This window comes from Helianthus annuus, chromosome 14 (genome assembly GCF_002127325.2).
Source record: "Helianthus annuus cultivar XRQ/B chromosome 14, HanXRQr2.0-SUNRISE, whole genome shotgun sequence".
Lineage (NCBI taxonomy): Eukaryota > Viridiplantae > Streptophyta > Magnoliopsida > Asterales > Asteraceae > Helianthus > Helianthus annuus.
The window spans coordinates 90,581,580-90,653,668 of NC_035446.2; the positions used below are offsets into that span (position 1 = coordinate 90,581,580).

General features: G+C 38.7%; 2 protein-coding genes across 2 annotated transcripts; one reads left to right on the plus strand and one right to left on the minus strand.

The window, feature by feature from the left end:
- Positions 1 to 11,067: 11,067 nt before the first annotated feature.
- LOC110908553 lies at positions 11,068 to 22,201 on the plus strand. The gene is made up of 13 exons (XM_022153500.2): positions 11,068 to 11,314; positions 12,921 to 13,242; positions 13,324 to 13,441; positions 13,691 to 13,756; positions 13,846 to 13,934; positions 15,173 to 15,260; positions 16,154 to 16,393; positions 16,474 to 16,575; positions 17,704 to 18,498; positions 18,581 to 18,637; positions 19,537 to 20,523; positions 20,877 to 21,838; positions 21,948 to 22,201. Exons 2-12 carry the CDS (start codon positions 12,986 to 12,988, stop codon positions 21,591 to 21,593), a joined length of 3,516 nt encoding a protein of 1,171 aa, XP_022009192.1. The 5' UTR covers positions 11,068 to 11,314; positions 12,921 to 12,985; the 3' UTR covers positions 21,594 to 21,838; positions 21,948 to 22,201.
- A 1,225-nt stretch (positions 22,202 to 23,426) lies between these two features.
- LOC110908554 (probable aldo-keto reductase 4) lies at positions 23,427 to 39,666 on the minus strand. The gene is made up of 5 exons (XM_022153501.2): positions 39,342 to 39,666; positions 39,056 to 39,256; positions 24,289 to 24,461; positions 24,016 to 24,118; positions 23,427 to 23,925 (listed from the first exon to the last, which is right to left on the minus strand). Exons 1-5 carry the CDS (start codon positions 39,627 to 39,629, stop codon positions 23,593 to 23,595), a joined length of 1,098 nt encoding a protein of 365 aa, XP_022009193.1. The 5' UTR covers positions 39,630 to 39,666; the 3' UTR covers positions 23,427 to 23,592.
- Between the last annotated feature and the right edge of the window lie 32,423 nt (positions 39,667 to 72,089).

A 72,089-nucleotide genomic window follows, 5' to 3' on the forward strand; every position in this document is an offset into this window, starting at 1 on the left:
GCTTCCCCTTGGCCAATCACGAACACATGACCTTGGGCGCCATTGCCATTATTGTTACCTCCATTGTTGCCTCCGTTGTTATTTCCATTGTGGTTCCCGTTCCTCTGGTTGTTGTTCTGATTCTGGTTCAGCTGGGGACAGTTCTTCTTAAAGTGGCCTTCAGCGCCACACTGAAAGCATCCTCTGTTGCCCTGTTGCTGTTGCTGATTCTACGGTGCTTGCTGTTGCTGCTGACGATTCTGATTTACAGGCCGTGAGCTCCTGCAATCCTTGTCTTCATGACCCATCTTGAGACACCTCTGACAGTGTCCCTTGTTGCACTGGCCACTATGGTGTCTGTTGCATTTGTTGCACTTTGGGTGGTTTCCTCGATATCCACCCTGTCCTTGATTACCGGAGGATTGCTGACCAGGACTCTGGTAGTCCTCCGTCTTTCGCTGCTGAGACTGACCCGAAGCAGAACCCTTACTGGAGGTTACATCCCATTTTCGCTTGTTGTCGGTAAGTGCATCAGAAGTAGTGGCGCTAATACGTTTGGGCAGTTTGTTCTGCTCAACTGCCTGATCAGTGAGACGATGAGCCAACTTGACGATTTGCTGTATAGTGCCAAGGTTAGCTGAGGTTACGTGGCTTTGAATTTCTGGCACCAAGCCCTTAAGGTACAGCTCAATGCGTTTGTAGGGAGGGTCCACCATAGTAGGGCACAAGATGGCTAGCTCATCTGACCTCTTCGTGTATGCCTCAATTTCAGATCCCGTCATCTTCAGATTGTAAAATTCCACTTCCAGCTTGTGGATGTCGTCACGACTGCAGTACTCTTCTCTAATCAGCTCCTTGAAACCGTTCCATGGGGTGGCATTGGCAACCGCCAACCCAAGCAATTGAACATGTGCTTTCCACCAGGTTAATGCAGCTCATTCGAGGGTTCCAGTAGCATATTTCACCCTTCGATCTTTGGGGCATTCACACATCTCAAATACAGACTCAAGCTTCTCGAACCAGTGAAGTAGACCTACCGCTCCTTCTGTGCCGCTGAAGGTGCTAGGTCGGCAATCCATGAATGTTTTGAACGTACACACAGGAGGCTGAGCATGATGACCTATGGTGCGGGGAATAAAAGACAAGGTTAAGCACGAGAGTTGGTTCGCGAGAGTAGGATCTAAACATCCTAGGATAGGTCGAAATAGCAGGTTATACCTCCTGCAGGAACAGCGACGAGTGCCTCAGCAACTCGTTCGTTGATCAAAGCCGTCAACTGGGCTTGAGTGAGGTTGATACGTCCTCCGCGTCCGTTCATGATCTTCATAACGAAGCAACATAAGTGAGGGAAGTGTCGCAAAAGTGCGTAAGTGTGGGACGACAGTAGAGAGTAAGCACACAAGGTTCATATAGCAATTATCACGTTATCTAATGCACAGTGTAGACTATCTAACCGACAATATAACATAGATCATACCACCTATTGTGTCGAGTCTTGCACGTGGAGCGAAGCGTCGTTGTGGATCGTTGAGCACTTTACAGGTTATAGTCTGGTTTTATCAAAAAGCTTTTCCTTTTTTAAAACCAAGTTCACTATAACCAATGGCTCTGATACCAATCTGTCACACCCCCAAAATCCACCATGCGGAGTACCACCGCTTGGAGGCATGACGTGACCAGGATCGAGCCACCAATCATATTGAACAACGTATTTAAGTAAATAAAACCAACCACAATATGATTGGTGACCAAAAGCCGGTTAACCAAGTTTTAAATTAAACAGCGGAAGCATAATATGTGATACCAAAATATAAGTTCATAGTCCATAAGTTTAAAGTCCAAAACGCAAGTTTAATAAGTTCATAAAGATTTAAAAATTTAGCACGGAACATAAAAGTCCGTACACCACAACGACTCCTTCCTCGTGCAAGCTCCAAGCATTTAGCAACCTGTAAGGCATGTAACAACGAGTCAACAACAAAGTTGAGTGAATTCACAGCTGGTTGTTTAGTTATAGCATTCGTTTTGTAAATCATTTGTTCGTTATGTAAATCATGTATCGTATAAATTCGTATCGCGGTCTTTCTGACATGTTTGCGAAGGTTGGTGGGGGCTTCCCATGTATTACTAGACCACACGTATCGACTGCTACAAAAATGTAAGAGGTGCCCTAAGTCAATGTCTATCAGCATTAACCCTTTGCCCATAGTCCATTAGTACACGCCCGTCCGACTGGCACGGTGTGAGGTTTGTTAAACCTAATAGCGCTATTAACTAATGACCCGCTCGCCATAGGCCTCGGCGATTAAGTCGATAAATGAGGGACTTCAATTGATAGAGTTGATGGTCTTATGATCGTGTACGTAGGCTTTACGTACGTGCCCTTCAATCCGAGGACAGTAGTAAGTAGTTTAATAGTAATGATGGTTCGGGTAGCCATTAAATCCCATTCCCAACCCACCGGGAACCCCATGCCTTGGAAAGAGTGTGAACTCACCTTGGTTGCTCGGTTTGATTCTCAAATATAGCTAATAGTCAAGGTCGGTCAATCACGTCCTAGTATAATTATCACTTAGTTTATTAGTGATTTCAAATAGAACACAAAGTCCCTACACGTATCTATCACATAACATGCATCACTTTAACGGTTCATGCCCTTATAAGTTTCCCATCTATTCCCCACTCGTAGACAAACATACAACATTGCACATAACACTTTTATTGACATATAACATGTTATATCATTCTCGGATAACCTACTCGACATTTAGACACGCAAATCACTACTTATGTTGTTTCAGCTTTATTAATCCAAACTGGACTGTTTTCGAGCATTTTAATAAAATAGTTAACCTTTTCCAAAAATTCTCAAATTTTTACAGAAGGTTCTATATGTTCCATAATTTATTATGTAAAAATTTCAGAGTCCAGTTCGTTACCCATATTTTATAGAAAATCATTTTCTTGACTGCAATCTGATTTGTTACTTTCTGATTGCAGTTTACGGAAATATTCACTAAAAATTAACCGTAAGTCCGTTTGACGAAATTCCAGTTGGAGGGTCGTCCTGACAACGGTGTCCATCTACTGTAAAAATTCCATGAGTCGGTTTCACTCAGGTTTCAGGTTATGACTTTGAAAACAACACACTTTTTCTGCATTAAAAATGCAGCTTGAGCTGCTGTCAAAAAATAGTCTTTTAAAAATAGTAAACGGTTCGAAAAATTACGATTCCAGTGCCATTTCTTTAGCTATTCCAAAATACTCATTTTAGGCTTCAGAAAATCCGTTTTTCGATTTAAAATGATCCCATTACAGCCTGTTGAAGTTGGCTAGAAATCCAACTCAGCAAGCTGTTTACATTGTAGAAGTGACTAAAAGTGCATAAACGAAGATCCTAACCATGGTTTATTGATGAACAAATGTTAATACTTCAATCATGCTTTAACCAACCCTAAATCATTCAGATTTCAACCTCACACAACCTTTTTACATAAAGTTTTTAGGCAGAAACTTAAGTTCATATTTTAGTGTTTAAGCTCTTGTGTGTCATTAACATTCAAACAAAACATAACAAGAACAAGATGGAACAAGGGTGTGAAGAGACTTACTACTAGCACAAGGCTAGGGTAGGAATCTAGAACAAAAATGAAGAGAAGAAGATGGTGAGAAGGACTTGAACAGAGCTTCCTTGGAAACCCTTTAATCTTGCACTCCTATGGAAGAGCTTCACACTTGAAAGAGAGCTTTTAGTGAAAGAAATGGAGATGGTGAAGGGAGGTGATGGTGAATTCGGTTATGGAGAGGGGGGGGGGGTGCTTGTGCCGAAAATAAGAAGGGAGGAGAGAGAGAGGTTGAGTGTTAGCTTGGTAGAAATGATGGTAAGTCTTGGAAACATGCACACTCAAATCCTAAGGTCATCATGGCCTATCTATTGGCCAATAAGAGTGAAGATTACAAGAATAAAAATCTTAACAAAATATTCTAGTAATTATTGGCTGAAAATTGGTTGGGGGGGGGGGGGGGTAAAATGTAAATTCTTGGTAATTAGTAGGTATTAAGTTAGAAGGTTAAGGGTGTTTACAAGTATAGTGGGTGTATGTCATGTTTACATGGTGTATAGGGATTTTTATGATCGTAACTAATTTAAAATGATAAAATAATATTTCTGACAATATTTTCGTGTCTCGGGTATTGTCTGGTTGTTCGGTTTCGCATCGTTTCATTAAAGCGTTTAATTGTCCCGTAAAGCGTCTTTTGTGCATCTTTTTGTAACGAAATTAATTCCTAACACATAGGAAAATATAACGGACTATTTAGTAACTTTTCTGTATACTACTAGTATGCTAACACGCACATGTAACTATAACACAGAAATCGGAGAGCAGTTAAATGATTCAGCACAGTTATCAAGTACTTTTATTATCATTAATAAACTGTACGGTTACATGCAAATTTGAGGGTTGTCACATTGCAGCCCAGGTGGTTTTTTATACCAAAGCTCAAAAGGGGTGTTCTTGTTCCTTTTATTTGGAACCCTATTTAGCAAATAGCAGGCTGTCAACATAGCCTCACCCCAAAAGCCCTCACTGAGGCCCGAACAGGACAACATGGTATTAACCATTTCCTTTAATGTCCTATTTTTCCTTTCCGCCACACCATTTTGTTCCGGTGTGTAGGGAGCTGTGGTATGGTGTATTATTCCAGTAGATTGGAAATACACCGGATCAAAATACTCACCACCTCTGTCCGTATGTAGCGTTTTGATCAACCCACTCCGATGAAGCTCTACTTCTTGTTTATAAATCTTAAACTTTTCAAGAGCTTCATCCTTAGCATGCAACAAATAAACGTAACAAAATCTAGTAGCATCATCTATAAATGTTACTACATATTTTTTATTACCTAGAGATGGTGTAGCATGAAAATCACATAGATCACTATGTATCAAATCTAACACTTTAGTTTCCCTATGAACATGTTGCATGAAAGGCTTTTTGGTTATCTTATTCAACTTGCAAACATGGCATTTATCATTGTTTATGTTAATAGGCGGAATTAAGCTCATTTTAGACATTTCTTTAACTCTTTTATAATGTACATGTCCTAGTCTAGCATGCCATAATTCCGATTCAGTCATGTTGTTTCTACTACTAGTTGAAGCTATGCAGTTTGCATTACTAGTTGAAAGCACATCATTAACATTACTAGTTGAAGCAACACAAACAGATTCATTCATGAACGAGACATCAACATTCAACATAAACATACCATTACATAGATAACCAAAACCAACAAAGGTACCATGTCTTGACAAGATATACTTGTCACTTTCCAATACTTGTTTGTACCCACAATTATTCAACACAATGCCACTTAACAGATTCTTTCGAATCCCGGGCGCATACAAAATATTGTTCAAAAGTAAAGTTTTTCCAGAAGTAAACACAAGATTCACAGTTCCTATTCCCTTGATTGGTTCAGTTGCAACGTTCCCCATCTTTATGATAGACCCGTCTTCGATTGGTTGAAAGTCTTTAAACCAACGAAGATCCTTGCATACATGACTTGTTGCACCCGAATCAACCCACCAAGCAATGTCATCATCCTGCACATAAAATGCCTCAGAAATTAATGACACATAATTCTGAACCGAATTATTAAATTGTACTAAATTCTGACCTTGCTTGCCCGGGTCCTTGGACCCGCTAGAACCAGCCTCTTGCTTATCCTTTGAACCAGACTTCTTGTTTTTCTTCATCATCTTACAGTCCTTCTTAAAGTGACCAACCTTACCACATTTCCAGCAAGGGTAATTCGGCTTTTTGTTTGAACCCGAATTGTTGTTTCCTTGAAACTTGCGTTTCCCTTTGAACTTACTGTTTCCTTTGGACGATTCGCCCGTTTCAACATGTTCACAGAACTTGATCCAGCCCGTTTCTTATCATCATTGACCAACACATTTTCCTGTGCTCTCAAGCCTTCTTCAATTCTGAAGTGGCTTCCAAGTTCAACCAAAGTTAACTCTCCTTTCTGATGTTTCAGATTATGTTTAACATCTCTCCAGTAAGGTGGTAACTTGTCAATGATACTCGAAACAGAGATGGATTCATCCATCTTCATATCATGTTAGGCAAACTGCCCCAGAATTCGTAGCAATTCATGATATTGTTCCATCACAGGCCGTTCATCAACCATTTTGTAATTATTGAAATTACTGACAAGAAACTTCTTACTAGAAGAATGTTCTGCCATGTATTTGGCTTCCAACGTGTCCCACAGTAACTTTGCAGTTTCAACATTTTGATAAACATCAAATAAGGGATCAGACATAGCGTTCAGGATGTGGCCAAGACATATATAATTGTCGTTCTCCCACTTTGACCTCTTCCTGATTTGCTCCAGATTTCCCTCCTCCTGTATCTCCGGGATTGGAGTAGTCAACACGTACACAACCTTCAACGAAGTCAGAAGAAAATGCATCTTCTTCTGCCATCTTCGGAAGTCCACCCCTTCGAACTTCTCCAGTTTGTTCTCATTGATTATCATATCCTTCATCGATCCGCTTGCCATCTTCACAGAAATTAATTTGATCTTTGTTGTTGCCGGATGACCAGAGAGGCGTGTAATCACTCTCAGATCAAATTATTTCGGTGGTTCACCCGAATAATTCAATCGTATACAACTCTGATTTTGAGAAATTGAACCAGGGTATGTTTTTGCGTGAATTGTATGAACCATAAGAGAATGATCAAAAAACTGTCTACGAGATCTGATTTTTTGGGGTTGTAACTGCCGTTAGGCAGTTACCTCTATTTTTTCAGACAAAAATTGCCCAAAACTGCCATTTTTTTATCATTTCGAAAATGATATAAATTCCAGAAAATAAAATTATCAGCTCGACCCCAGCCAGGGGCTCTGCCCCTTGGACCCCGCCAGGGGCTGCCGCCCCTTGGACCCTACTCCCAGGGGCGCTGCCCCTTTGGAACCCCCGTAGGGTACGGGCTCCGCCTGTACACTCCGAATTATAATAACTCAAACGAGCATGCACTCCCGCACCTCCTAACTCGCTTGATGTGTATTATTATTCGCTTTGATCACCAAGTCAATCCCCGATTACACTAAAATATCTAACATGATGACGGTTATTTACGGCTAGAAATTTGAATCCACGAAAGGGATTGAAAAGCGAGTCAAGCGTGATAGATTCAAAAGTGATACATTTTACTTTTAGGGTTAGAAAGGTAGAAAACCCATCCTAACTTGTGTTAAAACTTAGATGAATAATTTTTTACCCATCCCAACTTATTTCATGTCCCAATATGACCTTCTTATTTTTATTTTAAAAGGACCCAAAATATCCGAATGGGTTTTTATTGCCACCTCAGAACTCAATGATTGAGAAAGAAATAGGTCAACGGAGGATTTTACATCGAGGGATGCTTCTGTTAGTGAAGTTTGTATCTTCAACGTGTTTTACTATTTGTGGTTACCAACTAGTCTGAGCACATGTCATATTTTATTTCTCCTATGAAATTGTTTATAGTGGTTATTGTCATCTATATCTATGTATTACTCTACTTTTGGTATTATATATTTTACATATAAATAGATGATCTCTTGCTCACTTGATCATCCAAAATGTCCATAAACGGATCCATCCCAACTCAGCTAATATATGATAGGGGTTGGTTACAAACCATATTTATCATACAAACTGTAAGAACAGATCCTAACACCTAAAAAAAGTTAAATTAGCACATACTAAAACAATAGATACATAAAAGTAGCACTTTTGAATTATATTAGCACATGAAAATTAATCAAGATGATTTTAGCACATATGTGAAATGATATCAACACTTTTCTTCATCAGCACATTGAAAACAAAAGGAAGATCGAAATAAAGAATTAAATGCTTGTTAGCATAATTATAAGGAATTCAAGATAATTGATAATTATGGGGAGCTGGCCGTGGAGGTGTCGGCCGTGGAGGTGTCGGCCGTGGTGCGGGAGGTGTCGGTGGAGGTGGCAGAGGTGGAGTAGCGGCGGGGGCGGGGATGGGGGTGCCAATGGCCGGTGGGCGTGGACGTAGACGTGGGCGCGGGCGCAGGCGTGGCGGTGGCCCAGACATGGATCTGTTGCTAGATCAACCTTATCTAGAGTTCGAGCAGGGGCACGAGGCTTTTCACAGATGTGAAAAATTTTGGCGTATGGAAATTGGTGGCCACGACGCCCTCGATTGGGGAGCTCTCGAGGAGGTTGACGAGGCTGCGAGAGCCCGAGGGTTCATCAGACACGATACTCCATGGGAGGGGTATACTATTTGTTACTGTTTTTTCTTTGTTTTGTATACGACATGCATACTAACCACACTGTGTGACAGGTTGTTCGATATTGCAAACACGCCGTCGTACAGGGTCATGGTGTGCGAGTTTTTGGCGTCTTTCGACTTCGCTCCCAGGCATGCAGACCATCCGGATGAGTTTTGTAGGTCCCTTTTCTCGGATGACGAACCTCAAACCTTGTTATACTAACCCACTAGCGAGTGCGGAATCCAAGCTAGCGAGCAAACCGGGATTAAGCAAGTATAAACACAACACACAAGGGTTCACCGATTAACACAACTTGTATTAATGCAAATGAAGGTTTCGGTTACAAGCACAATGTTTACAAACCTAACTTGTAAACTCTCAAAGTGTGTGTGTGAGTTCCGGACAGAAAGCTCTCAAGAAGTCTCTCTCTCTTACGGTGTGTGCACCTATGTGAACTCTCAGAACTCTCAGAACTCTCAGAACTGTCTAACACAACACACTGCATGGGTATTTATACCCAGCTCATTATGTGCAGTCCGAAGGATCCGATAGATGGTCCGAAGGATCATCTATCGAAGACAAGTCACTCGAAAGATCAGCAGGGACCTCGAAAGATCACCTTTCGAGGTCTAATCATTCGAAGCATATCTTTCGACGAGATCGAAGGATCCACATCATCCTTCGATCTCTTATCCTTCGAGACAGTACATCTTTCAACTTTTACCAACTGTTGTCCAAGTCAAACCGGAGGATGGTTGACTTGGTCAACTTACAACACAAGAACAGGACATCGTTTACATCGTGACCTAATACAGACAAAGTACAGACACAAGTGCACCAACAAGTTTAACGACCCCGACCACCCGTGGATAGAGTTCAGCTTACGTCTAGCCAGCCAGCGGCATGAGATGTCACTCAGAGAGTTTGACGTGCACTGCGGCCTTTACAGGGTCGAGGAGTTAGACACCGCCATCTACACCGAGGGCATCCATATGCCCCCTGTACGACTCTCTTGTGGTTCTAGCAGACGATCAGCACCTGTCGCTTCGGCTCGAAGTCGAAGTCGAGGCTTCCTGGATCACCGATCCCCTGTACCGTTACCTGCACAGGCTTATTGCCACATCCATTGCACCACGCGAGAAGAGTCGCGAGTGGTGCAATAAGGGGGATCTCTTTTACATGTACTTTCTTATATGGGGGGAGACGTGCACCCTCTATTGCTGCCTAGCCCAGTGGTTTGCGGCGGCGTTCCACAGGCAGGACAGGTCTGTGCTGTACGCGGGGGGGGGGGGGTACATCACACGTATCGCCGTCTCGTTGGTCCTTATTCCCCCGTAAGACCCATTATTTGGCGTGGGGTGCGTGGTGGAGCCCGGTCAGGTTGAACCGTCAGATCCTGATTGGCATGCACGTGATGCGTGACATCCCTGGGCTCGGGCTGTGGTTTATAGGGTGCAACGGGCTGTTTTTCGTCTCTGCCGCTCTCCCAGACGAGTTACCAGAGTTGCTTCCAGAGCCGACACAGGGTCAGGATCAGCCGACAGATGGTGATGCCACAGAGGACTCCTCCTCCTCCTCCTCCGATGACGACGATGGTGACCACGCTGATCCACCATTCCCGCCGCCTGTATTTCCGATAGGTGGTCCGCCACCGGAGCCGCAGCCACATGGGGTGCCTCAGTACCCCCAACACGTACTCGACGACCAACTCCATCCAGCTGTGGAGCATGCGTTAGAGCGGTTGGAGGTGCGGTTGCAGATGCAGATTGACGCCGCTCACCGCTGTACTGAGCGTCTTCACATGCGGGCGATTCAGGGCGATATACAGGCGGCTATCGCGCGTGGTGAGCAGCTATTGCCGATACCACCGTTGTCGCCTGGCCCTGGAGAGGATGCGGATCAGGGGGCGAGGACCTCTAATCCTCATAGGACGAGGCCCTCAGACATCACTCAAGATCCATAGGTTTAGGATCATTGTACTTTTCTTGTATTTTGACGGTTTATGTGTCTTGAACGATGTCCTGTGTATGTACAAACTTATTATGTAATTAAATTTGTAGTTTCAGTTTATTTGTATTTGTGATTGTTTATTTTAACTGTTTAGATTGGTATGCTTGGTTACGTACAATCTATAATACGATATTAAGTAAAAAATGTGATACGATACGACGCGATACGCTATAATACGATTGTTGACGATATAAAAATAATAAAGATGTTATAGGATACGACACGATACGCTATAATATGATATTAAGTTAAAAATGTGATACGATACGACACAATACGCTATAATACGATACTTAACGATTAAAAAATAATAAAGATGTTATACGATAAGACACGATACGCTATAATATGATATTAAGTTAAAAATGTGATACGATACGACACGATACGATACGCCAAAAATTAAACTTCAAAAATTAAAAAAATAATACGATACGCCACGATACGCTATAATACGATACTTAACGATAAAAAAATAATAAAAATTTTAAAACTCATTAAAACAAAAATAACCAATAACAAACCCAAAACACCAAAAACCAAATATAACACATCAAAATGTAAACTTAAAAAATTCAGTGCCTTAATACGCATCGTATGGGTCTATACGATGCGTATTATGCCAGCCGCCAACCAACACATGCATCTGTCAGTCTGTCATGTATTTTACCTTTTCAATACGCATCGTATAGGCTGATACGATGCGTATTGAAAAAGGAAAATGTGCGGATAAATAATGAGGTGTGTGGATAAAATTTTCCTTACAAAAAAACAAACAGTATCTTAGAATGGATAAACTCCCTGAAGTGCCGATCATAGGAGGAGAGTGGCCGCTGTTTAGGCGAGACTTATTAAGGTCCTAATTGTATTGTTGTAGTCGCTATATGTGCTGTGAATAAAATGGTTAGCCTTATCGGTGTGCACAGGACAATCAGCAGTTGCCTCCAACTTGCCGATTCTTGAACTCAAAACTTCCAGCAACTTACCCTTGGTCCCAGACTTAATCGCTGGTATGTAATGTTCCCAGGTTTGCTCTAAAGATAGTACTCGTTATCAAACAACAGTAGTCAGAAATTGCACACGCCCGGTTTTTTAAAAAAGTGGAAAAACCTTTGCTTGCCGAGTTTCAAACCCGTGTCTTTTAATTTCGACTCACCACATGCTCTTTTATTGCTGGAATGTGTTTTCAATTGTATATGTATTAAATAAATTGGAAAACGAAATAATAAAAAGATAAAAAAAAAAAAGATGAATTTGAATTTCTAGGGAACTGTAACGGTGTTATGAAATATACAATTTGGACTTCCTGGAAACTCCAAGTCTATTGATTCCATGTCCCTTCATCTTCTTCAATTCTTTAATAAGAATTCAAGAACAAAGGTTTTGCATTTCACCACCTGTAGACACGTTTTGATATAAACATCTGCAGGAAGTCTAAGGTACAAATCTTTTAGAAAAGATAGTATTAGTTTATTATTGTTATTAATTCAATAAACTAATCACAAAACTTGAACTTTCCAGCATCTATGTATGTCATTCTTGGTTTACAATGATTTCTGGTTACAAAGTTGAATTGGGGTAGGGGATTTTTGGATTTCTGCATATGTATTTTGTTTTCGTCTGACTTTCTTGATTAAGTATGTGTGTGGTTGCTTTGTGGCCAAGAACTTGAGATTGGGTTTTGGAAATTTGGCTTTATATTTTAGAGGGTTTATTACATTAAAATGTATCCATACCACTTCATTTTTTTAATTGTATGTATGAAAAGATGTTATTTTTCAGTACTATATGCAAGGTACTTCCTTTCTGTCACAAGTAACCTCCTATATCAGATAATACTATGTTGTGGCGCATAGGGATGAGCACGCTATCCGTTCGGTACCGAACCGTTACAGGTACCGAACCGGTACAGGTACCGAAAAAGGGGAAAAGTGGCTACCGGTACCGGTATTTACCGGTGTTTACCCGTAGATACCGGTACCAAAAAACGGGGAAAGTGGGTACCAGTGGCGCATCGCTGTCGGTGCCATGCCACCATATTACCTGCTATGGAAAGTTAATTGTAAATGGTGGTAAAAATAGTAAAAATTTGAACATATGTTACATATAATGGAAAAGAAAATTACAAGTAAAGTAAGTGACATTTAACCCTACTTTATTTCCATACAAAAGATGCTCTTTAAGGTTTTTGTGTGTGAATAAATGCATTTAGTATGTAAGAACTTTATAGTATCTTTATTTTTTGGAACATGTACTATCTTATTTGGGGAAAAGAATAAACCTGATTACTGTTTAAAAATGTTATTTGGTTGTATCATTGTAGTTAAAAACTATTGTAATTGTGTGTGTGTGTGGAATATTTAGTATTTACAGTAATACATCAGTTAATCCTTTCTGAATATTTACGGACAAAATAATAAGGTAAAAATTTGCTATAAGAAAACTGATTATTAACAACTTTGTTTGATTATAGTTGTGTTTCTAGTCTCAATAATCACTTTGAAGTTTGAACACATGAATCCAATCATCTGATGTTTGAAATGGCTAGGTTTTTATTTTTTTATTTTTTTATTTTTTTCACTAGGGTGTTCTATCTAACTATGTTTCATTTACCAGGATGAAGAAAAGGTTGTGTATCTCTTAATGCCAATGGTGTTGTTTTATCATCTCCATTAGCAAATATGAATGACCTAGATGATAACATCGAATCCATAATGTCCGAATCATTGCCAGAACCTAAAATAAAGAGGGTTGGATCTCTAGTGTCTGAGTCGAACGCACAAGGATCCATAATGTCCAAATTATTGTCCAAATCATTGTCCAAATCAGCTAAGCCGCTCATGAACCGTGATCTGGCTGCGGTCAAGATGCAGAAAATATATAGAAGTTTTAGAACCAGAAGAAACCTAGCTGACAGTGCAGTTATGGTTGAGCAAGGGTTAGCACTCATTGTTGTACTTGTGTAATTGTTTGTGTGGAGATTTTAACATTCTTAAAACAAGATTGTTTATTTGTTTAGGGAGAAGCTGATGGATTTTGAGCAGCTGAAATCCAGCTCAGTATCATCATCCTTTGAAGTTGGGAAACCAGAAACTGCTGTTTCACGTTGGTCAAGAGCAAGAACCCAAGCTGCAAAGGTACACATATCCCAATTAGACTGACAAAATGGGCGGGGTGGGCTCATCAAAATACATTTTGTCAACAAACTTATTTCTTTTACCTAGTCTGTTTAAAATCGTTACCAAAATCTAATATTGAATAAAATGATCAAGCTGATGGTTTTATGCGTTATTAATACACTTGGAAACATTCGACCCGTTTGATCTATTGCTTTTTTAATCTGTTTGACCCTTAATAGATAACAAATTTCATTTCTCAAATGGCAGGTGGGAAAAGGTTTGTCAAAAAATGAAAAGGCTAGTAAACTTGCCTTACAACATTGGCTTGAGGCAGTAAGTCTTCACACTACTTTGTTATTATAAACAAAATCACCCATATAATGATGATTCAGTGATTTATTCCCCTTTTTTAATTGAAACAGATTGATCCTAGACATCGCTATGGTCATAATCTTCACTATTATTATACCAAATGGCTTCTTTCTGAGAGTACACAACCCTTCTTCTATTGGTAAGGTTCAACTAGGGCTGTTATCGAGCAGAGCTAAGCCGAGCAACGCCTAGCTTGAGCTCGGCTCGAACTTAAACTGAGCTGGCTCGGCTCGAGCTCGAATTAAAAATTGAGCTGAATATGTGAGCTCGAGCTCGACTCGATTAAAAAGCGAGCTAGCTCAGCTCAGCTCAGCTCGACACACTACTAATACAACTTATCTAAAATGAAACTTACTATAGACACAGTACTATACATACTATATATGTAATTCATAGTTTATTAATTTTACAAGGGCTTCCTATGCCTTTTATAGAGATAGAGGTCTGCGATGTTTTATATTCTGAGCAATGTGGGACAACAAAAAGTGTGGATTTGTATAAGAATGTAAATATAACTTTAGATTACAGTATTAAACAACTGATCGACAAATTGAGGGATAGAATAATAGAAATAAGAGTAAACTTTTGTTTTGCTCCAATAGTTTAAAAATAGCCATTTTCCTCCCTGATCTTTCGAGTTTGTCGCCAATTTGCTCCCTAATCTTTCGAGTTTGTCGCCAGTTTCCCCCTGATGGAGTTAGAGGCTGGGAGCAAAATGAAGATAAGTTAGAAAAATCAGGGAGGAAAATGGCTATTTTTAAACTATTGGAGCAAAACCGTTAAAATGACCAAACCACAGGGAGCAAAACGGAAGTTTACTCTAGAAATAAATTAAGAAATGTTCATTAAAATTCAGCAAACTAGTTATGGGATTTGATTCTATTAACTAGTTCATGCCAATTATCTGCCACAGGAACAGTATGTTCACATAGCTTTTCAAGTCAATTAACTCATCACTCAAAATAAATAAAGTGATGCAAAATTTGCAAACAGTAAAATAGTCCCACCTTCAGATGGTTTGATGATGCCAAGTACCATAGGGATGATGTTTAATACTACGGAATCAAGATTGAGCTTAATGGCTTGATGATGCTAGCTACCATCGAATTATGTTTAATACCTTCAAAATAAAAATTAATATTATATAAAATAAAATAATTCGAGCCAACTCATGAGCTAACGAGCCGAGCCAGCTAGTTTATAAACCGAACTTCGAGTGAGCGATTTTTAAGCTTTTTTCGAGTGAGCTTCGAGCGAGCCATGAGTTTTTTGAACAGCCCTAGGTTTAACACACCTTTAGAAAAGATTTTTAAAAAATTGCTCTAATGTCTGAACATATCAAAATGTCTAAATGCATATTGCATGATATTATCTCAGGCTCGATGTAGGGGAAGGGAAAGAGGTGAATCTTGATATATGCCCAAGAACAAAGCTTCTTCAGCAATGCATCATATATCTTGGCCCTGTAAGTATCAGAATGGGCGGAACGGGTAGTGGGTCAAATGATTGAATTTGTTTACATCGTTTCGGACTGCCCTGAAAGACTTATTATCCAAGTTTTTTTTGGGAAAATGGATTTTAATAATCCAAGGTTTTTTTTTTTTTTGGGAAAATGGATTTTAATAATCCCAGCTAGAGGTGGTTGGCCACTGGCAGTCCCACCTTTGAATATTACCACTGGTAGTCCCACCTTTTAAATATCTTCCTCTCACTGCACCTCCGTTAAAAAAACTTAACAGAGTTAAGTTTTTTTTTTTCAATGGTAAACTGATGTTTTAAGGCTTTTGATCAGAACGAGACGAGGATACGAGTCGATTGATGTAAAACTTACCTCGAAATGGTGCTCCAAACGGCTTGATTTTTTGTTAATTGGAAGTTTAAACACCCGAATTAAAGCACCGTTTTCGTTGTTTGGAGCACTGTTTCAAGGTCCATTTTACATCAATCGACTCGTATCCTCGTTCTGATCAAAAGCCCTAAAACATCAGTTTGTAATTCAGAAAAAAACTTAACTCCGTTAAGTCTCTTTTACGCAGGGGGAGTGTGAGAAAAATACTTAAAAAGGTGGGACTGCCAGTGGCCAACCACCTCTATGTGAGATTATTAAAATCCAATTTCCCTTTTTTTTTAAAACTTTTCTACAAGTACTTGATGTGTCAAATATGACTTAAATATATATTCTTTTAAATTTTAATAATAATTTGAGTTTTTGCACAATATGATTTATGAGGTTTCATCTATTACAAATACACCTTGGGCGAATTCCGATCTGTTGGAGATTAAACATAACCCAAATCAAACCATTATATGTTAACGGTTCAGATACGATACTTAAAAGATATATCTTCTAATTTACAGAAAGAAAGGGAGGCATATGAAGTTATAGTGGAAGACGGGAAGTTCATGTACAAACTGAGTAAGACTGTGATTGATACAACAGGTGGACCAGAACACACCAAGTGGATATTTGTGCTTAGCCCATCAATGGTTTTATATATCGGGCAGAAACAAAAAGGTAGATTTGTACATTCAAGCTTTCTAGCCGGTGGAGCTACAATATCTGCCGGTCGATTGGTGATTAGAGACGGTATTTTAGAGGTATGTGTTTGTAATCATTTTTAAGATTTACCATAGAATATAACCCTGGAGAGAGTAATATTATTTCCAAAAATTGACAGGCTGTTTGGCCTTTTAGCGGACATTACCTCCCGACGGAAGAAAACTTTGATGCTTTCATGTCGTTCCTTGAGCAACACCATATCGATCTCCATGCCGTCAAGGTAAAATATTAAAAAGTTTATAGTAAATAAGATGGGTCAACGTGTGTTTTATTTTTATTGTTAACTGTCAACATATGAAATTTAAATAATGGTTTTTGTAACCATAATTAGGGCCTGTGTGGCTAAGCTTATTTAACTCAAAAAAGCACTTTTTGTGAAAAAGACTTGTTTACTTATGACTTTTTGAGAAGAAGTTTTTAAAAAAGTGTTTGGATAAGCTTATTGGGTGGGAAAAGTAAATAAGTCAATAAGTTGTTTTGTTAAAAGTGTTTGGCTTAGCTTATTCATGTAAAATTACCAAAAAGGACATTCTTTTAAAAAGTGTTTGGCTTAGCTTTTTTGGTAGAGGGTATTTGGGTAATTTGTGGATGAAAAGTTATAAGCAGATTTTGAAAAGTCCCAATCTCATGACTTTTCAAAACTAACTTATTTGCTGCTTATAAAAGTCATTTTAAAAACACTTATTACTTTACCCAAACAGATTTTTTGCTTATTTGCTTTTCAAATAAGCAAATAAGTTATAAGTAGCCCAAAATAAGCTTACCCAAACAGGCACTTAATATGTCAAATATCAACTATTTGTGAATTAAAAGGAGACAATTTTTTTGGTGATCCACCCTAAAGATTCACTAGTTTATCCGTCCCGTCAACAAATAATTGTTGACTGAAATCATTGCAAGATATGAGACTTTTCCCACATTATTTATATGGGCGACAAATGTAGTATTCACAATGAAATCTTTATCCATATCCATATATTTACATTAAAAACAACTACTTTTTCTCTCTCTTTTTCAATAAGTCTGAGTTCTTTTAGTAAACACACTGAACTTAGTTACTAGAAATTTTTCCCTTTTCTATATGCACATTTTGTATAAAAGAGATTATATATTCATTCTAATTCCGTATATTAGCATCTGTTTTCTAGACGTATCAATGTTTTTATTTATTTTTGTATAATAATAATACCCTAGAATGTGATTTTAAACTATTAGTACCTAAGTATGTTACTTTGTGCAAACCACAGGGACTAATTATGTAATTAACTCTTTCAAAAATATAAAAAAGTATCAATTACCTTCTCATTCATGTCTATCCTTGGTTTTTTTTCCTATTCGATTTACTTAGAGATACACTCTTGAAGATATATTATCCGCCACCAACAACTTCTCTCATGAAAATCTGATAATGGAAGGCCCATTAGGAAAGGTGTACCTCTCACATGTTAAGAATTTGATCATACAAAGGTTAGATTTTAAGCATGGGCAAGGAGACGAGCTACAAACAGAAATTTCAACAATTAAGAGTCTCAATCATAAAAATATCGCCTCTATTTCCGGGTATTGTGATGAGAATAATGAAAAGATCATCATTCACAAAGCATTTCACGGAACTCTTTGTCAACGTCTAAGTGATCCAACTCTCACATGGTCCCGAAGACTTCAAATATGTTTAGGTGTTGCTCGTGGGTTGAATTACATCCATTATGATGTCATACATTGTGACGTCAATAGCTCTAAAATTATTTTAGATCATGATTGGGAACCCAAGATATTTGGTTTCGAACTTTCCACAACATATCCTCGAAGTTTGAGGCATCGTCTTCTCTTCTCTCGCTACTTTGGCACCAACAATTTGACGCCCAAATATGATGTCTACTCTTTTGGTGTGTTATTGCTTGAAGTTCTTTGTGGGAGGAAACGCGTGTTCACAAACGACGGTGTTGAGGAAGAACTAGAAGAGATCATTGACCCTAATTTAAGGAAACAAATGGACACACAAACGATGGCACTTTTCACAAACATAGCTTATAAATGCTTGAAGCGAGAGTATGTGCAACGCCCTACTATGGATCAAATTGTCAAAGAACTTGAGGAGGTGTTGCAACTTCAATGGGAACTTCAATGGGAATATGCTGATCTTGTAAGTCAATTTCTTTGTTTTTGTTGTTTCAACCTTTCCTGATCAGCACTTTTATGTTTACGAATTTGTTTTCCTTGTATAGAAAGAACATTTAGTAACTGATGCTGCAGATGAAGGTATATTATCCGACATCTTGAAGGTAATTACTTCTTTTTCGTTAGTCTGCGATGGTGGTAAATAAAACTGGTCTTTCACAATACATTTAACTAATGTGCTGAATAAAGGTTTTAAGTTTTCGGTTACAGTGGACACTTTTGGAACCAAAATGGTATTGTTGTTTCAAACTATTTAAACTAGTTCAATAGCGTTTTAAGCGCCAGTATATTATATTTCTGATTAACTCGAACAAATTAATCTTTAGAGTAAACTGCAACTTGCGTCCCCGTTATTAGAATCAACTTGCGTCCCTAATTTGAAAGAATGGATACCTGAGTGCTTGTGCTTTGTATTTCGCTACACTTTGCGTCCTTTTGTCCGTTAGAACTGCTGCTAATAAATGGGTGAAAAGACCTTTTTTGCCCCTGATTCTTATTATTATTGTTGTTATTGCTCTTGTTCTTCTTGTTCTTGTTGTTGATGCTGCTCTTGTTGTTGTTGTTGTCATTCGAGCCGGCGACGTCCGCCGCAGCGTCGGGTTGGGTTGGTGGTGTAGAATGACACAAAGTGTGAGTTTTTAATCAGGAGGGGTTCAAGGGGTTAGGGTTGCACGATTTCCAAACTAACCCTTTCAACTAACAGTCAAACTAACGTGAGTTGACAGAAGGACACAAAGTGTAGCGAAATGCAAAGCACAAGGACTCAGGTGTCCATTATTTCAAATTAGGGACGCAAGTTGATTCCGAGAACATACCACAGGGACGCAAATTGCAGTTTACTTTATTTTTTATTTCCGGGTGCCATTTATATTTTATTGTGATCCTAGATAGGGATGAACATAGTATAAAGGACATAGTTTTCTTTCTAGTTTCCTTATACTTCTTGCTAACATGTACAAGCTCCAATTCTCCCTTTCTCACTTTCTAAATGGATTTCTTGCAGATCCCACTAAGAGACATAAGGCAGGCCACAAATGGTTTCAATAAAGCATGTTTTGTTGGGTCTGGAGGATATGCTGATGTGTACAGAGCAAAACTTGACTTTTTAAATATCGAAGCTTTGTCATCAATGGATGAGAAGAGTAAAGATGAACTGCCCAAGATAAGCAAAACTGTAGCTATAAAACGCATTTCTAGTAGAGTAGATGAGCAAGGTAAACAAACCTTTTTAACGGAACTTAAACTGCTTTCTCGTTGTAAGCATCCAAATATAGTCTCTCTTCTCGGCTTTTCTCGCGAGTCTGGTGAAATGATTCTTGTTTACGAGTACGCTTTTAAAGGCAGTCTAGGTGATTATCTAGTAAGCAGTGATAAAACCAGTGTTGTTCTTCCTTGGGCGCAAAGAATACAAATTTGCCTTGATATTGCGCATGGAATTAGTTACCTTCACACTGACATGGAGGGAAAACCAAGGATAATACACCGAGATATAAAGAGTGATAACATTTTATTAGATGAAAATATGAACGCGAAGCTTGCTGACTTTGGGCTCTCCAAATCCCATCCTACGAATCAACAACCTAGCACTATCTATTCAAAGAATATTGCAGGGACAACATTATACATGGACCCAGAATATACAACTACCGGTAAGTACAAAAGAGAATCGGATATTTATTCCTTTGGAGTAGTTTTATTTGAGGTCCTATCTGGGAAAGTGGCGTATGATTCAACTTACACCGATGAAGATGACTTGGGACTTGCACCCATTGCAAGGAGACGATTCAACGAGGGGACAATAAAGGAATTTATTGATCCTAAATTAATTGAAGATGACGATGATCACATTTTTACTTTAAATAAAGGACCCAATCAAGATTCTTTCCATGCATTTTCGAAAATCGCATATCAGTGTTTAGCAGAAACTCAAGCCAAACGTCCAACAATCAACGTCGTCATTAAAGAACTTCAGCTTGCATTAAAACTTCAAGTAAGTTGATGGTTTAGAAAAAAATACTATGTTTTTCTTCATATGCTTTATTTCTTTAAAAATACTATGCTCGTTAACATTTTAAAAAGATGGTAGGGTTTATTCTCCCTTTAGTTTAGAATACATAAAGCACAAAATAAATTGATTCACAAGTACAAGAGTAGAATGTATGAAATTATATCTCCATACTGTTAAACCATAAATTTTGTGTGTTTGTAGAATTAAAATACTTATTTGTTCGAAATGTTAGAGAATATATCGTGCATTTTTAGTGGGGCCTTCTAAGCAAGTATATAAATCATCGTCATCATCATAATCTTAACCTGCATGCATTTTATCACACAATGTTGCAGGGGACAACCGTGGTACTCTCAAGGTCTCGACTCAGTGATATAGTGTTGGCTACCGAGAACTTTGCTGAAAAATACTGCATCGGTTTAGACGCAATTGGGACGGTGTACAAAGCTGAACTCGATCATTTTAACAACAATAATTTGTTGGCAGCAGAAGGTAAGAATAACAGTGAGTCATCCAAGAAACGCATTACCGTAGCTATAAAACGCATCACCAGCCAAGGAAAACAAGAATTCTTTGAAGAGATTGAAATGTGTACTAGTTATCAACATCCCAACATAGTCCCTCTTATTGGCTTTTGTGATGAAGGTGATGAAATGATACTTATCTATGAGCATGTTTCTGAGAGAAGCCTCAACGACTATTTGAAAAGCATTGATAAAATGGGTACTTTTACATGGATCCGCCGGCTACACATGTGCCTTGAGATTGCACGTGGACTTGATCACCTTCACACAAAGATGGTCAACCCACAAAGGATAATACACATTGACATAAAGAGTGGCAACATTCTGTTAGACGAGAACTTGGGGCCGAAAATTGCTTACTTTGTAATCTCAAAGTTACGTCCTGCAACAAATATAGAAATAAGCATGAAAGTGTATGAGGATCGAGAACATGAAACAGCACTGGAAAGGAATTCTGATATAACTCGTTTGGAGTTGTGCTTTTTGAAATCTTTTGTGGGAGGGTGGCATATGATCCAGTTTACATAGAAAAAAATAACAAAGGGCTTGCACCCATTGCATGCCAATGTTTCAATGATGGAACCATACAGAGTATAATGGATCCGACGCTAAAAGAAGCCGCCGATGAAGACATTTCTACTTCAAATAGAGGACCCAATCAAGATTCTTTAGACACATTTTTAAAAATTGCATATCAGTGTGTGGGAGAGGCTGCCAAGCGTCCTACTATGGATATAGTGATCAAGGAACTTGAGAGAGCAATCAACTTTCATGTAAGTCAATAGTTTCGTAATATAACATTCTTTCTTCTCTTCATATGCTTGAATGATCTTTATCGTCTTTTTAAGTGTTGTTTATCATGTTGTATTTCATGTTTTTTAGGACCCCAAGCACGTGGAATATAGTTGATGTGATATGCGTGTATCATGTCACATTTTTGGGAAGTTGGTGGTGAATGCCGGTTGCAACAAATAATTCACTCTGCTCCAACTGGATGATGTGGTACGGGCGTATATGTAAATAGTCGGGGATATGAGAATTCATAAGACTGGAAACAGTCACTACTGGCAAAAACACAAGGTTCTGCCATGTATTTATACCATATACATACCAATACTAACCCAAGTCAAACTATATTTAAATAATAAAATAAACCAACCTAGTAAACTAACCAATTAAACAAATAAACTGTGGGGATGGGAGTCGGATAAAGGGAGGTTCTTTAGGGTTAAATCTATTAGAGAAGAACTTGGTGCAGCAAATTACTCGAATGATGAAGACGTCATGATGGAGTGGTGTAGCTGGGCAACGGCTAAGGCTAACACAGGGCCATACATGTAGTGTTTCATGTCTAGGCAAGTGCCTAGGGCCTCAAAAAATAGGGCCTCCAAATTTTTTAAAAACATCTTTTGTCTAGTATATTTGTATTAGTATAGTAGGCCCAAACAAACAAAACAAAAACTGTATTGATTGCAAGGCCCAACTAAAGAACCAATTTTAGAGTAGAAAATGACCAATTCCAACTCCAAGGGATATGCAATTCATTTTTAATTCAGGTCGTCCTCGTCATTCTTGCTAATTGTAACGCCACATGCTCTCAATGTTGCAAATCGAGGAGAAATTATAGGCGAAATTAATGGCATCGCGAGGATAATTCAAGTTGGTTAACAACTTTTTTCTTATAATAAGTTATATATATTGCGATTTACTCAATCAATGTTTGCTATAACTCCCTAATTGATACTTCGGATCTTTGAATTTTGATATTGTGCTTGCGAATTTCCGATTAGGACTTGAAAGGCAGAAAAAACCGATCTTTTCTTTATACCAATTCAAAAGAGCCCCGACTTTATAGTTCGCTTAGGGCCTCCAAAAACGTTGGATCGGCCCTCGGCTAACACATTGGTTTGGAGGAGCATATCGGGCAGAATCCCAACTCGTATCGAGCTAGCCAAAAGAGGAGTGCAGATTGTAAACACTTCATGCCCTTTTTGCGGTTATATGCAGGAAGCTACCGATCACGTGTTGGTTTCTTGTGTGGCCAGTGGGTGTGCGGATGAAGGTTACGGAACTGGCATCTTGCGCAGCAATCAGAGATAGTCTCACAGTAGTAAAGGAAGTTAATATAGGCGATGTATAATGGCTGCGTGATGTATAATGGCTGCGTGTAACGACTTCTAGTCTCTGGCTAGCCGGTCTTGTTTATGATGAATGAGTAGTATCCTCATTTCTGTTATGGCTAGCAGGTCTTGTTTATGATGATTGAATAATATCAAAATCAAACAACTAAACATATAGATAAATACTAAATAATCTCAAACATATAGATGAATAAAAGAACACACACTAAAGACATTTGGATGAATCAAGAACAATTCCCTTAAAACTTAATTCCAATACAAGAGGATGAAACAAAAGTACACAATTAGTTATGCATCTACATGATGATATTTCATGACATATCACCATATGACTGTGGAATAAAGGTAAGTATCACAATAATTAAGTATGTGTTCAAAGGAGAGAGTTATTTCCATGATGACAAAGGCATAGTCTCAACATATGAAAGAGCCAAGATTTTGGGAGGTAATCTACTGCCCTTAAAAGCATCAACTGAAGCTATAGATTCAAGCTCAACCATGTCTTGTGGTGAGAGTTTGACAGACAAAGCACCGACATTTTGGTTAAAGTTCTCCATTTTTGACGTGCCTGGGATGGGACACACGTCTGCCCCTTGGTGTAGGATCCACGCTAAGGCCAACTGAGATGTGGTGCACCTTTTCTTCTTTGCAATTTCATGAATCTTATTAAACAAAGTAAGGTTGTGTTCAAGATTCTCCCCTTGTAATCTTGGAATGGTCTACAAAGACACATTATAGAAATTAGAACTGTCAATAAGAATACAAGTATAATATGAAGCACAAAGTTTTCATTACAAAGTAACACAAACCTTCCTAGAATCTTCATCTGGCATACCATCAACCAACTTAGGACCCGAAGCTAAAAACCCACTTCCAAGAGGACCGTACGGAACAATCCCAATGCCTAACTCTCTGAAAAATACACATCAATAAAGTGGAAACAAGACTTGTAAGAGATGGCTTTTAAAGAACATACATTGTTTTAACAACCAAAATTTACACACCATATTAATGGTCCAAAATCAAACTCGCGTCTATTAAGTTTGAAGACTTTGTTGTATACTACATCGGACATGGTTTACCTGCAAGTCGGAATTACTTCTTCTTCATGGACTCTAACCCACAGTGACCATTCTAACTGTACAGCTGTAATTGGATGAACAGCATGGGCTCTTCTGATAGTGGAAGGTGAGGCCTCAGATAGACCTATATATTTGATTTTACCCTCTTCAACCAGTTTCTTGAGCTCTCCCATCTGTGTTCGTACAAGAAAAGGAATGAGATCCATGCACATTATCTTGAGGACTATATCTTGATCTAGAAAAACCAACTCAAATAGCATAACATCAGCTAGGCACTCCTCGTAGCTATAGTGACTTCAATTTTTTAGTGTTGAATTATACTCTTTGTCAAGTTCTTGGTAATCCAGTACTTAAAACATCGATTTCCCAAACTTATCAAGGTAATCTTTAAAAATTCAATCTCTTAACACACCGTCAACTTTCATATCTGCTTCAATTCCACGTAAATAAAAGAAGAGAAGGCAATATACAAATTGAGATAATAATTGAAGGATTAAAAGAATTTAAGTATACAAGGATTTCCATAGAAAAAGATTAGAGCTCTAGTGGCTACTCTTGTTTGAAACCCCTCATCTCTATTATACAATGTTAATGTCTACTTGTCTAGGTTGAGCACTTCATCTTCATTTCTTATTCAGCAGTATTCCTTTAACTATCAAACCTAATTGCTAGCATCCTTGCAATTGTTTTTTTAGTTCCATCCACCCCCAGGTTTTACATATTTCTTCTTGAATACACTTATTACATCTTAGTTGTTTAAACTCGATCTTTTTTTTTTTTTTTTTTTTTTTTTTTTTTTTTGCAGCTTAAATTGGTTAGTATTTATGAACACTCTTCCATGTTGGTAATTTTCGTTTCTTTGATGTCCTTTAAGTATAGTTGTATTTACCTAAAACCAAATGACAAATTAGAATAAACGTCGTTAGGAGGTGTTGAGCATACACTTGTTCAAAGTTATTCTAATGTTGAGCACCATGGAACCTCAAGGTTTCAGAAGAAAGCCATTCGGAGATCCAAGACGGCGCTGCCCTAGCAGGCAGGGGCGATTCTTAGAAGGCCACTGGGCCAGTGGCGAAGCTTGAGATTTTCGACGGGGGGTCGGAAGTCACTGGTGTTGATACATATTATGTGGTCGCGACTCGACTCGGTTCGACTCGGTTAGGTTCGGCTCAAGCCCGACGTTACGACATTCCTCCGTCGTGCACCCCAGAGTTCGACACGCGGAGCACGGAGAGCCGCAAGCGTTCCCGAGGCGCCACATCACCATGACATCATCATGATGATGTCATGATGATGTCACCAAGTTGACTATTCTTATAATTTGATGAATACAAGAACATGGACGTGCATGTGAGTTGTCCTTGGGCCAATCAGAAAACAAGCATGGTCCTTTAACTGATTTGGCGAAACATTTTGGGCCCAAGCCCAATACTCGACGAAACTGAAGTAATGTCGACGAAACAGCCTTGTTTCGTCGACTATGTTTATGTTTCGTCAACTTTTCCCTGATTCGTCAAGACTTGATGTGATTCGCCAAGCTTTGATACGTCAAGATCTGATTCGTTGTGTCTGTGGCTATAAATAGCCTGTCTGTGGATAAGAAAAGTAGAGAACACACAGAGAGAACAGAGAGAGCATTCTGTTGAGAGCACACACACACGAGTGTTTTAGAGAGTTTACAAAACACATTTGTAAACATTGCGTTGTAACCGAACCTTTCATTCGTATTAATACAAGTGGTGTTAATCGGTGAATATTGTGTGTTGTTTTGTGCGTGTTCTATCTCGGTTTGCCATTCCGGTTGGATTCCGCACAACCGGGTTGGTTAGTACACAAGGATTAGGCGACTAGATCCTCCTAGCCGGACCTACAAGTGGTATCAGAGCCTTGGCTCTTCTCCTTGTTAAAACCGAGGTGTTCTTGGTTTGTTTTTCGGGTGTTAAAATTCATATTTTCTGGAAAAACATTCTAAAAATCGGGTTTAATCTTGTTGTTTTGCTTTGTGTTTTGTTAAAAACCTTGTTAAACTCATGTCCACATGCTAAATATTGGTTTTTATTAAACATTGCAAGCAAAATCGTGATTTCGGAAAGTTTTCGGTTCACCGGAAACTTCAAAAATTCATAGTGTTCTTGTGACATTCAAAGTGTTCTTCAAAAAGTTACACTTTTTGATCTTTGATAATTGTGTGTGAAAGTTGTTTGTGCATTGGAAGTTGTAAACTGATTAAAATATTTGCACCTTACTTGTTTGGTGAAAGCATCATGGTTGGTAGCCGAAAGTAAGGTCTGTGTTGTGTCAGGATAAGATAAAGTCAAAAGTTTACCAACCAGTGACAACTTTCTTGACGAAACAAACACTCAACGAAACAGAGAAACAGAATCTTTGGCGAAACAAAACTTTATCAATCTTGGAGAAACAGAATTTTCAACGAAACACATTTATATTTCGTCAAAGCCCACCAAAAGCTATTCTATTTCGTCAACTTTAAAGCTCACAAACAAAATTTTTATTTCGTCAAAATAAATTGAAGATTGTGGGATCTGTGTTTCGTTGACTCTAAAAAGCCCAGAAGTGGAATTTTTTTTTTTCTTTGTCACCAAAAAGCCCAAATAACCATTCTATTATTTTAATTTTTAGTTTCGCCAATTATCACATCCATATAATAATCTCATTTCGCCAAACACACAGTGGGCACATGTTTATTTCGTCAAGCACAAATTAAAACTTATAAGAGTTTGTTTCGTCAACTATGTTGGATTTTTGTTTCGCCAAAAAGAATCATTAAGCTTTCTTGTTTCGCCAAACTTGTTTAGAGTTCTATTTCGACAACCAAGTGTTTAAAATTCAGTTTCGTCAAACATTATATTTCGTCGAAACACTTGTAATTTTTAAACAGAAGGTTTGCAAGTGTGAGTTAACTGTTTGATTTGAGTGTAATTTTCAGGTGATCATTTTTCTTTATCAAACATGAACCCGAGTTGGTGGGGAACTCCGGCTCCAGATAGTGGAAAATATACAAGTTCAGGTTCCACTCCCTCATGGTGGGGTACACCGGCTCCAGACAGTGGAAAGTACACGTCTACAAGTCTATCGCCTTCATGGGCCGAGTCTCCGGTGTCAACATCTTCTCAGGCAAATCAGTGGGCATTAGTATCGAATCAAACTCCGAGCATTCAGAGTATCTTATTGAGCGAAAGCGAAACTGGAAGTTTGAATCGACCTCCGAAGCTGATGCACTTAAATGAGTATCCGGGTTGGGCTGATCGTTTTCGTACATATGTTCTTGGCCAAAATACAGAGCTGTGGATACGTTTCACCACAGACTTCGATCAAGCCATAGAAGTTGCTGCTTCGTCTACTGCTACTTTTGCAGATCTTCCAGAGGATCAGAAGAAAACATATGATCTGGAAAAGAAAGCCTACGCCATCCTCACTCAGGCGTTAAGCAAAGACATCTATCATCAGTTTGTCAGCTTCAAGACTACAAAGAAGTTGTGGGACGGGTTAAAAACCAGAGGAGTAGGAAATGAGGCAACACGTCAATTGCGTCATGATCTGCTCAAGAAGGAATTTGACGGTTTCTCATGCTTAGATAAGGAGTCTTTGGGAGACATGACAAGCAGATTTTATCATTTGCTTACTGAGTTGAACAATTTTGGTGTAGCAACAACTCAGACAGAAGTGATGAAGAAGTTTGCTGATGCATTGCCAACCCAATGGAACAGTTTTCTGGAGATCTTGAAGTATAATGGGGTTATGGCTACTACAAATATCAACGACTTCGTGCAACTTTTGGAGAACAAGGATCAAGAAGAGACCCTGAAGGCAAAGAGAGTTCCAGTGCCTCAGAATCCAGAAATGTATTATGGAACTTCAAGTACTTCTTCTGCTAGAGCCATTGTGCCAAGCAACCCTGGTTCACATGCTCCACTGCAGACAGCCTTTGTCACAAGCACAGATATGTATGGCAATACAGTGCAAGTTCCTGTTAAGCCCCCTCCTACCACAGACATGTATGGAAATCCAATTCAACCACCTCCTCCTGCTCAAGCATGTTATGGAGGTACATCATCTGCTGGTCAGCAATCTAAGCCAGACACAGTGCGACTCAACACTTCAAGCTTCTCAAAAGTCAGTGTGGAAGTAGCTAAGGAACACATGGAGCTGCTCAACACGTTAGTAAGTGCGTACTGCGGGCTAGTTGAAGGTCAGATTGGAAACATTAATCTGACACAAGAAGACTATCAGCAGATTGATAAAGAGGAAATGGAAATGATGGATATCAAGTGGGCCTTTGCCAGTGCTGTTAGACGTGCAAAGGATTTCATGGAGAGAACAGGCAGAACCAGCTTGGAAAGCAAGAAGGATACCAAGTATGGGTTCGACAAGCAGGCTGTGAAGTGCTTTAACTGTGGAGAACGTGGCCATTTCAAGCGTGAATGTACGAGGCCATCTCAACATGGGAATCAAAATCCCTTCAGAGGTCAAGGGAACAGGGCAAACCAGAACCAACCAAGGAACAATGAGCGTACATTGGTACCGGTTAACAACCAAGCGGGACCATCAAATGCCAACCAGGCACTCGTGGTTCAAGTTGATGAAGGTTGTGACTGGTCTATTCAGTTAAGCAGTGATGCTCCAGATGGTACTGCATGTTTTGCTAAGGTTGTGAAGGATCCAGTTCACACCAGTGGTGGAGAATCTTCCGCCAATGGTGATGAATCTTCTGAAGATGAAGACTCCTCCGGTTATAGCAGGAGTTCCGATGAAGAATCCTCAAGATCAGGTGATGAGAATGTGGGTGAGATATCTGGTGTTTCGGTTGATGCTGATATTGATGAACTTTTGGAGGAAGCTGCAGTAAGAACTGATAGAAGATCTATTTTAGTGGATCAAGCTGCTTATGCTTCGTCTTCTCTCCATTCGGCCTTTATGGCTAATGTCGGCAGTTCATCAAGTCAGGTATGTGTCGATGAACCCACTGCTGTTAATTGTGATGAATGTGCTAGGTTGCATGCTAGGTGTGCTGACTTAGAAGGAAACATGTCTGAGTTGCAAGCCAAACATGATGCTTTACAAGCTAGTTTGTTTGACTTGCAAGACAAACATAGTTCCTTGAGTGCTGAGTGGTGTGACTTGCAAAGCAAGCATGAGGCTTTGCAAGAGAAATATGATGTGACATTCATCCACAATCAGAAATTGACTGTGGACCTTTCCAAATGCACAGAAGCCAACATGTTTTACGAAAACCATGAAAAAGAATTTAAGTCAATGATTGAGACATTAAAGAAAGATAAAACTGAATTGACAAAAATGGTTTCAAGAAAACAGACGGACATCAATTTGTATATATCTCGCCTGGATATTATGCAAAAAGAGATGGCTTGTGTGAAAACAGAAAGCGATGCAATCCAGCTTAAGCTAGACAGTTATTTGAGCTCTAGCTATGTGTTGGATCACATCATTGATGTTCAGAAGGAAAAGAGGGATGTCACATGCATTGGCTACAAGAAATGTCCACCACCAGTTAGACACAATTATGATGCCATGCCAGATGAGGAGGACAGAGTAGTATTTGAACCTTCTGTGCCTCTAGATGTTAAGGAGTTTGCTGCAGGACTCGGATACCAAAAGGAAGTATCCTCAGATTCAGATGTGTCAGCAGATACATTTGTAAGTGCTGAACAGAATCAAGATCCTCCAGTTGTGATTGAGGATGCTGATTCTTCTGATGATGAATCTGATGATACTGTCCCAGCAAAGTCTGATGCGGTAGCCAAAAATGAGGACATACCTCTTGAGAATCACATTCTATGTGATCCCCCTGTACAACCCGCTAAGACTGTTGCAACTGAGTCCTCATCTGCAGAAGAGCCGGAGAGTGTGAATTTGCTGTACACTCTAGTTGGTGATGATAAAATTTACTCAGACAAAGATTTTCCCATTAAGAATGTTAATCAATCCTTAATCTGCAAAGTCTTTGAAAATTCGACAAGTAAGTTTTTGGGAAAGACAGGACCACGTGTTACAGTTACACAGTGTCCTCCTATTCCAAAGGCTGAAATTCGAAAACAATTTGGCAACAAGAAATTACCAACAGTGCCAAAACAGGAAAATCACACCAAGCCCAAAGGAAAATCACCGGCTCAAGTCCAAAAGAAGCCGAACCAAAAGAAGAAGAAAAATGTTAACTTTGTGAAATCGACGGGAACGGACAAAATTGAAAAGTTTGAAAATCAATCTAACTTAGATTTTGTCAAGAAAGCTATTGTCGAGAAAAGAAATGAACCAAGCAGTTCAAAACCTAGTACCTCGGGTTCACAAAGTTCAACATCATCGGTTAGACGATCACATGATTCTTCGGGGTTTGTTGAACGAAGATCATGTTTTGAATGTGGAACCATTGGGCATATTATTAGAAACTGCCCATATCTTCATAAGCAAAAAGAAAAGGTTGATGATCCCCGTGGCAAGACTGACCGTAAGCCATCTGTTTCCACAAAACAAGATCCCCGCCTTGCAAAAGAAAGGGAAAAGAAACAGAAGCGCCAACAGGTCAAGAAGATTGAAAAAGCAATTAAAACCGATGTGGTTCAAAAACAATTTGTTACTGTAAAACCAGACAATTCTAAAACATCAAACAATCAAGAAGTTAAAACTTTAAAGAAAGACACTGGTAAAACAAAACAGACCTGGAAACCTAAATCGGTTACTGAATCAGGGGGACCATCACAATTCACCAACCATCAAAGACAAGAAGTTATTGTCATTGATGAAAATGGAAGACCCAAGACCACAATGGCTTGGGTCTCCATCTCCAACTAATTCGTTTGAGTTCATGTGCAGGGTGCTTCAGGAGGAACTATCAGTAGTCATTGGATTGTTGATAGTGGGGCATCCAGGCACATGACAGGCGACATGAAGCTTCTCTACGACGTTAAATCTATTAGAGGAGGTTATGTTGCTTTTGCTGGAGATAAAGGTGGATATATAACGGGAGAAGGAATGATATCTAACGGGATTGTCAGCTTTGACAAGATCAACTTTGTGCAACAACTTGATCACAATCTTCTTAGTGTTTCTCAAATCTGTGACAAGCAGTTCTCAGTACACTTTGATGCTAATGGATGTTATGTGCTGAAACCCGGCTTCAAAATTCCAAAAGAATGGATTCTCTTGTCGGCTCCAAGGATAAATGATTTGTACATCCTTGACATGAGCCAAGCTATTACAACGTCTGCACAAGCAACTTGTTTCGTTTCAAAAGCCACAGAAAAAGACACTATCTCTTGGCACAGACGAATGGGTCACATTCACTTACGCAAAATGAATCATTTGGTTTCAAATGAATTGGTGAATGGTGTTCCCCTCAAAAATTTCCATCTTCAAGACGTCTGTGTTTCGTGCCAGAAAGGAAAGCAAACAAAGAAGAAGCACCCTACAAAGAAGATCAACACAGTGGCAGTTCCTCTTGAACGTTTGCACATGGATTTGTTCGGTCCTGTCAAGCACAAGAGTATTCGGGGTGATCAATACTGTCTCGTGATTACTGATGATTATTCAAGATTTTCTTGGGTAGCTTTCATGGCACACAAGAGTGAAACCTTTGGCATCATCAAAAACTTGATCATTCAGATTGAGAATTTGTATAAGTTAAAGGTTAGGCGGATACGTAGCGACAATGGTACTGAATTTAAAAATCATTCCATGGCGGAGTTCTGCACCTCAAAAGGTATTCTTCATGAGTTTAGTGCAGCTTATACTCCTCAACAGAATGGTGTCGCTGAACGTAAGAACCGCACATTGATCGAGACTGCTAGGACAATGTTAGTAGAGTCACAGTTGCCCATTCCATTCTGGACTGAAGCTGTGGCCTCTGCATGTTATACATTGAACCGAGTCCTTACAGTCAAAAGGCACAACAAGACCTGCTTTGAGCTTCTTCAAAAACGGAAACAAGATCTGTCTTATCTAGAACCGTTTGGAGCTCCATGCACAATCATCGATCCTAACGGAAAGTTTGGGGCAAAAGCAATTGATGGATACTTTCTTGGGTATGCCACCCCTAACTTACGAGTCTGGAATCTAGAGACTAAAAGGGTCGAGGAATGGTCTGAGGTCAGAGTACAAAGGCACACTTTGCCAGTCAAAAATCCGGGTCAACCTTGGATGTTTGAGTACGATGATTTCTTCAATTCGATCAATGTTGAAGCCGTTGAAGAAAATGCTGCGGCTAGGATGTTTTTCGAGAGTGACAATGCAACAGTTTCACCGGTGGTTCGTCCAATTCTTGTTAATCAAGAACCATCTTCTTCGGTGAAAAATAATACTCTCAACAATGAGGATTTTCATGATGCAAACGAATTGAACGAATCTTCAGAGGATGATGAATTTCTAGATGCAGATCAGGAAGCTCCTACAACAGCAGTTCATGGTACTTCAGAGGGTACTCCTCCAGTGGATGCCCATAGAACAGCTGAGGCTACTGCATCATCCTCTTCGTCAATTCCGGGCCTTGAATTGGTTGTTGATCTTAACCTCAACAACCTGGGTATAAATGTTCCAGTTCCAGATAATCCAGAAACAAGGATTCATAATACCCATCCTCAATAAAACATCATTGGAAATGTGCAAAGTGGCGTTCAAACAAGAAACATGTTGCGAAACAACAACAATGCAGGCTTGTATGCAGCTATTCGAGAATCCGGGCAACAAAACGATTGGTCTTTCGCGTGTTATGTCTCACAGGAAGAACCAAGAACGTGGAAAGAAGCCTTGAAAGATAACGCTTGGGTTGAAGCAATGCAGGAGGAACTGCAACAATTCCAGAAGCTAGGTGTCTGGAAACTCGTAGAGAAACCTGCTGGATACAAGAAGATTGGTACCCGTTGGGTTTTCAAATGCAAAAAGGATGACCGCGGAGTTGTTATCCGAAACAAAGCACGTTTAGTCGTTCAAGGTTTTCGTCAGATTGAAGGGATCGACTACAACGAAGTCTATGCACCTGTTGCACGTCTCGAAGCAATTCGAATCTTTCTAGCCTATGCGTCCTTCAAAGGATTCAAGGTTTATCAGATGGACGTGAAAAGTGCATTTTTACATGGTGTGGTTGAAGAAGAGGTGTACGTCGAACAGCCTCCAGGTTTTGAAGATCCTATCCATCCCGATCGGGTTTGGTTGCTCAACAAAGCTCTCTATGGTCTTCATCAAGCACCGCGAGCTTGGTATGCAACCTTATCTCACTATCTGCTGGAGAACGGTTTTCGTAGAGGTCTTATCGACTGTACTCTTTTCATCAAAGAACAAGATGGAGATCTTCTTCTGGTACAGGTATACGTTGATGATATTATTTTTGGTTCTACTAATGATGTCTTGTGTAGGGAATTCGAGCGCATTATGCAGGATAAATTCGAGATGAGTGCTATGGGGGAAATGACCTTCTTCTTGGGCCTACAAGTACAACAAACAGAGTCTGGGATATTCATCCATCAGACTAAATATGTTGGTGACATCTTGAGCCGGTTCCAGATGTCTGATGCAACGCCCATTGGTACCCCATTGCCAACGAATCACGGAATTACTCCTGACTTGAAGGGAGAAGCTGTTAGCCCCTCAAACTATCGCGCAATGATCGGATCTCTTATGTACCTCACAGCATCAAGGCCAGACATAATGTACCCAACGTGCCTGCTTGCCAGATATCAAGTTAACCCGAAGGCCTCACATCTTGCTGCTGTTAAAAGGATTTTTCGTTATTTGAAGGCGTACCCTGACACCGGTCTGTGGTACCCTAGGGATAATAACTTTGAACTGGTAGCATTCAGTGATTCTGATTTTGGCGGATGCAAAATCGACGGTAAATCCACAACAGCTGGATGTCAGTTCTTAGGAAATCGCCTAGTCACATGGCAGTGCAAGAAGCAGACGTGTGTCGCTACATCAACATGCGAAGCTGAATACATTGCTGCCTCAAGTTGTTGTTCCCAAGTTCTTTGGATCCAACAACAAATGCGGGACTACGGTTTTGAATTCCTAACTACTCCTATTTACGTTGATAATTCTGCTGCTTTAGATATCACTAGAAATCCTGTGCAGCACTCAAAGACCAAACACATCGAAATCAAATATCACTTCATACGTGATTGCTTTGAGAAAAGACTAATCGATGTTGTTAAGGTCCACACCGATGACCAACGTGCCGACTTATTTACCAAAGCATTTGACAAATCAAGATTTGACTTTTTATTATTGGTAAATGGCATTAAGGTCAAGCAAGAGTAAAACCAACATCGGAAAATCATTTTTGTAAATATCTTTGTGTCTTTTAAATTTATCTTAGTTTATTGATTTTAGGGGGAGTAAATCCAAAAATCGGAAAATCCAAAAACATCGAAAAATTCAAAAACACAAAAACAATAGAAAAGCAAAAATGAGTTTCCTGGAGAGCAAAAGAGAAAATGATAGTACATCAGTGGTCTATCCAAACCTCTTTAAACCTTAAATGAAAAACGATAAGCAGCTCTATATAAGATGTATCGGTAGGCTCACAATCATTTTAAAGTGTGCAGGGTGATATAAATCTTAATCGACTGAAGACCAGGTGGGAACCATTCATTGGCATATGGTCTTAGTACCGAAATTTCGTTTGATAGATTGCCGAGGTTCTGAGATATTCGGTCTTTATGCTGCTTATCATCTGGGTATCATGGTTGTATCTTTTACCGAAAAATAACGGGGACGCAAGTCTAGATCTTCCATGATACTATACATACGTGTACATATTACATACTGCATTCGACCTCAATAAGTGATAAACAATCACATGTCCAAATCAAATAAGTGATAAAATATCACATTTTTCCGGGTGTCAAGTTCGTCTCTCTGCTGTACGGAAGTACTGACCTGTTCACGGACTTGCTCCTGTGCCCTCATGCATGAAAATCAAGTTCCTCATCAATAAGTGATTCTATCACATAGGGCTTGTTTTCAAATCAAAATAAGTGAGAATCTCACATCATATACGGTCAAACAGATGATAATCGGTATACTCACCGGTAAGATGAACCCTCGTGCATACCTTGATACGGGAATGTGTCGTGATGTGGATGAACACCGGTCGGTAAGTATAAATCATACCTTAACGTATCTCCTAAACATGATTACATCTGATAAGTTGAGCTTATGTGGACAACAATACCGATAATTGTTATAGGATGCTTATCTTAATGTTAACTAATTGAACAACAAGAGCGTTTTGGCATGACCGTACACTGATATGATTCTCTTACTCTCGAAACTCGCAAAAAGAATGTCTGTATATATTTATTTACTGCTTTCAGTCTTTACATTTCAAAATATTCAAAAAATACCAAAAAGATTTTAGGTGTGTTTTAATATAAACTTTATAAAAGCCAAAAAGATTTTATTTCTATCTTATTTTCGATCGTACGATGTTGGATCTCGAGTCTTCGTTACCTGAAACCTGAACGAAAACCGAATTGACTAAATCTTCATAAACGGTCGAAATTTGCAAGTTTTGAAAGTTCAAATTTGAAATTGATTAATTTTATTAAACTTTCAAACTGTCAGACGGTGTTTGATTGTGACATGGTCATTCGTGTGTCATTTGTTTATGCTAACTATATTCCAAGCAGTTGTTCTCATTACGCGTTTAGATTTCTTGCATGTGCAGATGCTAAAGGCAAGGAGAACATGGTCGATGACAAGCTTCGGAATGATGACACGACGTGAAAGGCACTCAAAAGATAAAGATGATCGAATTGCCGCTGACCATCATCAACACCACAAGGATCTCAAGCGCTAATGATCAAGTCATTCACGAGCATAACTCAAGAAGGAGCTTATGTTAAGGACGTGAAGACTTTGAAGATCCTCCGACATAGAAGACATGAAAAGGCGAATCTCGCGAGTAGCGTCCAAGGGGGAGTTTGTTGATACATATTATGTGGTCGCGACTCGACTCGGTTCGACTTGGCTCGGTTAGGTTCGGCTCAAGCCCGACGTTACGACATTCCTCCGTCGTGCACCCCAGAGTTCGACACGCGAAGCACGGAGAGCCGCAAGCGTTCCCGAGGCGCCACATCACCATGACATCATCATGATGATGTCATGATGATGTCACCAAGTTGACTATTCTTATAATTTGATGAATACAAGAACATGGACGTGCATGTGAGTTGTCCTTGGGCCAATCAGAAAACAAGCATGGTCCTTTAACTGATTTGGCGAAACATTTTGGGCCCAAGCCCAATACTCGACGAAACTGAAGTAATGTCGACGAAACAGCCTTGTTTCGTCGACTATGTTTATGTTTCGTCAACTTTTCCCTGATTCGTCAAGACTTGATGTGATTCGCCAAGCTTTGATACGTCAAGATCTGATTCGTTGTGTCTGTGGCTATAAATAGCCTGTCTGTGGATAAGAAAAGTAGAGAACACACAGAGAGAACAGAGAGAGCATTCTGTTGAGAGCACACACACACGAGTGTTTTAGAGAGTTTACAAAACACATTTGTAAACATTGCGTTGTAACCGAACCTTTCATTCGTATTAATACAAGTGGTGTTAATCGGTGAATATTGTGTGTTGTTTTGTGCGTGTTCTATCTCGGTTTGCCATTCCGGTTGGATTCCGCACAACCGGGTTGGTTAGTACACAAGGATTAGGCGACTAGATCCTCCTAGCCGGACCTACAACTGGACCTAAAATTATACATTAAAAATTATAAAACCGGGGGGTCGAAAACGTATATATCTAAAAAATTCTATACGAAACGTACATAGATAACACTACTGAGCGAAAAGTTCGGGGGGTCGGGCGCCCCTCCCGGCCCCTTCAAAGCTACGCCCATGCACTGGGCCACGGCCCGGGCAAGTTTTTCGGCCGTAGTGCTAATTTTCCGCATTTCGATCGAAATTTTTTATATATACTATGTTTGGCCCGGGCTTGCCCGGGCTTTTTTTAGTGCCCGTGTCTTTCGCCTTGGCACGTTCAACGGACAAGATCCGCCACTGCTAGCAGGGTGGGCAACACCCCGACAGGGTTCAAGTGGAAAGGCACGTGGCGTGGTCTAAGGTTCGAGCCCTAGCGGAGGTCACGCTAAATAATAAAAAAAGTTACTAGTAAGTTACTAAAGAATAGTGAGAAATGAGATCGGTAATAAGTTACTACTTATTACTGATGATAAGGGAGAAGGCATGCGATTAATACAATAGACATCTTTACCAAGGCCCCAAACATCACAAAGCATGAAATATCGGTGGCCATTATATGATAAAAACAAACGCAAGGCTCCAAACATCACAATATATAAAATCAAAGTAACTTGAACAACGAGAATTGGAACTAGATAATTGTAACTTAGTAGATCTGCCCAAAGGACAAGCAGTACATGAAATGGACTATGAGGTTGAGTAACCGGAAGTAACAACTAAAAATCATAAATTGGAAAATACGATGATGTGGATGACCAAGCCTGATGTGACAACCAGCATATGAAGCTCGTGTAGCTGAGATAATGTGAATAGTGTGGATATGTGGAAGATGAAGAGTGTAAAGATTATGCTCATCCGGACGTGTGAGAAGGATAGTGCGTGTAAACTTGTCCTTGACAACAAAAAAAGGAAAAATGAAATTCAAAGAAATCATTGTTATCTAAGAAAAAAATTTGGACTGATAAAATATTCTTTTTATTTTCAGGAAAATGAAGAATATCAAATATGCTAAAAGGTTTGTGTGAGGAATGAATTTTGAAAGAGACAATACGAAGAATAAGAGGACCTTTATCATTACCAACAAAGAGGAAGTCATTTACCATGAGATATGTCTTAGAATTGTCAAGACTTGCCAAATCCATTATGACGTAGGTGGATGTTGGCTCATGTATATGTATTTGTGATTAGAAAAGGCTCGATCATAGTTTTCCAATAACCATAGTTAGTTGGAGATAGAGTAAATGTAAAATTGTTGCCATACTTGTTCACACGAAAGGTTGATTATTCAAACGAAAATTTTGTCAGATGAAACTTCATGCATAACTTAGATAAGCTAAAGGAACTTAACTAAGCGAAACCTCAATCAAAAATCTCAAGCAGAACCTTTATGCAGTAAAAAACTTGTACTTCCGCCCGAAAGTTGTACAACGAAACCTTGTACTTCCGCTCGAAACATGTATAGTGAAACTTTGTACTTTCGCTCGTAACATGTATAGCGAAGCCTTGTATGTTTCGCCTTGTATGGCAAAGCCTTTTACTTTCTCCTGTAACTTCCTTGAGAAATAGATGGTTGTTTAAGACGACAATGATGTCACACTGATGATAATACAAGAGTATTTATACAATTTAGGAAAAATGTGTGATTGTATTGATTGTCAAATGATTAGGGCTTCTACAAGAGTATTTATACAATTTAAGAATTTACATAAACTACCCTGTAATTTTTATATTGTGGACTAAACATAGTTTATACAGTAATAAAGTTAATGTCAAGGAGCTGATTGGGAAAAAACATAGTAAACTATTGGAGGAAGATGACACTTTTTAAATGATTGGGGCAAAACCGTTAAAACGACTAAACCACAGGAAGCAAACCGGAAGTTAACTCTTTATAATAAGTATGATAAGTATGTTTGTGAATGGATTTTAAATGAAAAATTAACTTCAATTGTTCGAGTAGGAAATAATATTTGAGCAAAAAGAGGTGGACCTATGCAATCTAAGAGAATTATGGGATCTCGAAATGCTGACCGTAATCTCTATTGGAACGCGAGAGTCGACGCGATGGACATAATACAAATCAATGTAACTAACATCAAGGCGTTTCAAACTAGCTTCACAACAAGCTCTAACATACTCCGGATCACCACATATATCACAGTCTCCCTCAACCGATTTGATCCCAAATTTCGTTGCCAATTGCACTCTTCCTCTTTCCAATCCCTTCATCGCCTAAACCAACAAAGAAAATGAGAAAAGAAATCAACAACAAATAATAAATAATAATGACTGAAGTCTGAACAATCATCATATCAACCTTGCCGATGAGGATTTCATTTGTTTCAGGTCCATAGAAGTTTGCTGTATCGAGATGAGTGATTCCAGAGTTGACAGCATGATGGATGAGTTTGATCATCTCTTCCTCAGACTTGCCAGGACCATACATACTATCGGTCATGGTCATGCATCCTAAACCGAGAATTGATACCTCCATACCTTGTGATCCAAGTTTAATCATTCTCACCCCACCTGCCATATCAAGAGTACTAATTTTATATTTCAAAGCAGATTTTATGGAAGCAAGATAACCTTCATAGCACTTCATTCATATATAAGTAACTGAGTCAATATCGTCCATGTCTTATTAATTTACCGTGTAACAACATCCATGTCTTTTTTATCGCTTTGTTTTTTTATGTATTTTGTTGAGATTGTAATTGTACGGGCCAAGGATGGGGACTGGGCATTTCCTTCTTTTGATAAAGTTATATAATACTACAACAAGGACTTACATGTTTTTTTTCCTCTTTTTACTTTTTTTTTTTATTTTTACTTTTCAACTTTCAGCATTGACATTTATAACTACTCAGCTTTTTAATTAAGTTCTACGTAGTTGTTTTTATTACGTATCGGCATAAATTTAAGTTGATTTATGTTTCGACGTAAGTTTTTCTAGATATCAGTCGGGTTAAATATAATACGTTTTTTTATGCTTATTTTTTATGTACGTTTTCGTTTTGTCTACGTTTTGACATAAATTTTGTTCGAAAACGAGACAGGTCGAATATAATACGTTTTCATTAGGCGGTATAAATTAAGGTTACTTTACGTTTCAACCCCACTGTAACGCGACATACCATTCTTTAACTTAAAAAAACATTATATTCTTGTGTGCTTATTTTTATGTATTTGTCGGTATAAGTTCAAGTTGGGTTACGTTTCAACATATGTTTCTTTCGCAAATAAGCAGGGTCAAATATAATACGTTTTTATACTTAATTTTATATACATTTTCCGTTGTTCTACATTTTGACGTAATTTTCGTTTGGAAACGAGTCGAGTCAAATATAATACGTTTTCATTAGATGATATAAATTCGAGTCATCTATACAATTCTTCTTAGGCTAGTTATATATATATATATATATATATATATATATATATATATATATATATAGGATTAGGATCATGAGTGAACAACTTCTTGAGAGTGAACTACGTGAACTAATCTTAGCCCTTGATCATTTTTTTAGACTAAAAGGGTAAGATTGACATTAGCTAAATACTTTTAATTAAAATCCCTTAATTTTCTCCTCTCTTAACTCTCCCTCTCTCTCTCTCTCTCTCATTTTTAATTATTTATCTATTATTTTAATTATAAGAGATTGAAGGGCTAAGTTTTTTTTTATAAATAAACTGTTATGTTTCTTTTAAAATTAAATATTAAACCTAATTAAATTATGATTTTTAGCATACGTGTATAGAGGTCAGTATATACAAGACTTATACACTTGTGTATTATTACATCTTGTTTCCACGGGTAGGTATAAACCAGATTTACACACTTGTGTATTATTCAAGTACATATGTGTATACGGGTCGGTATATACCAGACGTATAGACCTGTGTATTATTCAAGTACATAGTGTATACATCTCAATATATACCAGTGTATTATTCAAGTACATAGTGTATACATGTCGATATATATCAGACTTATACACTTGTGTATTACTACATATTGTTTCCACTATACATCTTTTCATCAAACATATATGTATAGAGAATGTAATTAAATATTTTTAATTATGTTCTAGATGAAACAATATTAGATAATGTTTGTATTTTCTTTTTGAATTATGAAATACTAAGTTAGGTAATATGTGAGAGGAAAAAAATATAGAGAATGTAATTAAATATTCTTTTAATTGGAAAGAAGAATCAGGAGAGAGAAAAAATTAATTAATGAAATGAAGATAGAAATATACAGTTATACCCTTGTGTGTATTAAATTACATGTAAGTTACAAAAGATAATTACACTCTTGACATTAAAGAAATAATCTAGATCTACAAAATCAATGGCCAGGATAAGTTCATTTTGTTCACAAATAAATTATTGTTCACTCATGAACCCTACCCTATATATATATATATATATATATATATATATATATATATATATATATATACATATATATATATATATATATATATATATATATATATATATATATATATATATATATATATATATATATATATATATAGTGAAAGTGTATTGTACAATCTTGCTTAACATACGCTGTGAAAATATAACATGCGTGATTAGGTTTTTACCCCATGTGTGATTTCTGATTTTGTACATGCGTGATTATTGATTTCAACATGCGTGATTATGGTTTTCAACATGCGTGATTAGAGTTTTTGAGTTTTATAACATGCGTAATTTCATCTCGTACGCATAATACATTAAGGAATATTGTACGTTAACCAATTCCTATATATATATATGTATATATATATATATGTATATATATGTATATGTATATGTATATATATGTATATGTATATATATGTATATGTATATATATGTATATGTATATATATGTATATGTATATATATATATATATGTATATATATATAGGGATCGGTTCAAATGAAAACCACCCCAAGTTGCGAGAACCGTAGGAATCAATATTAACCAATCAGATAGGGACACATCATTAAACATGTGAGTGTATTTGAGGGGTATATTTGTAATTTAACCATAAATGTCACTGTCTCTTAAATCAGATCAATTTTCTCTCTCTCTCTCTCATACAAAAGTCAGGAACCAGATCACTTTCTCTCTCTCTCTCTGTTGGTGCATATTTCGTACGTCTGCCACTGTGCGAATAGTTAGATAGAGCGTGTGTTGAATATTGTATAGAATAGGATTAGTTGGACATGTTTTGTAAATGTTAAGGTCAATCTGATCGGATAGCAATTCGATCGGATGGCAATCCGATCGGATGGACCCATATGTTGTTGTCTATAAATAGGGGGCACGTGGTTCCCATTTGGACAAGCTTTTGGTTCCCAGAGGGGACATGCTGTCCAACTGGTCTCGTGGTGCTGTAAACGTTGAATAATCAATAGAGACCATATTGAAATTGACTGATCGGTGTCGTATTCTGTTTCTACTCCTTTCTAGTCGTAATAAACGCACCGAACACGTCTTTTCGGGACCAAAGCTCCGTCAAACTCGCCGGATCCTGGAGTCAGCAGTGGTATCAGAGCTACGGTACCGATTTAATCGATCTAACAGTCGGTAAATCACCCAAAACTCATCAATTTTGGGTTAAACGGGAGTTTTGACGTTAAACGGAGAAAATCATCAAAATAAAGGTCAATTCACGGATGGATTTTGGAATTGAAGACGTCAATCTGTTTGGAATTGTATCGCGTACAATCCTGTGAAGTTTCATCATGAAATTCACACAAATAAAGATTCTGGATCGGAAAAACGTGATTTGGAGTGTTCTTGAGCTGTTAGAACATTTCCAATCAGATGGCAATCCGATCGGATGACCATCCGATCCATATCACTATCTTGCTTGAAGGGTTATTGAAGGTTAACTGCTTTTCAATAGAATGGCAATCCGATCGGATGATCATCCGATCATATGACCATCCGATCCATGTCACTATTGGGTGTTTGAAAGTTAAGTTGTTTTCAATCGAATGGCAATCTGATCGGATGGCAATCCGATCGGATGACCATCCGATCCACAAACACAAGTCTGCCCACTTTGTCTTTCAATCGAATGACAATCCGACACTTATCATTCGACCAGATGCTCAAATGCCTAAAAAAAAGAAAGGCATTTTTTTATCGCAATGACGAGGAGAGTCTCCAGAAAAAAATTTGGTGATTGACAATTTTTTTGGGTTTTTAACGACCAAGCTGGGTTGTTCAGGGACACCGTCTGGGGCTTCGAAGTACAGATTTGATGATGCGATCACGGATTGTGAAAGTTAGTGGGGTAGTCATGATACTGGTGCAGAATGTTTATCATTCAGGGTATCTGACTATTTATGCGCCTAATTGTAAAATCCGCAAAGGCAAAAAACTGACAATTGTGGCGAATATTGTGATATTCTAGTATTGGTCAAGTTTTTCGGAGAAGAGAACTGAAAACTGAATTCAGTTTAAGGGGGAATTTAGTGATAGAGACGTTAGAATTTGCAAAAATGAGGGGGAATAAAAATTTCACTGTCGTATGTTGAAATTCCGGCATTTTTGAAATTTGTGACACTGCAACTGTATTCGGGTAGTTTCGACTTCAGATTGTCAGGGGGAATGTGAATCTGATCGTGGGTGTAAGCTTCCGAGATCAAGATCCAAGGTGTTGATATCTGATCGTGGACGGAGATCTGAGATTGATCGTGGATGATAGCTTCTGAGATCTAGATTATCCGAGTAGATGAATCTGATCGTGGACGAATGCTTCGGAGATCCGATTACATTACCAGATGATTTGTTTTTCCGATGAAGATTTGCTGATTGTGGAGAATACCGTTTACACGGATCTGTCATTCTTACGGTACGTTAACGTGGATCACGGTAAACGGGATATCAGATCTTCAGGGGGAATCATGGATTTGAAGTTAACCAGTGGAGTATTTGAAGTTTCTATCAATTGCCGGTTGAGTTTTTGTACATTCTTAGATCGAGCAGGCGGAATGCGAAGATCGTGGTGCTAACTTGTGATATCAAAAACTGAACTCGGATGCGGTTAAAGTTGAAACAGAGGATGCTGTATTGATTAGTTTCAAGTTGGTGATTGTTCGTGAAGGTTGTAGTTTAGCAAATCAGAGGAGAGTCGTGAACTGTGCAAAAGACCTGAAGATTCATTCCAGGGGGAATTCGTGCTTTACTTTGGCAAAAGCAAACCCAAATCAGCAATCGAGGGGGAATTTGGATAGTCAGATTTCAAGATACCTGATTGAAGTTGCAGAAAAGTTGAAGATTACAGAATATTCAAACACGGCTCAAGGTTCTCAAAGTTTTAAAGACGATTCGAAAGTGACATCCGAGGGGGAATCTGCTGGTGCATATTTCGTACGTCTGCCACTTCTTCTTGTGGCGTGATGACTTGGATGGTTGAGCAGTGGCGGTTTCGGCGGTCGATGCAGTGGTGGCTTGATGCAGAGACTTGGAGGGCTTATCCCAGAAACCGGCTTTTACCCGCTTATCGTTGATCTCGGCGGCAAGCAAGTAAGTCTCTTCAATTGATGAGGTCTTCGCGACGTGAACAAAATCGGCAACACAATCGGGTAGAGCTCGAATGTACTTCTTGATGGCCATGTCTGGCATCTTGACTTGATCGGGACAGATGATGCTGAGCTGTTTAAAGCGAGCAGTCAGGGCTGCATTATCTCCATCCTTCTACTTAATGTTCCAAAACTCGTCCTCCAGCTTTTGGCGTTCATGGGGAGGGAAGAATTCGTCCATCATAATGGCTTTCAACTCTTTCCATGTCAGCTCATAAGCTGCATCATTTCCGCGTTTGTTTCGCTCGGTCGTCCACCAGTCTAGAGCTCGGGATTGGAAGACGCCGGTTGCGTTTAGGGTACGGAGATTTTCTGGATAGCCGCTTTGGCGCAGAGTGACTTCGATGGAATCAAACCATTGAAACATAGCTGCTAGGCCATCTTCTCCGGTGAATTCCTTTGGTCCGCATGACTTGAACTGTTTGAAGCTGAAAACAGTCTTGGTAGCATCTTTGGGAGCTTCAGTTCTCGACTCCTCAGATGATTTGCTGACGTTTTCATAGACATCGCTTACAGCTTTTGCTACTTATTTGGCGATGATAGCAGCAAGACGTCTGTCTCTCTTTTGTTGGCGAATAAGTGGCGTTCGGTGTCTAGATGACGACATTGTCTGCAACAGACATCGTCGTAGGTCTCACACACATCCAAATCGAATCTCACCTAACATGTCTACTACTTACTAAAGCTCGGGAACACGTTGAAGCACGTATTACATAAACACATATGCACATAACCACAGATTCACGTAGTCACAGAAGCACATAAGCACGTAGGGCACAGAAGCACAGAATCACAGAGACACAGAAAACACATACGTATTTAATCACAGAGGCAGTCAGAATACAGAAACCTATCATTCAAAGTTTGCGTGTCGTTCGTATATATCGGTCGCGTATAGTATATCGGGTAGTATCTTATAATCGTATAGCAGGTCGAGTATAGCATAGGCGTATATCGTAGCATAATGTAGTCTAGATTTGCAGTGACTTGATAGCGTATTGAGATAGAAGAGCAGTGCGAGTTATGTGTGTCGATCAAAGTGGTAGCAAGATCGAATAATCCTCCAAAAATTTAAACATGTAAACAGATAAATACACACATAACACACATAAAATTGACGAATTATCAGAGTCAGCAGTTGCGGGCTCAGAATCAAAACACATAAAAATCGAGAAATGGATTGTCTGCGGCTATTAGACATGGACTACCCAAAGCGATTCGACTATTCTCAAGAACTTGTCATCACATTTTGACTTTCGGAATCGGCCTCTGCCTCGATTCTTGGGCATTCGGCGCACATCCCTTGAGCCATACTTGTGAGTTCAGGTCGTTGAAGTCCGTCGAGGCCTTGGTGAGGGTTTTGGTAAAATCACGGGCAAGCCGGCAAGGTTAGGGTTTCACCCCTGGCTTGACAACTTTCCCTTGATTTTAGTAAAATAGAGGAGATTATTCATCAAAATACGGATTTCACTCCTGATTTGGTATAATTCCTCGTTGAGCAAAGCGTTCGTCATTGAAAAGTATAATGAAGAGATCATTGATAAGTTGATAAAACAGCATTGATCCAGCAATTTAGTCGAGAGTTTGCGGTTTTCACACCTAATCTTGACTAAATCGCCTTCTCATTATTGAAAATTCGAGTGCGGTGATAGTGTAGTGTAAGCGAGAATTAGCAGGATACATAGCACAAAAACTTGGTCCGTTGGTTCCTAACTATAGTCTAGGTCTCTAAGACATCGACCCAGACTAGGTCGAGTCTTATCTAATTCCCTATAGTTATGGCTCTGATACCAATCTGTTACACCCCAACCGATGGCGGAATCATCGGGGCATGGCACTGAGCGAAACAGATTGTCCAGAAGTTTCCATAACAATTATCATTACTATTCAATTTATATAATACGTCCCATACCGTACCTCAAATAGCAAACAAATTATTACAGATAAGATCCAGGCAATTATTCTGTTCCGACAACTCAGATTTAAATATAAATATTGTTTATCTATGTCTAGAGACTCAAGCTGCAAGATCTACAGACAACTATACTCTAGACTTTTATTCTAGCTTCGCCTTCCTAGCAGATAAGCATCTTAAACACCTGTCACATACGTTAAAATAAAATTCAATACATAAAATGTAAAGGTGAGCATACAAGTTTGATAATAGCATCTAGAGTTCGAAATAGTTTACGCATAACCAGCACGTACACAGAGGAAAACGAAGCATGTTAATTATTGACATGGATCTATCGATACCAATGACTGTGGGTTGACTGCCCGAGGCAGTTCTCAATACATGATTACCACCGTAATCCATGCAAGTAATTGTCCTTAACAACCCCCGTGTGAATGGGTGCTGAGTCCAAACTATAGTACTATCGTCGTTAAGGCAGGTAGACAGCATTCCATGTGTAAACATAACAACAAGCATTCATTTAGTCACGTAATACATGCGGTATCGGTTAGCGCTTAAAGTAATTGAGTAGTGTGTTCGATTGTGATTTTTAATAGTAACGTATGTAACACCCAAAAGTGCTAAAGCAAAAAGGGTTCGAGTATACTCACAACGATTGATGGATTTAAGGGAGCACTTGAGAGTAGGGTTAGCCTGAATAGTTTGATAGTATAACGATAAGCAACGCGTAAAACGAAAAACAAGTGTTGGAGGGTCGGACAGCTGGTCGATCGGACAGTAGTCTGATCTAACGGCTGACCGTTCGGACAGCTGTCCGGTCGTTCGGTAGGCCGATCGGATGGCTGTTCGAGTGGATTGTTTCTTCCTTTGAGAAGGATGTGTTTGTGTATGATGGTTTGACTTTTGAAGTTTTTGTTGTAGCATTTGTGTAACACCTCGTAAAATCACGTCCAATGAAGTATTGACACGTGTAATAAACCCTAATGAAGTCAAACATTGAAATTTAGGGACTAATTTTTCGAAAAATCGAAAAACTTTGATTATGAAAGGACTGAAAGTGTTGGCATACCTAGAATAAGTTTCTAAATAGCCTCTTACGATGTTTATAACCACAAATGTGCCACTTAATGATTAAATGTAGCCGTTTGCGTAATTAATTGAAAGTTTGCGCAATAAAGGGTTAAAAGTGTCAACATGTTAATTCTTACCTCTGAGTGAGCTTTTAACAACCCGGGAGCTTCATAATATTTAATTATCTCAGGAACGCCAAATAATGGCTGTCTAAGGTTTTTATGCCTATAAGTAAAGTTACGCGCAACTTTGCAAGTTAGAGGGACTAAAAGTGTCAATATGTTTAATTATACCTCTGAATGATCTTTTAGCGAACCCGAAGCATCATGATGTTTTATAATACTTTCAAGGATGCCTAATATGGATTAGATGAGGCTTCAATGCTAATAAATGATGAGATGCGCAAGTTTAAGTAATAGAGGGGCCTAAAGCGTCAACTTTTGAATCTACACCATTCGGTGACCATTTAAGCAAATGGGAGCTTAGTAATATTTAAATATATGCTTGGGAATGATTATTATGGGCCATGGAAGGCTTAGATATCATTAAACGGCATTTCGCGCTACTTTGCGCAATTAAGGGACTAATTGCGTCAAAATGTGAAAATATGTCGATTCATATAGAATCGGACCTTCCGAAATATGACCATGAGTTAAACATACCCTATTTATCCTTCATATAGCTTAGATATAGGCTTAGAGGTGATTGGTGCACAAAAATAAACTTTTATGTCATGCTGGGACTAAAAGTGTCAAAAAGTGCACAAGTTTGCGCTTTCGCGCATATCTCGCATTCTGGATATCCCCGGACACCCAAAAATTTATGTAAGCACTAAAATATTTTATTTTAGTGTGTGGTATGATAAAATTCCACTCGTCGCATCATTTGGACCATTTTTAGCGTCCGTCCGTGTTTCGTCGTAATTCGACGCACAACATGACCGTACGGCCAAACAAAACGACATCCGACATGTTTTTGAGCATGTCTCATGTCCCCTATGTTTAAACATCATAGTGGGGCCTTAAAATGATGTTAATGGGCCTTGAACGTGCCTAAAGTGACCATAAGGGCTCACAGGGACCATTTCTGCCATATATGAAACTGTCGTTGCTGGACTGGACTGTCAGGCGAGGCGCGTAAGGTCACACAGACCCTTACGCGGGCTGCGAGATCTGTACAGTTGCAGAAAACCAATTCTATTGCTGGTTTTGTTGATTCCAGGTTTCTGTACTCACATTCTTCAATCTAGGGGCTGCCCACAGTAATTTAAGACCTCTTTACACATGTCATGATCTGATTATAACCTCCCGACACGTGTAGCGATCCCGTGCAATCCCGAAAACTATAAATAGAAATGGCATTTCAATTGTTTTCACACCAATTCCTTCATTCTGATCTTGTTCTCTGATTCAAGGAGGATCCTAAGCTTGTGGGAACCTCCATTCAGTCCCTTGGATCTTTGTAAGTCCCCTTTTGTGCTTAGTTTAATCGTTTAGCGTTTATAGCCGAAAAGTCAAGCGTTTCGATAAACGCTTTGAATTTTAAACGGCTAAGCCATGGTTCGCAACGAACATGGCTACGTGACCGTCATTAGGTAGGCGATTAACCCTCAAAAGGGCGCCTCCTAATTACCACGTTTACGTAGTTAAATTGTCGGGTCAAATAAAAGTCAAACGGGTTAGTTTTAAATAAATTCGTAACTACTAATGTAAAAGTCATAAAAATCAGTTTTGTCACTTTAATAACTTGGTAAATATTAGTTGAACATGTTTAAGCATGATTCAACCCGACAATTCTAAGTATAGACCCGGTTCGGAACCGAAAGTCGCAAAAGTTGACTTTTGCTTTGACTTTCAGTTCTGACCCGAATTAGCTTAGTTTAGATATGCCTTAGGATTCCTGTAGGACCATGTTATAGGTTAGTATAACCCTCTGAGGTTATACAACTTGAATCCTTTGTTATCTTATTCATTTGCAAGTTTCCGTTATATGCCGAATTGTTGACTGTTATGCCCTTTTTACCTTAAAATGTAATTTTTGAAAAAGTGAAAGAATAGAAACCTTCACTACTGATTTATAAACGTGTCCCTAAAATTTGACATCAGTTTGAGGTCTAGAATAGGAGTTATGCTCAATAACGTAATTAGAAAGCCTTTTATTTATTTAACGGCATAATTAGCATAAAGCCTATCTAAACCTAATTTTTGAAACCGAACTTTTTACCTACTGATATAAAATAATATTTTGAGATTTTTAAAGATTTTTATTTATTTTTAGGCTGAGCATAACATAGGGTTCTAGCTATAATTCGGTAATTGCCGGTTTTGCCCTTTTGGGCTATAAAATGAGTTTTACAAATCCTTTTGACCCCAAACCTTTTTCTACTAATCTAATATGATAAATAAAATATTTTGAGCCTTCTGGAATAATAAAAATATCAGCTTTTCTGTGAAAACCCGAAAATGGCTCTAAATCGCCTTTTTAAGCGTTTTTTTAAGCATAGTATGTATCAAAACTATTTTAAACACATATCGGTTGATACCTACTGATATATTCAGTAAATTTTTACATTTTAACAGTAAGGAAAAGTTTTAAACTCAGGTTTCAAGTTTTGACCTTTTAAGCCTATGTGAAATTACCAAAATGCCTACGGTGCATAATATGGTTATAATTAATAAATTTCACATATATATGATACCCTACTATTATAACCTATTAAATTAAGTATATTTACTAATTAAATCAGACCTGTAACTCAGAATAATATTTAATCTCTTTTATAACCTCTAAAATGACCAAAATACCCCTTCGGGGCAAAAATTGGTCCTTAATTCGTTTTGGGCATAATGGAAGGTATCCTACTGATATCACAATATATTTAAGGCATATTAACTTAGGAAACCTGTTCATAACTCATTTGGTTACCCGTTACGCATTTTTCGCGTTCGGATCGGCTTATGTAACTAGTTTGCATAAATTAGCCGAAACGGGTCAAATCATATCATTTTTATCTCAAAATCCAGAATGTATTTAGTTTACCCATATTAAACAAGTATTCAAACTTGTTGGGACTAAACCACATTCTAATCCGGTCTTCGCTTAATCTTGCCTTTGAACCGTAAACCTTTCCTTAAAACTAACCGGTCTAAGTTAATACTTAAACAAGACCCATTAGGAATCTAATAGGTTAATAAAAACCTTCGTTCCAGATTAAGAGCCCCAGTAGAAGTACTTGTCCTTGCTGATTAGGATATACGACTGAGTATAGATTGCATTTTAAGCTCAGGTAAATACTCTTAACTTATTTTCCCTATACGGGCTTGGGATACGGTATTATAATAATACGGCTTGGTCGGGTATTGAATGTTTGATCGTATTGTGATTAAATTATTGAGGTAACCCGCTTTAATCTGTATTGTTTGAAATAAAAGCCTTTGGGGGTTAATGACCATGTCCCGGATATCCTTGGCATCATTGTATTATAAAATGGCCACGTCTTATGCACGGGGTGTAGGCGTACACCTGACAGTTGCATAAGGGAAACAGTATCTCACTCTCTTGTGGGCCTATACTTGTGGCGTGTCTGTTAATCTTGACTCGGTTTCTACATCGGGCCCTAAATGTATAACGAACATGTTGGGATTGAACCCTATCAGAGGAACAGATAATTAAAGCCAAAACTGGATCAGAGCAGTGGATCCAGAATAAGCAGATGTCTTTATACAAATCTCTCCCCTTGAAAGTGATTACAACATCTGCTGACCTCCTATCCGCTGATCTTGCTAAATGCTGACCTACAACTGCTGCTCAAGTAAAGACCTGATGAAAGACTAAAGCCCTACTGATTCAATCTACTGCTTTGAGTCAAGCACTGCTGATCCAGACAAGTGCTGCTGGGTTCACAACAGTGGAAGGTTGCAGCAGCTGATCTATAGTATATTTGTAATGAAATGTAATAGCAGTAGTTAACATAGCAGTGTTTGTATAGATCAGAGGTTAGAGTTTGTTAGGAGGTTAGATGTCACTTTCATGGTGACGTCAGCTAAGATGCTCAGTAGTTTGCACGTGCCTATAAATAGATCAGTACTTTGTACTGTTCTATTAGCTCTTTTGCACAATCGTCTTCTTTGCACGAACAAACAACTGAGCTCTGGCTGAGGGGGAGTTTGCATTCATTCATCAATCATTGTAATCATTATTGAAATAAATTCAATCTTCCGATTCATTGTGTAAAGATGTTTGATCAAAGTATTACTCTCGTTTGATTGTATGCAAAGTTTGTTTTCATCTTAATTCCGCTGCACACTCATCCATTTTCACTTTAATTACAAACACAAAATACAATCAGAAACAAACTCAGATCCAACAATTGGTATCAGAGCTTGGACAATCAAATTTGATTTAACAATCATTTTGACGTAAATAGTTCAGCTCATAACAGTTGATACTGATCGTTTGTTCGTTTGTTGAAAAACAGAGCAAGGATTAATCACCATTATAGTTGATTTCTCAGTGTCTGTAAAACAACAAGAATGACGTCACAATCTCAGGATGATAAAAACAACATCGGCTCTCTCTTTAAACCACCTATGCTAAAAAGAAATGAGTACAACATCTGGCAGAGGAGGATGGGTCACATCCTCGCTCAACAAAGCACAGGTTGTTGGAGGTCTGTCGTCTTTGGTCCCTATGTTCCTACAGTGCCAAGCGCTGAAGATGCTAAAAAGAACGCTCCAAAACCAGTTGAAAATTATACCGAAACCGACTTTCAAAAAATCGAACTAGATGCTAAAGCATTTAGTATCATAGCATCAGCGCTGCCCAATGAAATATATGCTGGACTGTTACACTGTAACAGTGCCAAAGAGTTATGGGACGCGCTTATGGAACAGTTTGGGGGAACCGAAGAAGTCATAGAAAACAATAGGGAAATCCTGAACCAACAGTATGAAACATTTTGTCATGTTAAAGGTGAATCACTGACGCAACAATTTGAGCGTTTCAGTTGTCTCATCAGTGAACTGAGGCTTGTTAAAACCACTTTTACAAACTCAACTCAAAATAGCAGGTTCCTCAGGTCACTGCCAGAAAAATGGGACACCATAGCTTTTGTCACCCGAAACTCACCTGAGTTCAAGGATCTGACGTTGACCCAACTCCACGGTCGACTCCTAACCTACGAAAGGGAGTTGAACCAGAAAAGGAAGTTACAAGAGTCAGGAAAAACCGTTGATGATTATACATTCGGTAACACTGCTCTTTTGGGTCAAGAAGAATCTGGGAGTAGTGGTAAGGATCAGGGTTATGATCACTTCATTGACATAACTGCTGGTGCAAATTTTAACAACCCTGATCCTCACTTTACAAGTTATGCGTTCACTGCAAACGAAAACCAGATGTCAGATAACCTAAGCTTTGAACTCAATGATCTACAGCATTTTGACCCCACTGACTTAGAGGAAATGGACATCCTGCATCAACTGGCCTTGCTAAGTGTTAGAACTACAAATTTTATAAAAGAACAGGGCGAAAATTCCCAGGTTTGCATGGGAATCTAAGGGTTGGGCTGGATAAATCGAAAATCAAGTGCTACAAGTGTAATAGGTTGGGACACTTTGCTAGGGAATGTAGGAGTCAAACTACTGGTCCCATAATCACTCATCCTAGCTCAAATCCTAGACCTCAATATCAAGGCACTGTGCACTATGCCCAATATGCCCTAGCAGCTCAAGTGAACACTGCTCACTATGCTGCTGCCCCTGTGCCAGTGCACTATGTCCAAACCACTGTTCCACAGATCCAATATGTTCAAAACCCTGTCCCTCAGGCACAAGTGCAACCTGCACCTCAAACCACTGCTCCAGCAGCAGTACAACCAGATCAACAAAGTTTTTTCACTCAAGGGTTTGTTGACTGGAGCAGTATGCCTGAAGACCTTAGTGATGAAAATTTTGCACTCTATGCTTCCAATGTTTCTTCTCATGATGAATTTTGTTTGATGGCATTAGAGTCAATACAGGAGGGTGTTGAATCTGAAGAGGAACAGCTGGGTTCTGAAACAGTGGATGAGGTGACTGAAGCAGTGGTTACTACTGTGGCTGGTGAACTACTGTTGGGAGAAAGTTCAGGTACCCTGATTGAACCATTGACAGATCCATGGTCAGAAGAGAACAAGGAAGAAAAGAAAGAAGAAAAAGCAGGTGAGAAAGAAGAAAGAGCTGAAGATGAAGAAAATCCTCAATGTGATTGTGCAATGATGGCTGCTGCCAAGGTAACACCTCAAGTTCTTGAAAAACTGTGTTCTGACAATTGCATTATTGCTTTTGCTAACATCAAAGAGGTGAACGAAAACCTTCGGGATAAAATCTTAACTGATGAAGTCAAATTTGAAAGATCTCTAAAAGAACTTAAAAACAAATTGACTGAAAAGGACAAAGAGATTAGCAGCTTGAAAGAAGAGCAGAGCATAACCAAAACCCAACTCTAAACTTTGGTAGAAAAATACCAAGTTTGCAAAAAGGAGTTAGAGTCCACCCAGATCACATGTGAGAGATGGGTGGAATCATGCAAAGGGTATGAGGTTATGCTTGAAAAACAGATAAAAAGCAATGTGAAATTTGGGGTTGGCTATAGAAAACATGATGATGAAAACACCGCTTTTGGAAAATCTGTTCAAACCACTGATGTAACCACTGAGTTCATCCCCACAAACAAGAATGGCCAAGAAGTGAAAATCACTGACAAACTTGGTAACAAAATCACACTTGATAGACCAATGGGATCCTCTACTTTTGAGGAGCTTGAAAATCATCTGTTTAAACCAAAATGGTCTGATGAGTGTGATATTCTTGAAAATTTCAAGCCAATGGACTTTACATCAACTGATGGTGTTAAAGCTCCAAAAGCTAAAGTCATACCTCTCAAGGACATCCCAGCAGTGGTTAAAACCTCTGTTGCAAAGGAGTCTGAAAAGAGAAAGAAGAAAGAAAAAATTGATAACTTGTTTTGTGAATTCTGTGAGAAAAGGAATCATCTAACAAAAGACTGTTTCCACTTAAAAGCTTATGATATAAACAGAACAAGTGTCATAGTTCCAGCTGAAAGTTGCATTGTCTGTGGTAAAACAAACCACAAAACTCAAGCATGTGTGTATCTCAAAAACTTTGATGTGAAAAAGAATGAGTACCTTGCTAAAACATCCTTGAGTCCATCATCATCATCATCATCATCTGTCAAATTCACCAAGAAACAACCACTGTTTGTACCAGTTCAAACAGCTGTCACAAAACAGCTAAACCAAACATCTGTCAAAAGAGATGTTCAGGTTACTGATGCACCCCCTGCCAATCAGTTCAGAAAAGGCAAGGAAAAACAGTCTTACCAAAGGATTGCACACGTTTATGAGGCCTACAAAAGGCCCTCTAAACCTAAAGTGAATAGGCATCCTTTTGGTTATCAGCAGGTGATTGGTCAAGACCCTCAACAGTGGTTAGCAAGAAACAGTACTAAAACTGTCCAAACCCCTGACCTAACCACTGTCCATTACTCTGCATCCATACCAGACACTGCTGAATCCCCATCCAAAGCCCTGTTGGCTTTGGAGCCCTTAATGAACTAATCCTTTTACTTCATGTGCAGGGAGCTTCTGCATGCTTTGATAGTCTTTGGTATGCAGATAGTAGAGGCTCCAGGCACATGACAAGATGTAAAGCCCTCCTCAAAGACTTTAAAATCCATGGAGGGGGTGATATATCCTTTGGGAATAATAGTAAAGGGAAAGTTCAAGGGTCTGGCACAGTGCAATCTGGAAATGTATAATTTGAAAATGTCAATCTAATAGACAATCTAAAATTCAACCTTATGAGTGTATCACAAATGAGTGACAAAGGGTTTGGGTCATTCTTCACAAAAGATTGTTGTAGGATTGTTGGACCAGAAATGGTCAAAAAGATTGAAGCAATAATCAAAACTGGTCACACTAAACTTGTTGCTAAAAAAAGTGGCAATGTTTATGTTGTTGATATGTCAAAAGAGTGTCCCAGAGCTGATGCCTGTCTGTTCTCAGCTGCCTCTAACAAAGAGACAGAACTTTGGCACAGAAGGCTGGGGCACACAAATCTTAAGACAATCAGTGAAATTTCAAAAAAATGGTTTGGTGAGAGGCCTGCCTCAAAAATTGTTTTCATGTCCTGAACAATGCATTTCCTGTTTAAAAGGAAAATAGCATAAAAGTTCTTTCAAGTCCATTGAAGAGTCCAAAACAACCCAGTGTTTGCAAATGCTACACATGGATTTGTTTGGCCCAGTTCAAGTCATGAGCCTCAAAAAGAAAAGATATTGTTTGGTTATTGTTGATGACTTTTCTAGGTTTACATGGACTTTCTTTTTACACTCAAAAGATGAGACTGCAGGCATTTTGCAAGACTTTGTGACACAGGTTGAAAAGCAATTTGACCTTCCAGTGAAAAGCTTCAGGAGTGACAATGGCACAGAATTTAAAAATAAGGAGTTGGATGCCTTCTGTGTGAAGAAAGGGATTGTAAGGCAGTACAGCATCCCTAGAACACCAGAGCAAAATGGGGTGGTTGAAAGAAAGAACAGAACTTTGATTGAGGCTGCCAGAACTATGCTTGCAGATTCAGGTTTGCCATTAACTTTCTGGGCAGAGGCAGTAAACACTGCCTGCTATGTCCAGAACAGAGTTTTAATAAACCCCAGGCACAAAAAGACTGCTTATGAAATTCTGTATAAAATCAAACCACTGATCTCATATTTCAAGGTGTTTGGCTGCCCATGCTTTATTTTGAATTTAAAAGATTCCATTTCAAAATTTGCAGCCAAAATTGACTGTGGTTATCATCTGGGATACTCAGCCACTACCAAGGCATACAAAGTGTTCAATACACGGACCAAGGCAGTGGAGGAGACTTTGAATGTAAAGTTCAATGAACTTTCTTCAATGAAAATCCCAGCAAATCCTGCAGATCTGTTTGATCTTGAGAAATTTACTTTTGAAAATACTGCTATCAAGACTAACAGTGCAGGTCCATCAGAGGATACAACACCAGACTATGGGTATGAAATCATCATCCCTCAAAGGTCTGCCACAAAGGGAAAAGCACCAGCTGTTCAAACAGTTGTCAAAGCTCAACCACTGCTACCTCAACAGTTGTTGACCAAAGTAGCCCATCCACCACTGCTTCCACATCCTCAAACACTGCTGACAAAAGTCCTCAAACAGTGGACAAAAGTCAGCAGTTGTCCACTTCATTACCTCCTATTCCACCACCTTTTGACGCCACTACTGGGTCATCAAAGTCACCAGCAGTGGTTAGCTCAGATGATACACATTTGCAGCCTTCACCAACAAATGCCATCATACCATACCAAGGAGATTTAATCTTCTTGAGATCTCTTCCACCTGATCAAATCGTTGGCAACATCAATGAAGGGGTGCTCACAAGAAGCCAAACCCAAAACATCTGTCTTTTTGCTGGTTTTCTATCACTCCATCAGCCAGTCAAGTACCAAGAGGCACTGAAAGACAACAGCTGGGTAGAAGCCATGCAAGAGGAGCTCCAACAGTTTAAAAGACAACAAGTATGGGAGCTTGTACCACTGCCAGCAGAGGTTAGTCCCATTGGCACAAAGTGGGTCTTCAAGAACAAAACTGATGAAAGGGGCATTGTTGTCAAGAATAAAGCCAGGCTTGTGGTTCAAGGTTACAGACAGGAAGAGGGGATTGATTATGATGAAACATTCGCCCCTGTTGCAAGATTGGAAGCCATTAGACTGTTCATGGCCTTTGCTGTCAACCACAATATGAAGGTGTTTCAAATGGATATCAAAAGTGCTTTCCTCTATGGTACAATTCAAGAAGAGGTGTATGCATGTCAACCTCCAGGTTTTGAGGATCCATTTTATCCTGATCATGTCTACAGGCTAAACAAAGCCTCGTATGGCCTGAAACAAGCACCAAGGGCCTGGTATGAAACTCTTTCCAACTTCCTACTCTCAAATGGTTTCAAAAGAGGTACCATTGATAAAACACTGTTTCTTAAATGGAGAGGGAAGGATTTAATGATTGTCCAAATTTATGTGGATGACATTATTTTTGGAAGCACATGTAACAAAATGTGTGAAGAGTTTAGAGAACTCATGACAGCTGAGTTTGAAATGAGTGCAATGGGTGAGCTGCAATGCTTTCTTGGTCTCCAAGTACAGCAAATGCAAAATGGAACTTTCATTCATCAAAGCAAATATGCTAAAGAACTTTTGACCAAATTTGATATGAATGATTGTAAACCATGCAGCACACCCATGGCAACAAATAAGCTGGTCATGTCTGATGAAAAGGATGAGCTGATTGACCAAACACTCTATAGAAGCATGATTGGGTCTTTATTGTACCTAACTGCATCTAGACCAGACATCATGTTTGCAACATGTGTCTGTGCAAGAAGTCAATCAGCTCCCAGAAAATCAAATCTCATTGCTGTAAAAAGGATCTTCAGATACATAAAAGGTGCTCCCACACCTGATATCTGGTATCCAGCTAATAGGAATATCAAGCTTTCAGGTTTTTCAGACAGTGACTTTGCTGGATGTCATACCACAAGGAAGTCCACTTCAGGAGGGTGCCAGTTTCTAGGTGATTGCTTAGTTTCCTGGCAAAGCAAAAAGCAAGCAGCAGTTTCAACATCCACCGCAGAGGCTGAATACATTGCTGCTGCAAGCTGTACAGCCCAACTCCTGTGGCTTCAAAATCAGTTACTGGATTTTGGTATCACTGCCTTAAAAACACCACTCATGTTGGACAGCCAGGCAGCAGAAAATATCATCAAAAATCCAGTTTCTCACTCTACCATCAAACACATCGACATCAGACATCACTTTGTGAGGGATTGCTATGAAAAAGGTTTGATTTCTCTACATCATGTCCCAACTAAAGACCAGCTGGCAGATGTGCTCACAAAAGCACTTGATATAGCCACTTTTGAAAGCTTGGTCTCTAGGATTGGGATGCTGAACATGGAATAACAAGCAACATCTTGTTTTTCTTTGAATAAAAGCAACAAAGTGTTTTCAGAAAATCAAAAATCCATCCTTAAAAATAGCTAAAAATGAAATTTTCATTAAAATCCATAAAAGTCTGCCATAACCACTGATTGTTCAAAAGTCTGCTCTACTTCAAAAGTCTGTCCACTGCTGAAAGTCAACCCCTGTTCTCTCCTTCCTTTGATAAACTCTGTTGTTCAAAAGCAGTGTCTTATCCACTGATATGCTATCCGCTGATAGTGAAAATCATCCACTGCTTCCTTACCACTGCCTTCATCTATCACTTTCATCAAAGTACTGTCCTTCACTTTCACCAGGGGTTGTCACGTGGGCAGTACATTGTGCTCAGACCTTTTGTAACCGCTGCCACGTCAGCATTCACTTTCTTCTCTATAAAATCCCCCACTCACCACCAAAACAGGGTTTTACTGTCGAATTGAATTCTTCAAAAATTATCTTCTCAAAACAGTTTTTCATCTCATCCTTCACAAATTTCTTCGATCATTCTCTTCAAAAATGACAAAATCGAAGTCATCTACAAAATCCACATCCAAATCAACATCGAAAACAGCCTCTCAAAAGGCAGTCTCCATTGAAATCCCATATAAATCATCTCACAATCTCCTGGGTCTTCTCACAAAACCAGGAACCACCGATGTTTTCGATTCCACCATTAACATCATGGCAAAATCAAAGTACAAAACTTTGTTCACTGCCAATGCACCAATCTATTTGGATACCCAAAGGGAGTTCTGGAAGAATGCAACCCTTGAAAAACAAGGCGACATTGCAACCACCATACACTCTTCTATAAAGGGAAAAGCTATCCAAATCACGCCACAATCCATCTCGAAGGTCTTTCAACTCGATGATCAAAAAGGTAAAACTTCTTTCACTAAAAACGAGTTACAAACTGACTTCATTGAAAGAGGGTATGAAGCCACAATGATGAAGAAACTTACCTTACAAAAAGGTTATTTTCCTTCTGCAACCAGATTTTTATTTCATACCCTCCTACTATGTGTTTCAAACAAGACCACTTCTTTCAATGAGATCCCTTTAAAGATTCAAAATCTGGGGTATGCAATTCTTCAAGAAGAAAATTTTAACTACTCTCGGGAAATCTTTAAAGATTTGGTTAATAATGTTGAAACAAAGTCATTCTTACTGTTTCCAAGGTTTCTAAGTTACTATTTGAAAAGAAATTCAGTAAGGATGATTTAGCTGTAATAAATCAAGGTGAGTCTACTCAAATAAACTGCTTAACCACTGAAACTTTTTCAAGGATGTTAGCACCTTGCAAAACACAAGCAAAGGTGCCTGAGCAGAATTTAGCAGCTACCACTGCTCCTCAGGTATCTGCTGCTGAGCCCACTGCTCTAGGTGATCAAAGCAGCAGACCAACTGTTTTGAAACCCACACCTACATATCCCAAAAAGCCAAACAAAAAGAAAAATCAAAAACCCCCCAAATCAATCAAAACGGCAACTCTGGAGGATGAGATACCAGAGCTACTGCCCGTGACAACACAAATGTCACAAGAAACCACTGCTGCTACTTCCTCACAACAGTTGGTACAAATATCTCAACCCATAACCAAAACTCCTCCTGCTTCTTCACAAAAAGAATAGGTTGTACACAAAGGGCCACCACATTATGATGCTCTGGAAACACTCGTTTCCATCATCCACAGCCCAATGCCCGGGGCAACTCCTCTTTCTACACCCCACCTCACATCCACAATTCCACCAAAAACACAACTTTTGTTGGATGCAATCGATTTGAACCAGGCATTACTCAGTCCTTCTCAATCACCTGTTAATGAGAATATACCTCAACAACTGACTGAGCCTGATGTATCATTCCTTGCTAACCCACCAACACAACCTGAGGAGGTTACACCCCTTGAGTTACAAGTAACTCTTGGTGGTAATCCAAGTGAAGCAGCCACTATAACTGTTGAACCCACTGGTTTATAGTTGGACAGTGGTTACATCAATAAGACTTCCTTGGAGGCAATTCCTTTTATAGCACCTCTGCCAACCACCAGTGGATTTATTTATCCTACTGGCAACATCAAAAGGTTGTCAAGTGTTGAAGGAAGAAGACCCCAGTACCAAGAAAAAGGGGCATCAGTGGTTAATGTTTGGAGTAAACTCCCTACCTCTACCACTGATACAACCACTGTTCGTGGGAAATCAGATGATCCCATTAAATTGGGTGATGATTTAAAATATCAGGATTTGACGGAACAAATTGAACAGTTAGATACATCTGTTGCAGATCTTAAAAACATGCTACAACAGGTGTTGAAAACTCAAAAGATGCAATCCACTGCTGTTCCACCTCAAGCACCTGCTCCACAACCGGCATCTGCTACAAATGAGCTCTGGAATCTATTTCAACCTTTTCTCCATCATCAAGCACAACTAGCAGATCAGCAACATGAAAAACATGTTCAACGACTGAGAAACGCAATGGAGTCAAGGTTCAAAAACACTCAGGCTGATCTAAAGGCTCTCAAAACTCAGATCCTGCACACTACCGGCACTGCTCCTCCACCAGTTCTCTTCATTGATCAACTTCCCCCAGATAATGCCAAAAAGGGGGAGAAAATTCAGGAGTGGAAAAAGAAGGGAATAGAGGATGGTCTCTACCTTGCACCAGAAAATGCAAACAGGACCAAACAGATCCCTCTGCCAGAAGGAAGCAAGAAAATTGATGTGACCATAAATGCACTGGCAGAAGCAGTTGCAAGTGTAAAAAGAGATAGAGAGGCCAAAAGGAAAGCCAGGGTGGATTATCCAGATCAGGGTACTTCAGGGTCAAAAGATAATGAAAATCTTGTTGATGAAAAGAAGAAGCCTACAAAAATAGTAAGGCTACCCAAATCCATTCCAACCAGACGTTCAAAGTCTGTTTCAAAACCACCTCCTAAAACAGCTGTTGAAACTCCTGTTGTGCCCACTACTGTTGGTACTTCAGTGGTTTCAACATCTGCTCTCACTTCAACACACACCACTTCAACACACACTAGACACTACATCCACTGCTTTACCACCATCACCACCAAAAACAAAATCACCTCCTGCCAAAAGGCAGAAGACAGCAGTTGTTACAACATCTGCTGTAAAGACAACAGTGGTTGGAACACCAGTTGTTTCAACAACTGTTTGTCTATCATAAATCACTGCCACTACATCCAGCACCACTGTTCCATCCAAATCATCATCAGCCCCTCCTCAAACAAAGAAGAGAAGGCTAATTCTCAAAGATGATGACACTTCACCACCTCAAACATCTTCAAAACCTTTAGCTCTTGTCACAATACCAAAACCAGTTGCTCTCTCTTCAGTTCAAATGCACAAGCCCTTACCTCCTGCAGGTGTTCAATTTCCTCTTGAACTAGAAGTTGTTAGAGAAGAAATAAAATCTTTTTACTATGAGGATGACCCTGCCAAAAGGAGGTTGCCATCAATAAAAGGATATCCCTGGCCTAAAAATGTTGATGAATATTTGAAGATCAAGGCCAAGCAAGCAGAGGATATCTCAAATAGAAACACACAAGGGAAATCTGACAAAGAAATTTCTAGATACTATCAGTGTCTGCTCACACAAGTCAGCTCCCTAGAACGATTTGCAAAAAATGTCAGTCAACAAATTTCAGAAAGAGCAGCTGAAACTTTGAAGAAAGACTACATTGAAAGCATCATGGTTCACAAGAAGTACAAAGGAGAGAGATACATGTACAAAGAGTGGACTGTTCCTGAGCTTGAAAATGAAGCTGCAAGAATTCAAGACATGATAAAAAGGAAAGTCACTCACACTCCTCCGGACTGGGCAAAGTTTAGAAATAATGTACCTGACAAACAGGTAGAACTGAAAAGAATGAGAGAAGAACTGGTTGCTGCTGAATATGGAAACAAAAGACAAGTTGCTAGATGGAAGGAAGATGTGGTCAGGACCATCTACAAAAGGTTGGAGGAATTAAGAAAGAAAGATCCAAAAGTTCCTCAAAAGCCTGACTATCCTGAAGCAGAGGTTTCAAAAAGACCTTCAAAGCTGCAAATCAGGAGAGCCACTGCTCCAACTGGTACTGCCATCTATAAAAGAAGGATACACAAACAGTTGGGAGCTGAAACCATCCAAGAGTTGATAAAAGGAGATGACCTTGTAAAAGAAGGCATAAAGAAAATGATCATAGAAACTCTTGGTTTGGGTCAATCTGCAAATGCTGGTCAGCCAGTGATGAATAGGCCAGCCTCACCAAATACCTCTGCAAATAAACATCTCCCAAGAAACCCACCAGGCTCAAAAATACAAAAGTGGGAAACTGACAAACAGACCTGCGTATTGACTTTGCTCAGGTCTGGTGGAGAAGTGGAGAAAATATCAAGGGAACAAGCTCTTGGCCTGAGTCTTGAAGATTTGCAGGATCTCCTTGATCTTCCACTTAGCAGGGATGATGAAGACACAGATGCCCTTAACTTTGAACTACAGTTTAAAGGACAGATAAGGGAACTGTTGATGAGGCAATAAAGGTCCACAATAATGAAGAGTTTTGGCATTATCTGTTTCAGGGGGAGATTGTTGGGATCGAACCCTATCAGAGGAACAGATACTTAAAGCCAAAACTGGATCAGAGCAGTGGATCCAGAATAAGCAGATGTCTTCATACAAATCTCTCCCCTTGAAAGTGATTACAACATCTGCTGACCTCCTATCTGCTGATCTTGCTAAATGCTGACCTACAACTGCTGCTCAAGTAAAGACCTGATGAAAGACTAAAGCCCTGCTGATTCAATCTACTGCTTTGAGTCAAGCACTGCTGATCCGGACAAGTGCTGCTGGGTTCACAACAGTGGAAGGTTGCAGCAGCTGATCTATAGTCTGTTTGTAATGAAATGTAATAGCAGTAGTTAACATAGCAGTGTTTGTATAGATCAGAGGTTAGAGTTTGTTAGGAGGTTAGATGTCACTTTCATGGTGACGTCAGCTAAGATGCTCAGTAGTTTGCACGCGCCTATAAATAGATCAGTACTTTGTACTGTTCTATTAGCTCTTTTGCACAATCGTCTTCTTTGCACGAACAAATAACTGAGCTCTGGCTGAGGGGGAGTTTGCATTCATTCATCAATCATTGTAATCATTATTGAAATAAATTCAATCTTCCGATTCATTATGTAAAGATGTTTGATCAAAGTATTACTCTCGTTTGATTGTATGCAAAGTTTGTTTTCATCTTAATTCCGCTGCACACTCATCCATTTTCACTTTAATTACAAACACAAAATACAATCAGAAACAAACTCAGATCCAACAGAACATGTAAATCTGTATACAAGATTATTTTTATATAATTGTCCCAAGTTATAAAAGTTTTGTGCCATGTGCATTCAAATCAATTTTCTAAAACATTTTCAAAATGAGTCAGTTAAGTTGTATTTACCAATGTAAACTGACGTATTTTCCCAAAAGTTTAAGTGACAGGTACTATACGTAATTGGCTGAGAGCTCAGGGCGTCAATAGGGAATCTCACAAGTTCTAGATGCCTAAAGTTTGTTGAACAATGTTATCTTTCTGTTTTAAGATCCGCCTGTGGATCCAACATACATTCTGTTGTAATAATTGATATTACTTTTGAATCGGATTGTAATGTATTTATCTTTTGCTTCCGCTATGCATTTAAATTGTGTTGTTTGACTATGATGATATCAACTACGTCACGATACTCCCCACCGGGTCCACCGGTGACATGTGGAAAATTAGGGGTGTGACAGGTTGGTATCAGAGCCAACACTGAGTGAATTAAACACTAGCCTTTTGTGTTTAATCTCAGTTACACAGTTGCGCATTCTTGAGTCTAGACAAAGAACTTAGGACTACTCCTGATTCGTTTTTGTCATTCTTTTGTTCTTTTGCTATTTTCTAATTAGCCCCTGCATGGGTGAGTCAGTGCAGTTAGAAGTCCCGTTTAGGGCAACCATGTACCTGTTTAAATTTTAAATGGAACGGTTAGATTTAAAATAACGTTCCTGTTACAAGATCTACCATTATTATAAAATGGCAAAATCTAAAAAGGACAAGACCTAGCCCGTGTGTCATTTTAAGAACAGGGCCAAGATGGCAGTTCCTCAAATAGATTAAGATCCTTATTAACATCTCAATTTGGGATTGTTCTGCTCTTAATATTAAAAAAGAATCTTAATGGTAAAACCTAGCCTACCTGTCTTTTCACAAACGGCCGAGATGGTAAAACCTATTCAAAGATTCAAATTCTTGTTAACATCTGAAAGCATGTTAACATTTTTGACAAACTGTGATATGATAAAATCACATATGTCATCTTTAAATTGGGATATTTAAATTACCCTTATTTATATAATCATCCTTAAAATGATGGAATGCCTACGGGCCACACCTATTGTCCTAAGGGACAAAAGACAGTTGTAGTCTTTGACTCTCTGTCAAGAGAAGGTAATGAAATATGTTCAAACCTAAATGCCTCGATTCTCTGAAATCATGGCTTATAAATTTAAAAACTGTCTTTGTGACTAGGCCTTTTGCGCCATTTTAATATCCTTAATGTTTTATAACTAGGATAAACTATAATGAAAATACTAATTAAATGTAACTAACAAATTAACCAATATGGTTTATATTATCATGGTTAATGAATCATTCAAAAATGATGATTCCATAATAAACTCTAAATAAATCATTGTTAATATTTATGTAGCAATCAAGCTACATGGCTGGATCAGATGAGGTTAACAGCCACCCGAAGGAGAACAATGACACTACCAGAGTTAATATAACTGGTGAGGAACTACAGGCATTGATAGATAATGCTGTTAATCGAGCTCTTGACAGACAGTATAATGAGTCAAGTGGTGGACACTCTAAGACTCCATCTGTGGCTCGTAGTAACCCCCCTTCTAAATCACATGATTCAAAGGAGGACGATGTTCATAACTCGTCAAATCAGAGGAGTGTTCCGCCTAGACAGGTTGTGCTTAATCAAGAACCACATGTTAAAACCTGTTCGTATAAATATTTTGTCTCCTGCAAGCCCAGAGACTTCACAGGAGAAAAGGGAGCTATCGACTGCATGACGTGGCTCGAGGAGATGGACACTGTTGTTGATATTAGCGGATGTGCAGAGTAAGACATTGTGAAGTTTGTTTCACAATCTTTTAAAGGAGAATCTCTAGCTTGGTGGAGGTCGCTAATCCAGGCCACTGGGAAAATTCCGTTGTATAATCAAACATGGAATCAGTTTGTTGTTCTTATCAAAGAAAATTACTGTCCTCAACATGAAGTTGAGAAAATTGAAACCGATTTCTTGGGATTGGTCATGAAGGACTTAGATTGCCAGACATATCTTACAAATTTCAATACTATGTCTCGCCTGGTTCCTTACTTGATCACACCAGAACCAAAGCGTATAGCTCGCTTTATTGGGGGCCTAGCCCCAGAAATCAAGGAAAGCGTGAAAGCATCGAGACCTGCTACATTCAGGTCAGCGGCAGATTTGTCGCTATCTCTGACACTCGACGTAGTCAGAAACAAGGCTGCAAAAGCTTCTGAAGAAGGGAAGCGTAAAAAGGAGGATGAGGGTTCTCATCGCTCCGATAAGAAGAAAAAGGGGAACTCTGATCATAGGAAGAGCTCCGAGTTTAATAAGGGTAACCAGCAGACGGGTGAAAAGACCAGGTGCAAAACATGTAGGAAATACCACCTGGGGAAATGCAGATTTGAGTCTCAGCCTCTTCCTTGTGGAATCTGCAAGTCCAAGGAGCATAAGACCTTGGATTGCAAAAAGTTGAAAGATGCGACCTGTTATGGTTGCAACGAGAAGGGGCATATTAAGACTAACTGCCCTAGGAATCAGACGAAGTCTGAAGAGGCCAAGAAAGCAAACTCATGAGTCTTCCAGATGGACACCAGGAGGCGATATAGAAAGATGACATTGTAAAAGGTACCTTTCCTTATCAATGATGCTTATATGGGATTATTTGATTCTGGCGCAGAAAAGTCTATTGAGGACAATAAATATTGTAAGTTGTTGTATCCGCCTATTAGGATCTTAGGCTTATAACGCGAGGTAGAATTGGCCGATAACATTTAGAGACTGCTTCAACAACCTTAGATGGATGCTTTATATCCATTTGGAAACACTCTTATCCAATATCCTAATGTCAAGCTTTCGAGCTATCCAAAATCATCAATATGATCAAGACAGACGTGACAACTGATCCCCTGTCAAACAGGTGATGGACTAGGTCCAAACCTTAATTGCCATTAATGGTCTTTTATGGCCTAGGCTAAGTATAATTGATATATATATACACATATCTAAATGACGTTCATTGAGAATGTTCGTACTATATTAACCTATATGGTTTAACGAAACCATGGTTGGTATATATTAGGGCATCAGGATGATGAGTAGCGGTTGTTGGATTGCAACTAAATAATTGTTTTATTTGGTGTTAGGAACCAAATATCGAGTATGACAAACTCGGATAAGACAACCGTTGATCGTGTTATGGATGATGCGACACATGTTAATGATGCTACAATTGTGAACCTTAGAATTTCCAAAGATGTTCTTCAGACTATGATAGACGCAACTGTTGGAAAAGCTGTGAAGAAGGTTGTGAAAAAGCTCAAGGAGCCCAATGCTACTTGCTCCAAATCTCAACCAAGACCACCCTTCGTTACTCACGAGAATGATCTCGTTCATGCCTCCGATGTAAAGGGTGAACTAAAAAGGAAAAGGGAGAAAGATAACTCCCAGAGCTCTAAAAAGAAGAACAAACAAAAGTCCAACCAGAAACCTGTATGCAATACCTGCAAGAAGTGCCATTATGGGAAATGTAGGTACGAACCAAAATCCCAATCACAGCCTAGGGCTTGTGGGATCTGCAAATCAAGTGAGCATAAAACATTGGAATGCCAGAAAATAGGAGATGCGACTTGTTACAACTGTAATGCGAAAGGGCATATCAAATCAAATTGCCCAAGGTATGCTAAGAAGCTTGAAAGAAATAAGAAGACCAACGCTAAAGTCTCTCAGATGGATGCAAAAAAGGCCATACAAGATGACAATGTTATAACTGGTACGTCCTTATCCGTGATGTATGTGCAAAGGTATTGTTTGATTTAGTTGCAGATAAGTCGTTCGTGGAATAAATTTTGTAAGTTATTTAATCTACCTGTTAGAACCCTAAACATAAAATATGAAGTTGAATAAAACGCTAGGAGTTCTGCTTTATTTCGGATACCAATCAATCCTCCATAGATGGTAAGTATAGCAAACTCTTAAAGACTCCCATGAGAACCCTAAATATTAAGTGTAAGGTAAAACTTACAGGCGAAAATCATAGGAACCATTTCTTCTGCTCCTGTCAAAAGTCATCAGTCATGAAATTCCAGTGTACCCTCTCTCCAGATGAAGTGTATCATCATAAGAAATTGATATCTTTTGATCTCTATCGATTGCGAATACCAGATGGTACGACAAAAGCGCCATATGAGGATTGGTGTATCTTAATAAGTTCCATAGATTGCTTCCATGCCTGATCAGTATGGAGGTTTAATGCATGGGACCACAAAGATATCCCGATAGTCATATGGTACTAAAACCAACTAATGGTATTCAAAGAAGATATCCAGAAGGGAATTCTCCAAGTAAATGTTCCCGATTAAGGGATTCGTGGACTTGTAACATAAATGTGTCACTCATTTGACACAAGCAATAATGGGTGAGCTGGAGCCTGAGATATGGAAAATCTCTATAACCTACTTGTACCTCGATTATCTTCTCCTAAGATTACCCTGTTTACCTCCTGATAGGCAAGTAGAGTAAGATTTATATCCCAATTAGGACTATATTATTATGAAATCTCCAAGACGGATAGTACCATCATTGGAAGAACCGAAACCCTGATTAAGTAAGTTTTAAAATAGAGGTTCATATAGCCTAACTCAATAGTCTAAGAGTTGATATTGTTAAATAAGAAAGACGGTTCATTTGCTTATGCATTGATTACCGCAACCCTATTTAGGCAACAATTAAGAATCGCTATCAGCTGCCCAGGATCGTCGACTTGTTCGACTAACTGTAAGAATTAGCTATTCCTTAAAATCAGTTTCAAGCAGTGGTTGGAATAATCATCTCACCTTAAAATAAGCTTTTCTCTAATAGATGCCATATAAGTATCAAGGCTGCTCCTTTGGAGACCTTGTATAGATGGAATGTTAAACAATTATTGTTGGACAAAGGACTGGTAAGTCCAATTATCAGGATCTGAAAGTTACCTTGGAAACAACGAATAAGATCATACAAATCCATGATCAACTGTAAGTTGCTAGTATTGGCAGAAAGTCAAGGATTAATGAAAATAGCAACCCTCCCAAGTTCTTGTTAAGGAATAAAGTTCAACAAAAGATTCACCCTGGAAGGGTGTGCCAATTTGTTAACTATCAGGCTAGTTAAGCTCTGACTATATATAGGCTCATTTGAGGAAATCGAATACATTAAAGGTCAATAGTTTTTAAACTAACACCTATTTATGGAACGTGGTGGAACTCGCAATATGACCCACACTAATGATTTAAGGATGTATTTCATCAATAAGTCGAGAAGCATTATCACATAATGATATGCGTATCTGTGATATGATAAGAAACCCGTATCGATCAAGGATCGTCAGGATTAGAATCTAAGAAAGAAAACATGAACCTATTATAAAGGTCATTTAGGATGCCTCTAGAGGCCCAAATAAGCTGTGGAAGTTAAGTCCATTATGCGACAAAAAGCACTTCCATTACTTTAGCAAATCTCGAGGTCGAGATTTCTTTTAAGGGGGTGAGGATGTAACACCTCATAAAATCACGTCCAATGAAGTATTGACACGTGTAATAAACCCTAATGAAGTCAAACATTGAAGTTTAGGGACTAATTTTTCGAAAAATCAAAAAACTTTGATTATGAAAGGACTGGAAGTGTTGGCATACCTAGAATAAGTTTCTAAATAGCCTCTTACGATGTTTATAATCACAAATGTGCCACTTAATGATTAAGTGTAGCCGTTTGCGTAATTAATTGAAAGTTTGCGCAATGAAGGGTTAAAAGCGTCAACATGTTAATTCTTACCTCTGAGTGAGCTTTTAACAACCCGGGAGCTTCATAATATTTAATTACACTCTCAGGAATGCCAAATTAGCTTAGTTTTGCTTTGACTTTTAGTTCTAACCTGAATTAGCTTAGTTTAGATATGCCTTAGGATTCCTGTAGGACCATGTTATAGGTTAGTATAACCCTCTGAGGTTATACAACTTGGATCCTTAGTTATCTTATTCATTTGCAAGTTTCCGTTATATGCCGAATTGTTGACCGTTATGCCCTTTTTACCTTAAAATGTAATTTTTGAAAAAAGTGAAAGAATAGAAACCTTCACTACTGATTTATAAACTTGTCCCTAAAATTTGACATCAGTTTGAGGTCTAGAATAGGAGTTATGCTCAATAACGTAATTAGAAAGCCTTTATTTTATTTAACGGCATAATTAGCATAAAGCCTATCTAAACCTAATTTTTGAAACCAAAATTTTTACCTACTGATATAAAATAATATTTTGAGATTTTTAAAGATTTTTATTTATTTTTAGGCTGAGCATAACATAGGGTTCTAGCTATAAAATGAGTTTTACAAATCCTTTTGACCCCAAACCTTTTTCTACTAATCTAATATGATAAATAAAATATTTTGAGCCTTCTGGAATAATAAAAATATCAGCTTTTCTTTGAAAACCCGGAAATGGCTCTAAATCGCCTTTTTAAGCGTTTTTAACGCATAGTATGTATCAAAACTATTTTAAACACATAAGGGTTGATACCCACTGATATATTCAGTAAATTTATACATTTTAACAGTAAGGAAAAGTTTTAAGCCTATGTGAAATTACCAAAATGCCCCTACGGTGCATAATATGGTTATAATTAATAAATTTCACATATATATGATACCCTATTGTTATAACCTATTAAATTAAGTATATTTACTGATTAAATCAGACCTGTAACTCAGAATAATATTTAATCTCTTTTATAACCGCTAAAATGACCAAAATACCCCTCCGGGGCATAAATTGGTCCTTAATTCGTTTTGGGCATAATGGAAGGTATCCTATTGATATCACAACATATTTAAGGCATATTAACTTAGGAAACCTATTCATTACTCATTTGGTTACCCGTTAAGCATTTTTCGCGTTCGGATCGGCTCATGTAACTAGTTTGCATAAATTAGCCGAAACGGGTCAAATCATATCATTTTTATCTCAAAATCCAGAATGTATTTAGTTTACCCATATTAAACAAGTATTCAAATCATATCATTTCCTTAAAACTAACCGGTCTAAGTTAATACTTAAACAAGACCCCTTAGGAATCTAATAGGTTAATAAAAACCTTCGTTCCAGATTAAGAGCCCCAGTAGAAGTACTTGTACTTGCTGATTAGGATATACGGCTGAGTATAGATTGCATTTTAAGCCCAGGTAAATACTCTTAACTTATTTTCCTATACGGGCTTGGGATACGGTATTATAATAATACCGCTTGGTCGGGTATTGAATGTTTGATCGTATTGTGATTAAATTATTGAGGTAACCCGCTTTAATCTGTATTGTTTGAAATAAAAGCCTTTGGGGGTTAATGACCATGTCCCGGATATCCTTGGCATCATTGTATTATAAAATGGCCACGTCTTATGCACGGGGTATAGGCGTAGACCTGAGAGTTGCATAAGGGAAATGGTATCTCACTCTCTTGTGGGCCTATACTTGTAGCGTGTCTGTTAATCTTGACTCGGTTTCTACATCGGGCCTTAAATGTATAACGAACATGTAAATCTGTATACAAGATTATTTTTATATAATCGTTCCAAGTTATAAAAGTTTTGTGCCATGTGCATTCAAATCAATTTTCTAAAAAATTTTCAAAATGAGTCAGTTAAGTTGTATTTACCAGTGTAAACTGACGTATTTTCCCAAAAGTTTAAGGGACAGGTACTATACGTAATTGGCTGAGAGCTCAGGGCGTCAATAGGGAATCTCGCAAGTTCTAGATGCCTAAAGTCTGTTGAACAATGTTATCTTTCTGTTTTAAGATCCGCCTGTGGATCCAACATACATTCCGTTGTAATAATTGATATTACTTTTGAATCGGATTGTAATATATTTATCTTTTGCTTCCGCTGTGCATTTAAATTATGTTGTTTGACTATGATGATATCAACTATGTCACGATACTCCCCACCGGTGACACGTGGAAAATTAGGGGTGTGACAATTTGAAAAACATTGAAGTATCCTTACCTTTAAGGTTAGTCGATCTATCGGTCGTTCGATCG

Coding starts and splice junctions, on each gene's coding strand:
- LOC110908553 (XM_022153500.2), top strand. CDS start 12,986: ATGAATGACCTAGATGATAACATCGAATCCATAATGTCCGAATCATTG. Junction 13,243..13,323: donor GCAGTTATGGTTGAGCAAGG/GTTAGCACTCAT, acceptor TTATTTGTTTAG/GGAGAAGCTGATGGATTTTG. Junction 16,394..16,473: donor TTAGAGACGGTATTTTAGAG/GTATGTGTTTGT, acceptor AAAAATTGACAG/GCTGTTTGGCCTTTTAGCGG.
- LOC110908554 (XM_022153501.2), bottom strand. CDS start 39,629: ATGAAGTGCTATGAAGGTTATCTTGCTTCCATAAAATCTGCTTTGAAA. Junction 39,257..39,341: donor ATGAAATCCTCATCGGCAAG/GTTGATATGATG, acceptor TTGTTGGTTTAG/GCGATGAAGGGATTGGAAAG. Junction 23,926..24,015: donor CAGATGAAGATTCTAGGAAG/GTTTGTGTTACT, acceptor GTGTCTTTGTAG/ACCATTCCAAGATTACAAGG.